The 72,089-nt window shown below is 41.4% G+C and overlaps 1 long non-coding RNA gene and 1 pseudogene across 1 annotated transcript; both read right to left on the bottom strand.

Moving 5' to 3' along the window:
• Nucleotides 1-44,669: 44,669 nt before the first annotated feature.
• LOC112718240 (uncharacterized) lies at nucleotides 44,670-46,051 on the bottom strand. The gene is made up of 3 exons (XR_003160712.3): nucleotides 45,957-46,051; nucleotides 45,809-45,880; nucleotides 44,670-44,883 (listed from the first exon to the last, which is right to left on the bottom strand). It is a non-coding gene; the product is annotated as an uncharacterized lncRNA (long non-coding RNA).
• A 10-nt stretch (nucleotides 46,052-46,061) lies between these two features.
• On the bottom strand, nucleotides 46,062-68,360 carry LOC112717529 (heparanase-like protein 3; annotated as a pseudogene).
• Between the last annotated feature and the right edge of the window lie 3,729 nt (nucleotides 68,361-72,089).

The raw sequence follows: 72,089 nt of genomic DNA, 5'->3' as shown, positions 1-72,089 counted from the left end.
GGATCTTCAAGAGGAAGAAAGAGCCGCCATCACTAAGGTGGACCCGTTCTTTAATTTCCTTGTTCTTTATTTTCCTATTTTTCGAAAATTAATGCTTATGTTTGTCCATGTTTGTGTCTTGTGATCATTAGTATCTTAGTGTCTATGCCTTAAAGTTATGAATGTCCTATGAATCCATCACCTTTCTTAAATGAAAAATGTTCTTAATTGAAAAAGAGAAGAATTGCATGAATTTTGAATTTTATAACAGTTTAATTATTTTGATGTGGTGGCATTACTTTTGTCTTCTGAATGTATGCTTAAACAGTGCATATGTCTTTTGAATTTGTGGTTCATGAATGTTGGCTCTTGAAAGAATGATGAAAAAGGAGACATGTTACTGAGGATCTGAAAAATCATAAAAATGATTCTTGAAGCAAGAAAAAGCAGTGAAAAAATAAAAATTCGAAAAAAATAGAAAAAAGAAAGAAATAAAGTTGTGATCCAAGGCAAAAAGAGTGTGCTTAAGAACCCTGGACACCTCTAATTGGAGACTCTAGCAAAGCTGAGTCACAATCTGAAAAGGTTCACCCAATTATGTGTCTGTGGCATGTATGTATCCGGTGGTAATACTGGAAGACATAGTGCTTTGGGCCACGGCCAAGACTCAATAAGTAGCTATGTTCAAGAATCATCATACTTAACTAGGAGAATCAATAACAATATCTGGATTTTGAGTTCCTAAAGAAGCCAACCATTCTGAATTTCAAAGGATAGAGTGAGATGCTAAAACTGTTCAGAGGCAAAAAGCTAAAAGCCCCGCTCATCTAATTGATACTGATCTTCATAGATGTTTTTAGAATTCATTGCATATTCTCTTCTTTTATCTTATTTGATTTTCAGTTTCTTGAGGACAAGCAACAATTTAAGTTTGGTGTTGTGATGAGCGGATAATTTGTACGCTTTTTGGCATTGTTTTTAGTATGTTTTTAGTATGATCTAGTTAGTTTTTAGTATATTTTTATTAGTTTTTAGTTAAAATTCACTTTTCTGGACTTTACTATGAGTTTGTGTGTTTTTCTGTGATTTCAGGTATTTTTTGGCTGAAATTGAGGGACCTGAGCAAAAATCTGGTTCAGAGACTGAAAAGGACTGCAGATGCTGTTGGATTCTGACCTCCCTGCACTCGAAGTGAATTTTCTGGAGCTACAGAAGCCTAATTGGCGCGCTCTCAACAGCGTTGGAAAGTAGACATCCTGGGCTTTCCAGCAATATATGATAGTCCATACTTTGCCCAAGATTTGATGGCCCAAACCGGCGTACAAAGTCACCCTCAGGAATCCCAGCGTTAAACGCCGGAACTGGCACCAAAATGGGAGTTAAACGCCCAAACTGGCATAAAAGCTGGCGTTTAACTCCAAGAGGAGTCTCTACACGAAAATGCTTCATTGCTCAGCCCAAGCACACAGCAAGTGGGCCCGGAAGTGGATTTTTATGTCATTTACTCATCTCTGTACACCCTAGGCTACTAGTTCTCTATATATAGGACCTTTTACTATTGTATTTTCATCTCTGGACATCTAGTTCTTAGATCATTGGGAGGCTGGCCATTCGGCCATGCCTAGACCTTGTTCTTATGTATTTTCAATGGTGGAGTTTCTACACACCATAGATTAAGGTGTGGAGCTCTGCTGTACCTCGAGTATTAATGCAATTACTATTGTTCTTCTATTCAATTCCGCTTGTTCTTGTTCTAAGATATCACTTGTTCTTCAACTTGATGAATGTGATGATCCGTGACACTCATCATCATTCTCACCTATGAACGTGTGACTGACAACCACCTCCGTTCTACCTTCGATTGGGTGAATATCTCTTGGATTTCTGATACACGATGCATGGTTGATCGCCTGACAACCGAGTGCTCGCCTGACAACCGAGCCAGCCATTCCGTGAGATCAGAGTCTTTGTGGTATAGGCTAGAACTGATGGCGGCATTCAAGAGAATTCGGAAGGTCTAACCTTGTCTGTGGTATTCTGAGTAGGATTCAATGATTGAATGACTGTGACGTGCTTCAAACTCCTGAGGGCGGGGCGTTAGTGACAGACGCAAAAGAATCACTGGATTCTATTCCGGCCTGATCGAGAACCGACAGATGGATAGCCGTGCCGTGACAGGGTGCGTTGAACATTTCCACTGAGAGGATGGGAGGTAGCCACTGACAACGGTGAAACCCTTGCTTAAGCTTGCCATGGAAAGGAGTAAGAAGGATTGGATGAAGACAGTAGGAAAGCAGAGAGACGGAAGGGAAGGCATCTTCATACGCTTATCTGAAATTCCTACCAATGAATTACATAAGTATCTCTATCTTTATCTTTATGTTTTATGCGTTTATCACCATACCCATTTGAGTTTGCCTGACTAAGATTTACAAGGTGACCATAGCTTGCTTCATACCAACAATCTCTGTGGGATCGACCCTTACTCGCGTAAGGTTTATTACTTGGACGACCCAGTACACTTGCTGGTTAGTTGTGCGAAGTTGTGTTTATGCCATGGTATTGAACACCAAGTTTTTGGATTCATTACCGGGGATTATTTGATTTGTGAAAAGTATTGATCACAATTTTGCGCTATCAAGTTTTTGGCGCCGTCGCCGGGGATTGTTGAGTTTGGACAACTGACGGTTCATCTTGTTGCTTAGATTAGGTATTTTTTTTCTTCAGAGTTCTTAGGAATGAATTCTAGTGTTTCAAGGTGATGTTCTTATCATCACCAAAGCTGATTGATCTTCATCAATTTAGCTCTTGAATGCAATGTTCTGCTGAAGCTTGACTGACCATGTCTAATTCCTTTAGACTGAAGCTTTAGACTAACATTGCATGATTCCTGGAATTCTCATTAAGAATTTTGATACCTTTATTTTATTCTTCCACTTAATTTTCGAAAAAAAAAGCAAAAAAAATTTTTTACAAAGTCATAAAATCCAAAAATATTTCTCGTTTGAGTCTAGTGTCTCATGTTAAGTTTGGTGTCAATTGCATGCATTCATTCATGTGTCTTAGTGATCTTCAAGATGTCCTGCGCTTGTAAAGCGTGCTCCATGGTCTAGAACCAGTTGTCCGCTTTTGTAGGATTAGTTGATCTTCGGAAAATTGGCGGATGAACCTTGAGAAAAGTCGCCAAGGTAATCAGAGCTTCACCCGTGTTATTATCATTTTCGTCAACATTGTCATTTGTATTTCCTTCACCATTCCCGTTTCTGTTTTTGCCCAGTTTGCCTAACGTATGCACAGCTTGTAGAGTCACAGTAGCATTAGCCTCCATGGTGTTTGCTAAGTTTGCCATCGCCGCCATGAATTCGGCATGGTTGTCAGCTGGCTGCTCATTCTTACTCCCTCATGAACGTGCTCGACCTCGTCCGTGAGTGGCCATTAGGGTTCCTATCTACACCAAACAATCGATATCAAGGTGATCGATCTCAATATCAAAAGCTTAGTGCTTCAATTATCCCAAACAGCCACTCACAAACAAGCATGCTATGTATATATCAATCAAATAACCTAATAGCATAAAAAAAAGACACACAGAGTATGCAATGAAGCATAATCGGTCCATCCCTTAGGCTCACAAGGACAAACCGCTCTGATACCACTAACTGTAACACCCTAATTAGCCTAAGCTTTACCTTGCATTGTAAAACAAAGGTTAATCAGAGATTACGACAATTCTAAGCTCATACATATAATATATAGAAAGAGTTAATATAATCTAGAAGCCTAATGAAGGATATAGCTAAAAAATAGGATTTAAAATAAAGTGCAAAACGTACTAACGAAGCTACTAACTTAAAGCACAAGAAACAGATGTAATCAAAAGATAATAGTATAATATCAACTGAATCTAGTCACGGGTCGTGGAGTTTAAACCGGCTAGCTATATATAGACATACAGAAACCAGACAGTTTAAAATAGCTTATACAAGTTTTTATCTCTCAAATACAAGCCTCTAGGACAAAAACAAAATACAAAAGTGAGATATATATATATATATATATATATATATATATATATATATATATATATATATATATATATATATAAACAAAACAAATCCAAAAAGACTGCAAGAGTAACAGATCCTCCACTACTGTCACCACCCAAAGCAACTCACTGAGGTAGGATGCGACTTGCTTCTGAAAAATACAACAGGAATATGGTATGAGAACCAGAGGTTCTCAGTATGGTAACAGTGCCCAGTGATGTAGGATATATGGTACACGAAATCGTGATACACAACTTCGTACAGCTGACTAGCAAGTGTACTGGGTCGTCTAAGTAATACCGTACGTGGGTAAGGGTCTATCCCTCGAAGATTGTCAGCTTGAAGCAAGCTATGGTCATCTTGTAAATCTCAGTCAGGCAGATTCAAACGGTTATGGGGTTTTGATAATTAAAAAAATGAAATAGAACATAAAATAGGATAGAAATACTTATGCAATTCATTGGTGGAAGTTTCAGATAAGTGTATGAAGATGCTTTGTTCCCTCTGAGCCTCTACTTTCCTATTGCTTTCATCTAATCATTCATACTCCTTTCCATGGCAAGTTGTATGTAGGTGGATCACCATTGTCAATGGCTACCATCCATCCTCTTAATGAAAATGGTCCTCTACGATTTCCCGCATGGCTAATCAGCTGTCGGTTCTCGATCGCGTCGAAATAAGATCCATTGATCCTTTTACGCACTGTCACTGTGCCGCACAGTCACGAGTTTGAAGCTCGTCACAGTCATCCCATCCCAGATCCTACTCGGAATACCACAGATAAGGTTTAGACTTTCCAGATCTCAAGAATGCTACCAATTGATTCTAGCATATACCACGAAGACTCTGATATCACGGAATGGAAGACTTTGTTGTCAGGAGAGGCAACCATGTGTCGTGGACCAGGAGGCCAAGAGATATGCATTCAAGCTTGTTTTCAAGTAGGACGGAAGTGGTTGTCAGGCACGCGTTCATAAGTGAGAATGGTGATGAGTGTCACTTGATCATCACATTCATCAAGTTGAGATGCGAATGGATATCTTAGAACAAGAATAAGCTTGAATTGAATAGAAAACAGTAGTAATTGTATTAATTCATGAGGAACAGCAGAGCTCCACACCTTAATCTTTGATGTGTAGAAACTCCACCATTGAAAATACATAAGAACAAGGTCTAGGCATGACCGAATGGCCATGCCTCCCAAATAGCATGAAACAAATGAAAAAGGGTTAAAAGACCTGATCCCAAGATTAAAGATGATCAAAAGATGAAAATACAATAGTAAAAGTTCCTATTTATAGTGAACTAGTAACCTAGGGTTTACAGAAATGAGTAAATGATGCAGAAATCCACTTCCGGGGCCCACTTGGTGTGTGTTTGCACTGAGCATTGAAGCTTTCACGTGCATAGGCTTTTCTTGGAGTTAAACGCCAGCTCTGGGGCCAGTTTGGGCATTTAACTTCAGCTTTTATACCAGTTCTGGCGTTTAACGCCAGAAAAGGGTCTCTAACCGGCATTTTGATGCCAATTTGGGCCATCAAATCTCGGGCAAAGTATGAACTATTATACATTTCTGGAAAGCCCAAGATGTCTACATTCCAACGAAATTGAGAGCGCGCCAATTGGGCTTCTATAGCTCCAGAAAATCTACTTCAAGTGCAGGTAGGTCAGAATCCAATAACATCTTCAGTCCTTTTTCAGGCTCTGAATCAGATTTTTGCTCAAGTCCCTCAATTTCAGCCAGAAAATACCTGAAATCACAGAAAAACACACAAACTCATAGTAAAGTCCAAAAATGTGATTTTAGCATGAAAACTAATAATTATATACTAAAAACTAACTAAATCATACTAAAAACTACCTAAAAACAATGCCAAAAAGCGTATAAATTATCTGTTCAAAATTTAGATTGGCCTCTATAGGAACTCAAAATTTAGATAGTTATATTGATAATCCTAGTTCAGTACGTTGATTCTTGAATACAACTACTTTATGAGTCTTGGCCGTGGCCTAAGCACTTTGTTTTCCAATATTACCGCCGGATACATAAATGCCACAGGCACATAACTAGGTGAACCTTTTCAGATTGTGACTCAGCTTTGCTAGAGTCCCCAGTTAGAGGTGTCCAGAGTTCTTGAGCACACTCTTTTACTTTGGATCACAACTTTAACCACTCAGTCTCAAGCTTTTCACTTGGACCTTCATGCCACAAGCACATTGTTAAGGACAACTTGATTTAGCTGCTTAGGCCAGGATTCTATTCCTTTGGACCCTCCTATCTGTTCATACCCTGGGTCGAGCTATCCGACCCAGGATGTTCTACTGACAAATTGACCGACCTCTTCAGGTCAGGACAATCCGACCTCTTCTCGAAGAGCTCAGCAAAATCACCAAGAAGAGCCCAAAAAGGGCCCAACAGAGGAACACGACCCAAATCCTAAGGCAGTCCAAGCCTATAGAGATAAGGTTAGTTCCCTTGAAGATAAGATGACCTCACTCAAAGATAAGATATGATAAGATAAGATAACTTTCTTATCTCCAGAAAGATCACTCTACAAACATTATAAATATGCTGGAGCACCTTGGTATAACTCATACTCTGATTCTACTAAAAACCTGCTTAATACCCTTGCTAACTTAAGAATCGAAGTCCCTTGCAGGTACCACCACCCTTCGGTGACAAAGGATCAGCAGCATTGCTAGCCCAACATGTTGGACACGACAGCTCCGGCTGCCACGCACAAGCCGGACCCATCATCTTCGATCAGTACAAAAGATCTCGTCCGAGATCGACCTACAGTTTCAGGTAACCCTCGAAACATTGGCGCCGTTGCCAGGGAACCTGAAAGTCATCCCATCATCATGACGAATAAACCTGGACAATGACCACGACTCTGATGTGGAGAACAGAACACCACACACGAATGTGGGGGTTACACTAGACGATACTTCTCAACCTAACAAAGGCAAATACTCCCCAAGCACGGGACCCATTGAAGCACTTCAGGATCGCCTAAAACAACTCGAAAAAGAGGTCAAATATCAACGGAAAGCTGAGAAAGACCTACGAAGGGAAGTTAGGTGACGTCGCGAATTAGAAGACAAGCTCCAAAAGCTTGAAGCTGATATCAAAACTAGAATTACTCGACCCAGTCACGAGGATAATTCCTGCAAGGACCAAGACCCATTCACCAAAGAGATTATGAAGACCAAAATCCCAAAAAACTTCAAACATCTCAATATGACTTTATATGATGGCACATCAGATCCCAGACATCATCTCAGCAACTTTCGAAGCAGAATGTATCTCACCGATGCCTCAGACGCAACTCGGTGCAAAGCTTTCCCGACCACTTTAACAAAGACAACAATTAAATGGTTTGACAATCTGCCCTCCAGGTTCATCTCAATCTTTGACGACTTAGCCAAAAAGTTTCTATCCAGATTTACCATCCAGAAGGACAAAACTAAACACACCACAAGTCTACTAGGGATCAAGCAAGGAGATCGGGAAAGTCTTCGTAGCTACATAGAAAGATTCAACAAAGCATGTCTGGACATTCAGAGTCTGCCAACCGAAGCAGCCATTATGGGTCTCATCAATGGCCTACGAGAGGGACCTTTTAGTGAATCCATATCAAAAAAATATCCCACATCTCTGAATGAAGTACAAGAACGAGCAGAAAAATACATCAACATAGAGGAAAACTCTCGACTAGGAGAAATCCCAAAATCCGGATTCTCCAACTCCTCCCCAGATAAAGACAAAGATTCCAAGAAAAAGGATGATCCGCTAGGAGAGAAGATTAAAAAATACTACAATTATACCCTTCTCCGGGTGTCTCTTGTGGAAGTTTACAGAGAAGTATGCCACACGGAGAAGATCTCACCACCCCGTCCACTTAAAAGCAAAAGAGGAGGAGGAAATCTGACGGAATATTGCGAATACCATCGAATCTATGGACATCCCACGAACGAGTGCTTCGACTTGAAGAATGTCATAGAGAAATTGGTAAGGGAGGGGAGACTAGATCGGTACCTAGCCAGTAAGATAGATGAGCCTAGAAAGAGAAGAAGAGACGAAGAGGTTGGCCGCTGATGAGCGGATAATTTATACGCTTTTTGGCATTGTTTTTAGGTAATTTTTAGTAGGGTTTAGCTACTTTTAGGGATGTTTTCATTAGTTTTTATGCTAAATTCACATTTCTAGACTTTACTATGAGTTTGTGTGTTTTTCTGTGATTTTAGGTAATTTCTGGCTGAAATTGAGGGACATGAGCAAAACTCTAATAAGAAGGCTGACAAAGGACTGCTGATGCTATTGGATTCTGACCTCCCTGCACTCGAAATGGATTTTCTGGAGCTACAGAAATTCGAATGGGGCGCTCTTAACGGCTTTCGAAAGTAGACATCCAGAGCTTTCCAGCAATATATAATAGTTCATACTTTATTCGTGATTAGATGACGTAAACTGGCGCTCAACGCCAGTTCCATGCTGCATTCTGGAGTCAAACGCCAGCAACACGTCATGAACCAGAGTTGAACGCCAAAAATATGTTACAACTTGGCGTTCAACTCCAAGATAAGCCTCAGCTCGTGTAAAGATCAAGCTCAGCCCAAACACACACCAAGTGGGACCCGAAAGTGGATTATCCATCAATTACTTACTTCTGTAAACCCTAGTAGCTAGTCTAGTATAAATAGGATAGTTTACTATTGTATTAGACATCTTTGATCAGTTTATGTGATCACGTTTTGGGGGCTGGCCATTCGACCATGCTTGAACCTTCATCACTTATGTATTTTCAACGGTGGAGTTTCTACACACCATAGATTAAGGGTGTGGAGCTCTGCTGTACCTCAAGTTTTAATGCAATACTACTATTTTCTATTCAATTCAGCTATTCCTGTTCTAAGATATTCGTTGCACTTCAACATGATGAATGTGATGATCCATGACACTCATCATCATTCTCACTTATGAACGCGTGACTGACAACCACTTCCGTTCTACCTCAGACCGGGCACATATCTCTTGGATTCCTTAATCAGAATCTTCGTGGTATAAGCTAGATTGATGGCGGCATTCATGAGAATCCGGAAAGTCTAAACCTTGTCTGTGGTATTCCGAGTAGGATTCAGGGATTGAATGACTGTGACGAGCTTCAAACTCGTGATTGTTGGGCATGATGACAAACGCAAAAGAATCAAGGGATTCTATTCCAGCATGATCGAGAACCGACAGATGATTAGCCGTGCTGTGACAGAGCATTTGGACCTTTTTCACTGAGAGAATGGGATGTAGCCATTGACAACAGTGATGCCCTACATACAGCTTGCCATGGAAAGGAATAAGAAAGATTGAAGGAAGGCAGTAGGAAAGCAGAGATCCAACAGGGACAAGCATCTCCATACAATTATCTGAAATTCCCACCATTGAATTACATGAGTAACTCTATCTTTATTTTCTGCTTTATTTACTATTCAAAAACTCCATAACAATTATTATCCGCCTAACTGAGATTTACAAGATGACCATAGCTTGCTTCATACCAACAATCTCTGTGGGATCGTCCCTTACTCACATAAGGTATTACTTGGACGACCCAATACACTTGCTGGTTAGTTGAGAAAAGTTGTGAAGTTATGTTTAGACCATGGTATTGAGCACCAAGCTTTTGGAGCCATTACTGGGACAATCAATTTCGAACAACAATTTAAGTATGAATCACAATTTCGTCCACCAGCTACTCAAAACGACCACCTCATACCTCAGAGAGGCATGTTACATGATACATGGGAGATTCATGGGAGGAGGAATCTCCAAATCATCTCACAAAAGACACCTCAAAGAAGTGTACCACGTTGGAGAAGAGGAGGCACCCGACCTCTCTGCTATCACCTTTACTAAAGAGGACGTAGCTGACGTCATCATCGGACATGACGATTCTATGGTCATCACTATCATGTTGGCCAATGCCAATCCACACCGAACATTGGTGGACCAAGGAAGCTCGGCCGACATTTTATTCAAAACAGCCTTTGACAAACTCGGCCTAGAAGAAAAAGAGCTCAGAGCATATCCGGACACTTATTTGGACTTGGAGACACCCCAATCCAACCACTCGATTACATCTCGCTACACACAACCTTTGGAAAAGGGAACCGGTCTAGGACCCTCAACATAGACTACATCGTGGTCGACGTGAACTTGACCTACAATGCCTTAATAGGTCGGATAACTCTAAATCAGCACGGAGCAGTAGTCTCAACTCCACACCTATGCATGAAGTTCCCATTGACAGAAGGGATTGCTATGGTAAAAGGAGACCAGAAGACGGCCCGCCGCTGTTACAACGAAAGTCTAAACCTCAAAGGCAAAGGAGAAGAAATCCACACCATCAAACTCGGAGGAGTTCGAGGTCGAGAAGAATTCTGTCCAAAACCAGAAGGTGAGATAGAAAAAGTCTAGATTGGAGATATCCCAGACAAAACAACCAACATCGACGCAATTCTTAAAGAGGATGTAAAAAAGTCCCTCATACAGTTCTTAAAAGATAACGTCGACCTCTTCGAATGGAAAGTCGCCGACATGCCGGGCATAGAACCCAAGCTTATTTACCACAAACTGGTAGTATATCCAGGGTCTCGGCCAATACAGCAAAGGCGTAGAAAGCTCAGACCAGAAAGATCCCAAGCTGTCGAGGAACAGGTACGAGCCCTACTGGAGGCAGGATTCATCAGAGAGGTCAAATACCCATTATGGCTAGCCAACGTGGTCTTAGTAAAAAAATCAAATGGGAAGTGGCGGATGGGCACCGACTATACTGATTGCAACAAAGCTTACCCAAAAGATCCCTATCCACTCCCAAGTATCAATACTCTGGTAGACGCCACCTCCGATTTCAAGTACCTCTCATTTATGCACACTTATTCAGGATACAATCAAATCCCAATGTATCCGCCTGATCAAGAAAAAACTTCATTTTTAACCCCCAAAGCAAACTACTGTTACGTCGTCATGCCCTTCGGACTCAAAAACGCAAGAGCTACCTACCAAAGGTTAATGAACAAAGTCTTCGCAGAGCACATTGTAAAACTAATGGAGGTATATGTAGACGACATGTTAGTAAAAACACAAAGCGAGGAGTCGCTACTGTCCGACCTCGCCCAAGTATTCAATACCATAAGAAAACATCACATGCGACTTAATCCTGCAAAGTGCACCTTCGCAGTAGAGGCTAGCAAGTTGTTGGGTTTTATGCTCACACAAAGAATCAAGGCAAACCCAGATTAATGCCAAGCTATACTCGACATGAAGAGTCCGACGTGTGTTAAAGAGGTACAACAACTTAATGGAAGATTGGCAGCCTTGTCCAGATTCCTAGCAGGATCAGCAATAAGATCCCTTCCCTTCTACGCCACCCTACGGAAGGGAAAGAGGTTTGAATGGATGGCGGAGTGCGATCAAGCCTTCCAGGATTTCAAAAGATTCCTATGACAACCACCTATTCTAACCCGGCCATGGGAAGGAGAACCGCTCGTATTATACCTCGCGGTACGAAAATGGGCAGTAGCTTCGGCATTGATCCGAGAAGATGACAGTGGACAACAACCTATATACTTCATCAGCAAAGCACTACAAGGGTTCGAACTAAATTATCAAAAAATAGAAAAATTTGCCTATACTCTCATACTAACATCCCGACGACTTCGCCCATATTTCCAAGCCCACACCATCAGGGTTCGGTCCAACCAGCCCATAAAAGGCATTTTACAAAAAATAGACTTAGCAGGAAGAATCTTGCAATGGGAAGTCGAGTTGTCCAAATTTGAGCTTTAGTGTGAAGCTCGGACAGCCATTAAATCACAGTATCTGGCCGACTTCATTGCAGAGTTTATGGACACCCCAAAAATCCCTACAAAATGGAATCTCTACGTAGACGGTTCTTCAAATAAAACTAGAAGTGGCGCAGGCATGATAATAGAGAGCGATCAGGGAACTCAAATCAAACTTTTACTCAAATTCGGGTTCCCTGCTTCAAACAACCAGGCTGAATGTGAGGCACTACTAGCTAGTTTGAAGCTGACTAAGGAGGTTGGAGCTCAAAAGCTTGTCAACTTCAATGACTCACATGTAATCACCTCACAAATAGCAGGGAGCTATCAAGCCAAGGATCCTACTATGAAAAAGTACTTGGACAAAACCAAGGAACAGCTCAGATAACTCGGAGAATATGAGGTCCGCCATATACCACGGGAACAGAACGCTCGAGCTGATGCACTCTCAAAACTAGCCAGCACCAAACCAGGAGGCAATAATAGAAGCCTCATCCAAGAAATGTTGTAGAGCCCGTCAATCTCGGAAGAAGAAAAGGTCTTAACCATAACAAGGCAGGTCCAAGGATGGATGACTCCCATAATCAGTTACCTCAAAACAGAAACACTCCTTATGGATAAGAAGAAGGCAAAGAGGTTAAAACGGGAGGCAGAATACTACACCATCATAAACAATACTCTATACAAGAGAGGAATTTCAACACCACTGTTAAAATGTGTGCCAACTTCCAATAAAAGGAAGTTTTAGAAGAAGTACACAGTGGCATCTGTGGCAACCATCTCGGAGCACAGGGTCTTACCAAAAAGGTACCTCGGGCCGGATTCTATTGGCCGACTCTACAAAAAGAAGCAATAGAATTTGTAAAGGCGTGTTCACCATGTCAGAAACATGCCAACTTTCACATCGCCACACCAGAAGAGCTTATCAGCATAACCTCACCCTGGCCATTCGCAAAATGGGGACTCGACCTTCTCGGTCCTTTCCCTCAAGGATCCGGACAAGTCAAATTCCTCATCGTGGGGGTAGACTATTTCACAAAATGGATCTAGGCGAAACCCCTAGCTAACGCCACTGCTCAAAGAAGTCGAAAATTTCTATATAGAAATATTGTCACAAGGTTTGAAGTTCCTTACTCCATCACCACAGACAATGGCACTCGATTTACAAATGCTGGCTTCAGAAAATTAGTTGCCGATCTGAACATAAAACACCAATTCACATTCATAGAACACCCCGAGGCCAACAGACAAGCAGAAGCTGCTAATAAAGTCATATTAGTCGGGTTAAAACGCAGATTACAGGATGCAAAGGGAGCCTGGGCTAAAGAGCTCCCGCAAGTCCTATGGGCATATCGGATAACTCCACACTCCACCACAAAGGAATCACCTTTCCGACTAGCTTACGGAATGGAGGTAATGATCCCAGTGGAGGTCGAAGAAGGGTCACCCAGAATGATCCACTACAATGAAGAGGCCAACTCCCGACTTCAAAGGGAAAAACATGACCTACTTCCAGAAATCCGAAAGAGAGCTCAGATTAGGGAAGAGGCAGTAAAACGTCGAATGGCTTCAAGATACAATCAAAAGGTAGTGCCGCAAGGTTTTGCCGAGAATTACCTCGTTCTAATCCGAAATGACATCGGAACAACTCAACCTGCAGAAGGAAAGCTGGCAGCAAACTGGAAGGGACCCTATTGAGTCATAGAAGTACTAGGAAGAGGCTACTACAAGCTATCCAAACTCGAAGGGCGAGAGCTCCCAAGGTCATGGCACGCTTGCAACTTAAGAAGGTATTACAGTTAGGATGTAGTAAAGGATCTTAGGATGAGGTGCACTCTTTTTCCTTAAAAAGGTTTTTTAACGAGGCAACAAGCCAAGATCCACGAAATACCTAACTTAGAGGGGGTAAAACTCCCACATGTATATATTTGGATATTTTCTTTAAAAGTTTTTTCAGATTTTCTACAAATCCTTTATCAAGACGCATTAATCTGAAACGCAAAAATTTCATCACCCGATTATAGAGCTATAGATTGGCAAAAGTGAAAACTAAATTCACTGCCTGATCACGATAAAGACCAACAAAGATGACAACTGAATTCATCAAAGGTCGACCAAGCGAGGATCAAACCCAATTTCTACAAAATCGGCAAAGATAAAAAGCGACAAAATAGATTAAATGCAAGAAGTTATCGAAAGTGACCCATAGGAAAGGACCTAACGAGGTCTTAATAAAAAATGGGTTGCTAAAAAATAACTTAAAAAGATGGCCTGGCCAGCCCTAAAAAAAAGGATTACTAGAAATAACTTAGAAGGGACCGACGTGATGAAGTCGGCCTCCCACAAACAAAAGTTATAAAAAGTAATCCCTAAAAGAGATCTGACAAAGGTCCAAAAAGGAGGATTACTAGAAATAACTTAGAAAGGACCGACAAGATGAAGTCGGCCTCCCACAAACAAAAGTTATAAAAGTAATCCCTAAAAAGTGACCTGACAAAGGTCTAAAAAAAGAGGATTACTAAAAATAACTTAGAAGGGACCAACATGATGAAGTCGGCCCGACCAAGATGCCAAAAGTTAAAAGTAAATCCATGGAAGAGGCCTAACAAGTGTCCGAACAAAATGGATTACTAGAAATAACTTCAGGCCAAGACGAAGACGTCGGCTGACAGAAGGCATATAAATTGGACCAAAAAATCCACGACCTCAAGAGAAAGAAGCGGAAAATAAGAAAGCAATCAAAGGAGGTCGAACGACAAAGGCTCTGCTCATATTCTGGGTCAAGCTGTCCGACCCGAGATGTTGGACGACAAAGCGACAGACCTCTTCAGGTCAGACTATCCGACCTCTTCTCAAAGAGCTCGGCCAAAATTGCTAGGAGAGCCCAGTAGAGGCCCCAAATAGAGGAACACGACCCAAATCCACAGGTAGTCCAAGCCTATAGAGATAAAGGGCGGTTCCCTTGAAAGATAAGCTGACCTCACCCAAAGATAAGATAAGATAACTAACTTATCTTATTTAAAGAGGTCATTCCACATCTCTATTAATACACTGGAGCACCCAAGTATAACTCATACTCTGATTCTACTAAAAACCTGCTTAATACCCTTGCTAACGTAAGCATCGGAGTCCCTTGCAGGTACCACCACCCTCTGGTGACGAGGGATCAACACCATCACCAAGATCAACAAGTTGGACATAACAGCTCCGACCAGTACAGAAGATCTCGTCCGAGATTGACCTACAGTTTCAGGTAACCCTCGAAACATTGGCGCCGTTGCCGGGGAACCTGGAAGTCATCCCTTCGTCATGGCAGATGACCATGACAACGACCACAATTCAGATCTAGAGGATAGAATGCCGCACAAAAACGTAGACACTGCACCAAAGGATACTCCTCAACTTAACAACAAAAAGAATCCTCCAAACACGGGAGCCAGGGAGGCGCTTCAAGACTGTTTAAAACAACTTGAAGAAGAAGCCCTACATCAATGAGAAGCTGAAAAAGACCTACAAAAGGAAACAAGGCGATGCCGGGAATTGGAGGAAAAACTCCTAAAACTCGAAGCCGATCTCAAGACTAAAGCCAACCGATCCCCTGATGAGGATAGCTCCCACAAGGAACAAGATCCATTCACCAAGGAGATCTTGAAGACCAAAATTCCAAAAGACTTTAAACTCCCGGATATGACTTTGTATGACGGCACAAAAGATCCCGGCCATCATCTCAGCAATTTCAGAAGTAGAATGTACCTCACTGACACCTCCGATGCAGTTTGCTGCAAAGCCTTTCCGACTACTTTAACAAAAACGGTAATTAGATGGTTCGAGAATCTACTAGCTAGGTCCATCTCGAGTTTCAACGACTTGGCCAAGAAGTTTTTGGCCAGATTCTCCATCCAAAAAGACAAGGCTAAGCACGCCCCAAGTCTATTAGGAATCAAGCAAGGAGAACGGGAAAGTCTTTGCAACTACATGGAAAGATTCGACAAAATGTGCCTGGACATACAGAACCTACCAACAGAGGCTGCCATTATGGGCAACATCAATGGCTTGCGAGAGGGACCTTTTAGCCAATCTATATCGAAAAATCACCTCACATCTCTGAACGAAGTGCAAGAATGAGCAGAGAAGTACATCAACATGGAGGAAAACTCTTGACTAGGAGAGACCTCAAAATCCGGATTCACCTCCCGGGATAAGGATAAAGAGTCCAAAAAGAAAGAAGATTGACATGGGAAAAATTCAAAAAATACCACAATTACACCCCTCTTCGGGTGTCCCTTGTGGATGTCTACAGAGAATTTTGCCACACTGAAAAAATACCTCCATCCCGACCACTCAAAGGCAAAAAAGGAGGAGGAAATCAGACCAAATATTGTGAGTATCATCGAATCTGCAGGGATTCCACCAACGAATGTTTTGACTTAAAGAATGTCATAGAAAAACTAGTAAGAGAAGGGAAATTAGATCGGTATCTGGCCACCCGAGATGACGAGCAAAGAAAAAGAAGAAGGATTTTGATTCTTTGATCTTTTCTAATTTCATGGAGGAGGATGGAATGTTCTTGGTGCTCCACCCTTAGTTGTCCCATGTTGTAACTCAATTCTCCTAGGGAGGTGTTGATTTGCTTCCAATAGTTTTGTGGAGGAAAGTGCATCCCTTGAGGCATCTCAGGGATTTCATGATGAGGAATTTCCTCATGTCTATGAGTGGGAGCTCTTGTTTGCTCCATCCTCTTCTTAGTGATGGGCTTGTCCTTATCAACGAGGATGTCTCCCTCTATGTTAATTCCAACTGAATTACAGAGGTGACAAATGAGATGAGGGAAGGATAACCTTGCCAAGGTAGAGGACGTGTCCGCCACCTTATAAAGTTCTTGGGATATAACCTCATGAACTTCTACTTCCTCTCCAATCATGATGCTATGAATCATGATAGCCCGGTCTATAGTAGCTTCGGACCGGTTGCTAGTGGGAATAATTGAGCGTTGGATAAACTGCAACCATCCCCTAGCCACGGGCTTGAGGTCAAGCCTTCTCAGTTGAACTGGCTTCCTTCTTGAATCTCTCTTCCATTGAACGCCCTCTTCACAAATGTCTATGAGGACTTGGTCCAACATTTGATTAAAGTTGACCTTTTTTGAGTTTGAAAAGGGACCTTGGGGATCATCTTCTTCTTGGCCACAACTTCATAGAAGTGGTCTTGATGCACCTTTGAGATGAATCTCTCCATCTCCCATGACTCGGAGGTGGAGGATTTTTCCTTCCATTTCCTTTTTCTAGAGGTTTCTTCGGTCTTCGGTGCCATAAATGGTTATGAAAAAACAAAAAGCAACACTTTTACCACACCAAACATAGAAGGTTTGCTCGTCCTTGAGTAAAAAAAGAAAGAAGGACGGAGAAGAAGAAGAAAATGGAGGAGATGGAGAAGTGGGAGTGATTCGGCCAAGGGGGAGAAGTTGTGTGTATGATGTGTGAAAATGAGGGGGTGAAGATGGGTTTATATAGGGGTGGAGAGGGGGGTATGGTTCGGCCATTATGGGTGGGTTTGGAAGGGAAAGTGGTTTGAATTTGGATGGTAGGGTAGGTGGGGTTTTATGAAGGATGGATGTGAGTGGTGAAGAGAATGGTGGGATTTGATAGGTGAGGGGTTTTTTTTTTGGGAAGAGGTATTGAGGTGATTGGTGAATCGGTGAAGAAAAGAGAGAGTGGTGGGGTAGGTGGGGATCCTGTGGGGTCCACAGATCCTGAGGTGTCAAGGATAGCTCATCCCTACACCAAGTGGCGTGCAAAATGCCCTTTCTTCCAATCCTGGCGTTAAACACCGGGCTGCTGCACTTTTCTAGCGTTAAACGCCAGTCTGGTGCCCCTTTCTGGCGTTAAACGCACATAATGGTGCCAGATTGGGCGTTAAACGCCCATTTGCTGCCCTTACTGGCGTTTAAACGCCAGCAAGCTTTTTCTCCAGGGTGTGCTATTTTTCTTTCTGTTTTTCATTCTGTTTTTGCTTTTTCAATTGTTTTTGTGACTTCACATGATCATCAACCTATAGAAAACATAAAATAACAAAGAAAAATAGATAAATATAACATTGGATTCCCTCCCAACAAGCGCTTCTTTAATGTCAGTAGCTTGACAGAGGGCCCTCATAGAGCCTCACAGATGTTCAGAGTAATGTTGGAACCTCCCAACACCAAACTTAGAGTTTGACTGTGGGGGCTCTGTTTGACTCTGTTTTGAGAGAAGCTCTTCATGCTTTCTCTCCATGGTTACAGAGGGATATCCTTGAGCCTTAAACACAAAGGATTCTTCATTCACTTAAATGATCAATTCTCCTCTGTCAACATCAATCACAGCCTTTGCTGTGGCTAGGAAGGGTCTGCCAAGGATGATGGATTCATCCATGCACTTCCCAATCTCTAGGACTATGAAATCAGCAGGGATGTAATGGTCTTCAATCTTTACCAGAACATCCTCTACAAGTCTATAAGCTTGTTTTCTTGAATTGTCTGGCATCTCTAGTGAGATTCTTGTAGCTTGTACCTCAAAGATCCCTAGCTTCTCCATTACAGAGAGAGGCATGAGGTTTATGCTTGACCCTAGGTCACACAGACCCTTCTCGAAGGTCATGGTGCCTAATGTACAAGATATTGAGAACTTCCCAGGGTCCTGTCTCTTTTGAGGTAATCTCTGCCTAGTCAAGTTATCTAGTTCTTTGGTGAGCAAAGGGGGTTTATCCTCCCAAGTCTCATTACCAAATAACTTGTCATTTAGCTTCATGATTGCTCCAAGGTACCTAGCAACTTGCTCTTCAGTGACATCTTCGTCCTCTTCAGAGGAAGAATACTCATCAGAGCTCATGAATGGCAGAAGTAAATCCAATGGAATCTCTATGGTCTCAGTGTGAGCCTCAGATTCCCAGGGTTCCTCATTAGGGAACTCATCGGAGGCCAGTGAACGTCCATTGAGGTCTTCCTCAGTGGCGATCACTGCCTCTTCCTCCTCTCCAAATTCGGCCATGTTGATGGCCTTACACTCTCCTTTTGGATTCTCTTCTGTATTGTATGGAAGAGTACTAGGAGCGTGTTCAGTAACTTTCTTACTCAGCTGACCCACTAGTGCCTCCATGTTTCTAATGGAGGACCGTGTTTCAGTCATGAAACTTTGAGTGGTTTTGATTAGATCAGAGACCATGGTTGCTAAGTCATAGTGGCTCTGTTTAGAATTCTCTGTCTGTTGCTGAGAAGATGATGGAAAAGGCTTGCCATTGCTAAACCTGTTTCTTCCACCATTATTGTTATTGAAACCTTGTTGAGGTCTCTGTTGATCTTTCCATGAGAGATTTGGATGATTTCTCCATGAAGGATTATAGGTGTTTTCATAGGGTTCTCCCATGTAATTCACCTCTTCCATTGATGGTTTCTCAGGATCATAAGCTTCTTCTTCAGATGAAGCGTCCTTAGTACTGCCTGGTGCAGCTTGCATTCCAGACAGACGTTGAGAAGTCATATTGACTTGCTAAGTCAATATTTTGTTCTGAGCCAATATGGCATTCAAAGTATCAATCTCAAGAACTCCTTTCTTCTGATTCGTCCCATTGTTCACATGATTCCTTTCAGAAGTGTACATGAATTGGTTTTTTGCAACCGTTTCAATGAGTTCTTGAGCTTCTGCAGGTGTCTTCTTCAGATGAAGAGATCCTCCAGTAGAGCTGTCCAATGACATCTTGGACAATTCAGACAGACCATCATAAAAGATACCTATGATGCTCCATTCAGAAAGCATGTCAGAAGGACACTTTCTGATCAATTGTTTGTATCATTCCCAAGCTTTATAGAGGGATTCACCTTCCTTCTATCTGAAGGTTTGGACTTCCACTCTAAGCTTACTCAATTTTTGAGGTGGAAAGAACTTTGCCAAGAAGGCATTGACTAGCTTTTCCCAAGAGTTTAGGCTTTCTTTAGGTTGTGAGTCCAACCATATCCTAGCTTTGTCTCTTACAGCAAAAGGGAATAGCATAAGTCTGTAGACCTCAGGGTCAACCCCATTGGTCTTGACAGTGTCACAGATTTACAAGAATTCAGCCAAAAACTGACGAGGATCTTCCAATGGAAGTCCATGGAACTTGCAATTCTGTTGCATTAGAGAAACTAATTGAGGCTTAAGCTCAAAGTTGTTTTCTCCAATGGCAAGGATAGAGATGCTTCTCCCATAGAAGTCGGGAGTAGGTGCAATAAAGTCACCTAGCGCCTTCCTTGCATTGTTGGCATTGTTGTTGTTTTCGGCTGCCATGTCTTCTTCTTGTTTAAAGATTTCTGTTAGGTCCTCTACAGAGAGTAGTGCTTTAACTTCTCTTAGCTTTCGCTTCAAGGTCCTTTCAGGTTCAGGGTCAGCCTCAACAAGAATGCTTTTGTCTTTGCTCCTGCTCATATGAAAGAGAAGAGAACAAGAAAATATGGAATCCTCTATGTCACAGTATAGAGATTCCTTGAGATGTCAGAGGAAAAGAAGAATAGAAGGAGGAGGTAGAAGAATTCAAACTTATCAAGAGGGATAGAGTTCGAATTGTGCATTGAGAAGGAGTGTTAGTCCATAAATAGAAGGATGTGAGAATAGGGGAAGAATTTTCGAAAATAAATTAAAAGATTTTGAAGAAATTTTGAAAAATTGAAGAATGATTTTCGAAAATTAGAGTTGGGAAAGAAATAAAGTGATTTTTGAAAAAGATTTTGAATTTAGAAATCAAAAAGATATGATTGAAAAATATTTTGAAAAAGATGTGATTAAAAAGATATGATTGAAAAATAATTTAAAAAGATTTGATTTTTAAAATTAATGACTTGGCTAACAATAAATTTAAAAGATATGATTCAGACATTAAACCTTTCTCAACAGAAAAGGCAACATACTTGAAATGTTGAATCAAATCATTAATTGTTAGCAAGTATTTTTTTGAAAAATGGACAAAAATTGATTTTGAAAATATATGATTGAAAAGTTATGATTTGAAAAAGATTTGATTTTGAAAAAATATGAAAACTTAAAAAAAATCTGAATTAAAAACAAAATCTTCCCTCTTGTGCCATCCTGGCATTAAACGCCCAGAATGGTATCCATTCTGGCGTTTAACGCCCAAAACTCTACCTTTTTGGGCGTTAAACGCGCAGCCAGGTACCCTGGCTGGCGTTTAAACGCCAGTTTTCCTTCTTCACTGGGCATTTTGAACGCCTAGCTTTTTCTGTGTAATTTCTCTGCTGTATGTTCTGAATCTTCAATTCTCTGTATTATTGACTTGAAAAGACACAAATATTTTTTTTTTGAATTTTTAATGATGAGGAATAATCAAAATGCAACTAAAATCAAATAAACAATGCATGCAAGACACCAAACTTAGAAGTTTGTATACTATTGACACTAACAAATTGAGAATGCATATGAGAAACAACAAAACACTCAAGACAAGAGAATTTAAAGATCAGAGAAAGGAAATCATCAAGAATAACTTGAAATCAATGAAGAACATAATGCATATATTTTTCGAAAATAAAGACATGCAATTGACACCAAACTTAAAATTAGACACTAGACTCAAGCAAGAAACATAAAAATATTTTTGATTTTAAGATTTTATAATTTTTTTTGGATTTTTCGAAAATTGAGTGGAAAAGAAAATAAGGATATTAAAATTCGTAATAAGAATTTCCAGGAATCATGCAATGTTAGTTTAAAGCTTTAGTCTAAAAAGATTAGACATGGCTAGCCAAGCTTCAACAGGACATTACATTCAAGAGCTAAATTAATGAGAATCAATCAGCTTTGGAGATGATAAAAACATCATCTGAAACTCTAGAATTCATTCTTAAGAACCCTGAAGAACAAGATAAAATAAAATTACCTAATATAAGCAACAAGATGAACCGTCAGTTGTCCAAACTCAAACAATCCCCGGCAATGGCGCCAAAAAACTTGGTGCACAAAATTGTGATCATCAATAGCGCCATCAACATGGTACGCTCAATTGCAACCTCAACTCTTTATCACAACTTCGCACAACTAACCAGCAAGTGCACCGGGTCGTCCAAGTAATAAACCTTACGCGAGTAAGGGTCGATCGCACGGAGATTGTTGGTATGAAGTAAGCTATGGTCATCTTGTAAATCTCAGTCATGCGGATTCAAATGGTTTTGGAGTATTGATAATTAAAAGATGAATAAAACATAAAATAAAGATAGAGATACTTATGTAATTCATTGGTGAGAATTTCAGATAACCCATCTTCTGTCTCTCTACTTTCCTACTGTCTTCATCCAATCCTTCTTACTCCTTTCCATGGCAAGCTGTATGTTGGGCATCACCGTTGTCAATGGCTACAGTCCCGTCCTCTCAGTGAAAATGTTCAACGCGCTCTGTCACAGCACGGCTATTCATCTGTCGGTTCTCAATCATGTCGGAATAGAATCCAGTGATTCTTTTGCGTCTCGTCACAGTCATCCAATCCATGAATCCTACTCTGAATACCACAGATAAGGTTTAGACCTTCCGGATTCTCAAGAATGGCCGCCAATGGATTCTAGCTTATACCATGAAGATTCTGATTAAGGAATCCAAGAGATAAACATTCAAGCCTTGTTTGCATGTAGAACGGAAGTGGTTGTCAGGCACGCGTTCATAAGTGAGAATGATGATGAGCGTCACATAATCATCACATTCATCATGTTCTTGGGTGCAAATGAATATCTTAGAACAAGAATAAGCTGAATTGAATAGAAGAATAATAGTAATTGCATTAATACTCGAGGTACAGCAGAGCTCCACACCTTAATCTATGGTGCATAGAAACTCGACCGTTGAAAATACATAAGAACAAGGTCTAGGCATGGCCGAGAGGCCAGCCCCCAAAATGTGAAATTAGATAGCATAGGACTAATCAAAGATGAAAATACAATAGTAAAAGGTCCTATTTATAGAGAACTAGTAGCTTAGGGTTTACAAAAATGAGTAAATGACGTAAAAATCCACTTTCGGGCCCACTTGGTGTGTGCTTGGGCTGAGAATTGAAGCTTTCATGTGTAGAGACTTTTCTTGGAGTTAAACGCCAGCTTTTGTGCCAGTTTGGGCGTTTAACTCCTACTTTTGTGCCAGTTCCGGCGTTTAACGCTGGGAATTCTTGAGCTGATTTGAAACGCCAGTTTGGGCCATCAAATCTCGGGCAAAGTATGGACTATTATATATTGCTGGAAAGCCCTAGATGTCTACTTTCCAACGCAATTAAGAGCGTGCCAATTGGGGTTATGTAGCTCCAGAAAATCTACTTCGAGTGCAGGGAGGTCAGAATCCAACAGCATCTGCAGTCCTTTTCAGCCTCTGAATCAGATTTTTGCTCAGGTCCCTCAATTTCAGCCAGAAAATACCTGAAATCACAAAAAAATACACAAACTCAGTAAAGTCCAGAAAAGTGAATTTTAAATAAAAAACTAATAAAAATATAATAAAGACTAACTAAAACATACTAAAAACAATGCCAAAAAGCATATAAATTATCCGCTCATCACCAGTCAAGAACACTCAAGATAGATTACATCGTGGTCGACGTAAGTTCAGCCTACAACGCCTTAATAGGTCAGAAAACATTGAATCAGCTCGTGGCAATAGTCTTGACTCCGCATCTATGCATGAAATTTGCAACTGCAGAAGGGATAGCTACAATAAAGGCAGACCAAAAGATGGCGCGCCGCTGTTACCATGAAAGCCTAAACCTCAGAGGTAGAGGAGAAGAATTCCACACAATCAAACTCAGCGGAGTTCAGAGGCGGGAAGAACTCCACCCACAATCTGAAGGTGAAATAGAGAAAGTCCAGATCGGGGACATTTCAAATCAAACGACCAATATCGGTACAATCCTAAAAGAAGATATAAAGAAATCACTCATACAGTTCTTACGAGATAACGTTGACCTCTTTGCGTGGAAGGCCACAGACATGCCAGGCATAGACCCCAAGTTAATGTGCCACAAGCTAGCAGTCTACCTAAGATCTCGGCCAGTACAACAGAGGCATAAAAAGCTCATACCAGAACACTCCCAAGTTGTGGAAGAGCAGATACAAGATCTACTGGAGGCAGTGTTCATAAGAGAAGTCAAATACCCACTATGACTGGCTAACGTCGTCTTGGTGAAAAAATCAAACGGGAAGTGGCGAATGTGCACCGACTACACTGATCTCAACAAAGCCTGCCCAAAAGATCCTTATCCACTCCCAAGTATAGACGCATTGGTCAATGCCTCTCCGGATATAAATACCTCTCGTTTATGGACGCATACTCGGGATACAATCAAATTTCAATGTATCCACCCGACCAAGAAAAAACTTCCTTCTTAACTCCAAAAGCAAACTACGGCTACATCGTCATGCCTTTCGGTCTTAAAAATGCGGGAGCTACTTATCAGAGATTAATGAATAAGGTCTTTTCAGATCACATCGGAAAAATCATGGAAGTCTACGTGGACAACATGCTAATAAAGACACAAAATGAAGAGATACTATTGTCCAACCTGACCCAAGTATTCGACACTTTATGACGGCATGGCATACGACTCAATCCCGCAAAATGCACATTCGCAGTAGAAGCTAGCAAATTCTTGGGTTTTATGCTCACACAAAGAGGAATCGAAGCAAACCCAGATAAATGCTGGGCCATACTCAACATGAAGAGTCCAACTTGTGTCAAAGAGGTACAACAACTCAACGGGAGGTTAGCAGCCTTGTCCAGATTTCTAGCTGGATCGGCAATAAGATCTCTTTCCTTCTACGCCACTCTAAGGAAGGGAAAGAAGTTTGAATGGACAACGGAGTGCGAGCATGCCTTCCAAGATTTCAAAAGGTTCCTGGGACAGCCACCTATCCTAACTCGGCCACGGGAAGGAGAACTACTCATATTGTACCCCGCAGTAGGAAGTCGGGCAGTAACCTCAGCACTAGTTCGTGAAGACGACAGTGGGCAACAACCCGTATACTTCATTAGTAAAGCATTACAAGGAGCCGAGCCGAACTACCAAAAAATAGAAAAGTTTGCCTACACCCTCAAACTAACATCTCGATGACTTCGTCCATACTTCCAAGCCCACACCATTAGGGTTCGGACCAACTAGCCTATAAAAGGGATTTTATAGATAATAGACCTGGCGGGCAGATTCTTGCAATGGGCAGTCGAGTGGTCCGAATTTGATCTTCAATACGAAGCTCGGACAGCCATCAAATTGCAATACCTGGCTGACTTTATTGCGAAATTTACAGACACACCAGAAACCCCCATAGAATGGAATCTCTACGTGGACGGTTCCTCAAATAAAACTAGAAGCGGCGCGGGTGTGATAATTGAAAGTGACCAAGGAACCTAAATTGAACTCTCCCACAAATTTGCGTTCCCTGCCTCAAACAATCAAGCGGAATATGAGGCATTACTAGCTGGTTTGAAGCTGGCTAGGGAGGTTGGAGCTCAAAAGCTTATCATCTTCAGCGATTTACAAGTAGTCACTTCACAAATAGCAGGAAGATACCAAGCCAAAGATCCCACCATGAAAAAGTACTTGGACAAAACCAGGGAACAGCTCAGACAACTCAGGGAATATGAGGTCCTTCACATACCCCGAGAACAGAATACCCGAGCTAACACACTCTCAAAACTAGCCAGCACCAAACCAAGGGGCAACAATAGAAGCCTCTTCCAAGAAATTCTGCAGAACCCATCAATTTCGGAAGAAGAAAAAGTCCTAGCTATAACAGGTCAGGATCAAGGATGCATGACTCCCATAATTAATTACCTCAAAACGGAAGCACTCCCCACAGAGGAAAAGGTGGCAAAAAGGTTAAAACAGGAAGCACAATACTACACTATCATAAACAACACTCTATACAAAAGAGGGATCTCAATACCATTATTAAAATGTGTCCAACTTCCAACACAAAGGAAGTTCTAGAAGAAGTACACAGTGACATTTGTGGCAATAATCTTGGAGCGCAAGCACTTACAAAAAAAGTACTATGGGCAGGATTTTATTGGCCAACTCTACAAAAGGAAGTGACAGAGTTTGTAAAGACATGTCCACCATGTTAGAAACATGCCAACCTTCACATCGCCCCACCAGAAGAACTCATCAGTGTAACTTTACCTTGGCCATTCGCAAAATGGGGACTTGACCTTCTTGGACCCTTCCCTCAGGGATCAGGACAAGTTAAATTCCTCAGAGTAAGGGTAGACTATTTCACAAAGTGGATCGAGGCAAAACCCCTAGCTAATGCCACTGCTCAAAGAAGTCGAAAATTCTTATATAGAAGTCGGGGTTCCATACTTCATCAACACGGACAATGGTACTCAATTCACAGATGCAGGCTTCAGAAAGTTGGTGGCCAACTTGAACATAAAACAACAATTCACTTTCGTAGAACATCCCCAAGTCAATGGACAAGCCGAAGCTGCCAACAAAGTCATATTGGCTGGGCTGAAACGGAGATTACAGGATGCAAAGGGAGCATGGGTGGAGGAGCTCCCACAAGTCCTATGGGCATATCGAACAATGCCACATTCCACCACAAAGGAATCACCCTTCCGATTAGCATATGGAATGGAGTCAATGTTCCCAGTAGAGATTGAGGAAGGATCACCTAGAGTGATCCACTATAGTGAAGAAGCCAACTCCCAACTTCAAATGGAAGAAGCATTTAAACGTCAAATGGCTTCGAGATACAATCAAAAGGTAGTACAACGAGTTTTTAATGAGAATGACCTCATCCTAATCCAGAATGACATCAGAACAACTCGACCTGGAGAAGGAAAGCTGGCAGCAAACTGGAAAGGACCCTACCAAGTCATAGAAATACTTGGGAAGGGCTACTACAGATTGTCCGAACTCGATGGGCGAGAGCTTTCTAGGTCATGGCATGCCTGCAACTTGAGAAGGTACTACAGTTAAGGATGATAAAGGATCTTAGGATAAGGCACACTCTTTTTCCTGAAAAGGTTTTTTAATGAGGCGCCAAGCCAAGACCTACAAATCACCCGACTTAGAGGGATAAAACTCTTGCATGTATATATTTGTATTTTCTTTTTAATAAAATCTATTTAGATCTCCTACAAATGCTAAAGCCTCATTAATCTGAAACATTCATCGTCCGATTATAAAGCTACAGATCGGCAGAAAGTGAAAATCAAATTCACTACACGATCACGATAAACTCCAAAGATGAGAACCAAATTCATTAAAAGGTTGACCAAACGAGGGTTAAACCCAATTTCTACAAAAACGGCAAAGATGAAAACAGAATAACGCAAGAAGTTATAGAAAGTGATCCATAGAAAGGACCTGACGAGGTCCTAATAAAATGGATTGTTGAAAAATAACTTAAAGACTGGCCGACATAAAGAAGTCGGACCAAGTCGCAATAACCAAAGTCATAAGTAAATCCCTGGAAAGAGGTCTGGCCAGCCGTATAAAAGAGGATTACTATAACTTAGAAGGGCCCGACATAATGAAGTCGGCCCAAAAGCATAAAAGTTATAAAAGTAATCCCTGAAAGAGACCTAAACAAGGTTCAAGAAAGAGGATTACAAAAATAACATAGAAGGGCCCGACGTAATGAAGTCGGCCCGAAAGGATAAAAGTTATAAAAGTAATCCCTGAAAGAGACCTGAACAAGGTCCAAGAAAGAGGATTACAAAAATAACTTAGAAGGGCCCGACGTGACGAAGTCGGCCCAAAACATAAAAATTTATAAAAGTAATCCCTGAAAGAGACCTGAACAAGGTCCAAGAATGAGGATTACAAAAATAGCTTAGAAGGGCCCGACGTAATGAAGTTGGCCCAAAAGCATAAAGTTATAAAAATAATCCCTGAAAGATACCTGAACAAGGTCCAAGAAAGAGGATTACGAAATAACTTAGAAGGGCCCAACACGGTGAAGTCGGCCTCCCACAAACAAGTTATAAAAGTAATCCCTGAAAGAGACCTGAACAAGGTCCAAGAAAGAGGATTACGAAATAACTTAGAAGGGCCCGACATGATGAAGTCGGCCTCCCACAAACAAGTAATAAAAGTAATCCCGGAAAGAGACCTGACAAAGGTCCAAGAAAGAGGATCACTAGAAATAACTTGGGAAAGATTAGCACGACGAAGTCTGCCTCCCAAAAACCTTAACGTTATAAAAGGTAAATCCTAACAGAGACCTTACCAAGGTCCAAACTGAAAGGATTATTAGAAATAACTACAGGCTAAAGAGAGAAGGCCAACATACAAGTTGGACCCAACCTCAAAGAATCAAGCTACAAGTATGAAATACAAAGGCAATCCAAAGAGGTCGACAAGGCTCCAAAAAGAACCTGAAAAGGTATAAGGCAAGTGCGGACAAGCATATTGTGAAAAAAGCATGAGATATAATAATAACAAACTTAAGAGGCTACCAAGGTCAGCCCCAAGAGCTTGGAAACTACTTTATTTTTCAAAATAAAGTTGCTAGACAAGCAACTAAAGTAACAGAAAGTCAGAACTACCAGTCACAAAATATAAAAAGGTCAAAAGCCCACAAGCCGGACTAACTACACAAAACATCCAAAATAATCATTAAGGACCCAAAGACTTCCCAGCAGCATCAACACGAGGTGAAAGAGGACGAGTCTGGAGAGGCACCGTATCCACCGTCCCATCATCCCGATTCAAGATTTGACAATCAGGTTCTGACTCAGGATGACCAACCTCGGCTGAAGGAGGTAAAGAGGTCGGCGCGACAGAGGTTTTTGTGGCAGGCATTGAAGGAGGGACCACATCATCATCATCAAGGTCATCAGGAACGATTTTACCATCTCTCACGATGTTGTCTAACTTGAAGAGCGTAAGGTCGAGCTCGGGTGCACGAATTCGAATATGCTCCTTCAGGTTCTCATAAGCAGCATTCACACTGCCTACAAGGTGACCATGAAGCTCAGCATAATCAGCTCGAGCAGACTCTGAATCATCCCTAAGAGGCATCATCTCCCTATAGGTCGTGACATAGCTATCCTTGTGCTTTAATGCCATATCCTCAGCCAATCTCACAGAAGCCGCCAAGGCAAGAGTGCTAGCCTTTTCACCCTCCAATTCTTTCTCCAGCTTGGTCACATTCTTCTCAAGTTCCTCCTTCAGACTCTTTATTCGATCAAACTCCGATTTAGCCTCCACCATAAAAGCTCTCAAAGCATGAATGGGAAGATCTTGGGCCGTCCGATATAAAGCCGTACCCATATGTGCCATCTTGACACTGCTCCGAGTAATGATGTCCAAATGGCAAAGAAGAGAAACATCGTCAGTAGGAATGGTACCATAAGGACCGATCTGCTGATCCACAAACTCGACGGCGTCAAAATTAGGAGCATCAAGGTTAACAGGCTCCACAGATTTTTTGTTTTTTCGGAGGAGGGGCGCCAGTAGAAGAAGAAGTAGCAGCGGAAGTTTGCGAAGGATTAGCCAAACACACCCGAGGAGTAAGGAACATCCTCCTCGGTCCAGGAGAGATTGGGATAGACGGCTTCAACAAAACCTGGGAGGACCCTTCTCCAACCACCTTGGCCGGGACGTTTTGAGACGTGGTAGCCTTCCTCGCCTTCTTAAAAGCCTTCAGCGAATCACTATCCTTCGACATATCTAAAAAATAAAAAATATAGCAGCTTACAAACCAGAAAAGTAAGCAGAAAATAAAACAAATGGAGACACAGTTTATAATACCCAGCACAGTACGGATCAAGGATGGATCCCCCAAAAATCTCTTGGTCTCAAGATGGGGTGGTTTCCCCCAAATATCCTCCAAAGCAGCAACAAAAGCCTGCCCAACCTTGTCTGACATCTCCCATGTATACCTAGATACCACTACATTCCTCTGCCATTCTAAAGGAAAACGAGGCTCGCCATTCTCATCCAAAAAGAAAGGACGATCTCCTTCAACAGCTCGGATCTTGAAAAAGTAATTCTTAAAGTCTCGAAATCGTACATGGAAAAAACCTTATGTCCCTGGGCCGACCTAAAAGAAATCCAAGAAGCTTTCTTTTTGGTAGTTCCAGGCTTGGTCAACATAAACAGATACAGGAAAAGAGTTAAAGAGGGCGTCACACCAAATTCATGACAAACCAGCTAGAAAATCTTAATAAAACCCCAAGAATTCGGATGAAGCTGAGATGGGGCTACATTACAAGACCACAACAGGTCAGTCTCAAAGGGAGTAAAGGGAAGGGTAATGTTCATTTGGCTAAAAAAGAAATCATATGCATAAAAGAAAGGATGCTCCCCCTGGGTCGGAATAGGAAAGCAGACCCTATCGTCAGAATCGGGTGCCACCAACTCATAGTTGCGTTCTTGATTCTCACTACTACATATCTGATGGTGTTTCCTAACCTCCGCACAGAACTCCGAATTAGCTAGAGATACACATAGCAGCACAAGGGAGTCCAACCAGTCAGACATCCCCTCAGGAACCTTAGAAGATGCCCCGACAATATTTTTGCGAGATGACATGGCCAACTAATCCTACAAAACAAAGAAAAGGAAACAGATTACTAACCCAAAAACAAATTCGGGCAATATTGAAGCAACTCAGACAATGCGACCTCAAGCACACAAACAGTAAAAGGAAGACCCCAAGACGCACACCAAGGTCCAGGGGCATCCTTTGGAGGCAATGACAGAGTAAAATCTCAAAAAAGTCTACAAAACCTAAAAATGAAATCCTCAGTAGAGAAAAAATAACACTCTCCAAAAAAAAAAAGCATCCCGAGAAGAAAAAAGTGAAAATCAAAGAAAAAACATCATATCCATCAAAGAAAAGCAATCAACAGGACAAAAGCCATCAAAAGGAGCAACCTTTCTCAAAAACAATAGTTCAAAAAGTAGCGATAGCATACGAAGCCCTAAAAGAGCCATACCAGGAAAATCCACCCAGAAGCATACATAAAGTCAAAAGGAAACCAGAAAACATGCATCACAGTGGTAAACCCAGCATGATAACATGAAAAGATACAACCTTTCGAACATGCATCAGTCAAAATCAAAACTTCATCAAAGAATCAAAAATAGAGCAGCAGATATAGACGGCGAAAGAAAAATCAAAACCAACCTAGAAAAGGAGAAGAGTACGGAAGGAAGTTGAAGACGAAGAAATCAGTAATGGCCGTCGAAAGCAAAGAATGCACTTACGATCACCAAACAACGTTGCAATCGCAAAAATGTAAAACCGAAGGAAAGAAGAAAAAGGGAATTTACAGCAAAAAGCAAAGAGAAGAGAAAAACGTTTCTCAAGAATAAAATTCAAAATAAAAGCCAAGAGAAACGAAGTATCAAAAACCAATTAATGAGGGCATTAAAAAACCCTCCCGCATTCCCAAGGCCAGGACACTAATGTAAAAGCGCACGTTTTTTAGAGGAAACAAAAGAGGAAACATTCCGCATTCAAAAAAGAACACTACAAAGATAAAATTGACATAATGCTCGAGTTTGACTTCACCCGAGAAGGTTCGAAGTCCTAAAACTAAAACTCGACCTCCAAAATAAAGACCGAGCTCGAGCAGGGGCACTGTTCATATCCCGGGTTAAGTTGTCCGACCCGGGATGTTTGGCGATAAAGCGACCGACCTCTTAGGGTTAGACTATCCGACCTTTTCTCAAAGAGCTTGGCCAAATTGCCAGAAAAGCCCAAAAAAGGCACCAAATAGAGGAACATGACCCAAATCCAGAGGCAGCCCAAGCCTACAGAGAGAAGGGCTGTTCCTATAAAGATAAGATGACCTCACTCAAAGATAAGATAAGATTACTAACTTATCTTATCTAAAAAGGTCACTCCACACCATTATAAATACACTGGAGCACCCAGGTATAACTCATACTCTGATTCTACTAGAACCCTGCCCAATACCCTTGCTAACTTAAGCATTGGAGTCCCTTGCAGGTAACACCATCCTTCGGTTACGAATGATCGGCACCATCAACAAGTCCAACAAGTCGGGCACGACAGCTCCAACTAGTATAGAAGATCTCATCCGAGATCGACCTACAGTTTCAGGTAACCTTCGGAACAAAAGGGAAATGAGGCTCGCCATTCTCATCCAAAAAGAAAGGACGAGTTCCTTCAAGAGCTCGGATCTTGGAAAATAATTCTTAAAATCTCAGAAAGACTCATCATACATGGAAAAAACCTTATGTCCTTGGGCCGGCCTAAAAGAAATCCAAGAAACTTTCTTTTTGATAGTTCCAGGCTTGGTCAACACAAACGGATACAGCAAAAGAGTTAAAGAGGGCGTAACACCAAATTCATGACAAACCAGCTGAAAAATCTTAATAAAACCCCAAGAATTCGGATGAAGCTGAGATGGGGCTACATTACAAGACCACAACAGGTCGGTCTCGAAAGAAGTTAAGGAAAGGGTAATGTTCATCTGGCTAAAAAAGAAATTATATGCATAAAAGAAGGGATGCTCCCCCTGGGTCGGAACAAGAAAGCAGACCCTGTCGTCAGAGTCAGGTGCCACCAATTCATAGTTGTGTTCTTGATTCTCACTACTACATATTTGATGATGTTTCCTAAGCTCCACACAGAATTCTGAGTCAGCTAGAGATACACAAAGCAACACAAGGGAGTCCAACCAGTCGGACATCCCCTCAGGAACCTTAGAAGACACCTCGAAAATATTTTTGCGAGAAGACATGGCCAACTAATCCTACAAACAAAGAAAAGGAAACGGATTACTAACCCAAAAACAAGCTCGGGCAATATGGAAGACCCCAAGACGCACACTGAGGTCCAGTGGCATCCTTTGGAGGCAGTGACAGAGTAAAGGCTCAGAAAAAATCTACAAAAGCTAACATCCCAATGAAACCCTCAGCAGAGAAAATAACCCTCTTCCAACAAGCAACGTCTCGAGAAGAAAATGGCGAAAATCAAAGAAAAGTCATCAAACGAGCAACCTTTTTCAAAACATCAGTTCAAAAAGCAGCGGCAACATGCCAAGCCCTAATGGTGCCAAACCAGGGAAATTCACCCAAAAGCATACATAAGGACAAAAGGAGACCAGAAAACATGCATCATAGTAATAAACCAAGCATGGTAATATGAAAAGGTTCAAACTTTCCAACATACACTCACACAAAATCAAAGCATCACCAAAGAATGAAATGCAAAGCAGCAAAATAAACAACGAAGGAGAAAGTAAAACCAGCCTGAAGAAAGGAGAAAGAGCTCTGAAGAAGGACAGAAGCCGAAGCGAAGAAATCTTCCCTCGAGCAAAGCGCAAGACACAGCGTCGAAAAATGAAAAGACAAGCTCCGGGGGAAACAGAAGAACAAAGAAAAGAGGGAAGTTATGGAAAAGAGAAAACCGTTTCTTGAGAATAAAATTCAAAATAAAAGCCAAGAGAAATGGAGCATCAAAAGCCAATTAATGAGGGCATTAAAACCCTTGCACATTCCCAAGGCTAGGACGCTAATACAAATGCGCGCGCTTTCAGAGGAAACGAAAGAAGAAACGTTCCGCATTCAAGAAAAGAACTTTACAAAAATAAAAATCGACAAAATGCTCGAGTTCGGCTTTACCCGAGAAGGATCGAAGTCCTAAAACTAAGACTCGACCTCCAAATAAAGACTGAGCTCGAGCAGGGGCATTGTTCATACCCTGGGTCAAGCTGTCCGACCCGGGATGTTGGACGACAAAGCGACAAACCTCTTCAGGTCAGACTATCCGACCTCCTCTCAAAGAGCTTGGCCAAAATTACCAGGAGAGCCCAGTATTGGGCCCAAATAGAGGAACACGACCCAAATCCACAGGCAGTCATAGCCTATAGAGATAAAGGGCGGTTCCCTTGAAAGATAAGCTGACCTCACCCAAAGATAAGATAAGATAAGATAACTAAGTTATCTTATCTAAAGAGGTCACTTCACATCTCTATAAATACAAAGGAGCACCAGGTATAACTCATACTCTGATTCTACTAAAAACCTGCTTAATACCCTTGCTAACTTAAGCATCGGAGTCCCTTGCAGGTACCACCACCCTCCGGTGACGAGGGATCAGCACCATCACCAAGTTTAACAAGTCATACATAACAGCTCTGACCAGTACAGAAGATCTCATCTGAGATCGACCTACAGTTTCAGGTGACCCTCGGAACAGGATCCAACACTCCCAAGAAACTAAAAGATGTCAGACAGGTGTAGACAAACATATCATTCAAAAAAAGGTTATAATAACAGGACTTAAGAGGCCACTAGAAGTCAACCTCAAAGAGCCTGAAAAGCTACCTTTGTTTTTCCAAAAATAAAGTTGCTAACAGAGAAACAACTAAAAAGTATCCAGTAGTTACCACAAACTACAAAATATAAAGTTTAAAGCCCACAAGCTAGGCTATACACAAAAACACTAAAGAAATAATCATTGAGGATCCAAAGATTTCTTAGCCACATCAGCACAGGGTGAAGGAGGGCGAGTCTGAAGAGGCACTGCATCCACTGTCCCATCATCCCGGTTCATGATCTGACAATCAAGATCCGACTCGGGACGAATAACTGCAGGGGTTGAAGAAGTCGGTGCAATAGAGTCCTTGGCGGAAGGCACAAGAGGGGGATCGACATCATCACCATCATCAGAGTTATTAGGGAAAATTTTACCGTTCTTCACAATGTTGTCCAAACTAAAGAGAGAGAGAGGTCAAGATCGGGCGCAAGAACTCGAACTTGATCCTTCAAATTCTCATAAGCAGTATTGACACTACCCATAAGATGACCCTGGAGCTCAGCATAATTGGCTTGGGCAGACTCCAAATCCTCTCTGAGGCACATAATCTCCCTATAGGTCATGACATAGCTCTCCTTATGCTTCAACGCTATATCTTCAGCCAACTTTGCAGAAGCCGCCAAGGCAATAGCTCTAGTTTTTTCACCTTTCAGCTCTTTCTCCAACTTGGTCACCTTCACCTCGAGCTCCTCTTTTAAACCCTTTCTCTGGTCGAACTCCAACTTAGCCTCCTCCATAAAGGCCTTCGTAGCATGAATGGGAAGATCCTGGGTAGTCCGATATAAAGTCGCCCCCATGTGTGCCATCTCTATGCTGCTCCGAGTAATAAAATCCAAATGGCGAAGAAGAGAAACATCGTCAGTAGGCATGGTACCATAAGGACCAATTTACTGGAACACAAACTTGACAGCATCAAAATCAGGGGCATCAAGGTTAAAGGGCTCAGCTGTTTTCTATTTTTTCAGAGGAGGAGCACCGGTAGGAGAAGAGGTAGCAGCAGAAGGCTGTGGAGGATCGATCAAATGAACCCGAGGGGTAGGAATCATCCCCCTCGGTCTAGGAGAGCTCAGTACCGATGGTTTAGGCAAAACACGAGAAGATGCTTCCCCAGCCACCTTGGCCGAGATGTTTAGGGCCGCAGTTGCCTTCCTCGCCTTTTTAAAGGCCTTCATAGAATCATTATTTTTAACCATCTCTGAAAAAACACAACAAAAACCCAGTCACAAATTGGAAGAAAAAAGAACAAGCTCGACAAAAATAAAACAAACCAAATAAAGTCATCAAAATAGCCACCCTCCAAACTACAGTTTCAGTTTATTAGCAAACGGGACTACTAAAGCAACAAAATGTGCCAAGTGGAAGTCATTAAAACACAATTTTTCTCCAGAAGCAAACAAGCCATTATCCCAAAAGCTACAATACAGAAACAGGCAACAAACATGAAAAAGCCCTAAAATAGGCTCAAACCATCAGTAGAAATGTCAAGCATACATAAGGTCGGAAGAAAGCTGGAAAAGCACATCACAATGACGGGCAAGAAAATACGAAAAAGTTCAAGCTCTCCAATATACACTTAAAGATCAAAACTTTACCAAAGGAAACAAGAATAATACAGGGAAAGAAACGGAAAGGAGAACCAACCTGGAAAAAGGAGAAAGCTTCAAAGAGAGAAACGTGAGGTCTTAGGCAACAAAGGCACCAACAATCACTAAACGGCGTCGCAGAGAGAAACGCAAAGTCTCAGGCAAACAGAAAGGTAGAAAGAAAAGGGGAAAGTTACAGCAAAGAAATGAGAGAAGAGAAACCGTTTTTGTGAAAAAGTTCAAAATGAAAGTGGGACGTAAAGAAACGGAGCATTAAAAAAATTAATGAGGTTAATTAAATCCTCGTGCATTCCCAAAGCAAGGAAACGTGCATTTTCAAAAGAATGAAAATTCAAAGAAAAATGTTCCTCATTCAAATGAGAACTCTACAAAGAAGAAGTCGACAAAATGCTCGAGTTCGGTGACGATTGGATTTTTGACGGTTTAGAATTTCACAAATGAATTCTCGTTGCAAGTATAGTTTCTAAACCAATCACTAATCCTTTCATAAAAAAAGTTGTTTGTCACTAAAACAAACCCCTAAAATTTATAAACCGAAGTATTCAAACCTCGGGTCGTTCTCCCTAGGAATTACAATAAAGTGTCTTGTTATTGGTTGTGAGTTATTTTGGGGTTTTGGATAAGAAGCATGAAAAGTAAATGGCTATGAAAATAAACTAACAAAACAACTATAAAAGGCTCTTGGCAAGATATGAGAACTAGAAGTCCTATCCTAGTTATCCTTCTCAATTGTGATGAGAATTGTTCATTGCTACCACTTAGTTAACCCTTACTAAATAAAGGAAAGTCAAGTGGATGAATCAATTTGATTCCTCAAATCCTAATCAACTCCTAAAGGAAAGACTAGCTTTAGAGGCATTCAAATCAATTAGCAATCTCTCCAATTATCAATCAACAAAGGAATTAGATAACTCAAGAGTTACTAATTACTCTACCTAGGCCAAGAGGAACAAAATCTACACTAAAACTAAAAGAGACATTTCAACAAACACATAAAGTGCAATGGAAGTAAACATTATTAAATGCAAGAATTAAAGAGAGATCTAACTACAAAAGCAAGAGATCAACAATAGAAAAGCAAAGAAGAACAATTACTATGAATTACCTCTTATTGAATTGGAAGAATGTAGAAAGAACAATACTAGATCTACAACAAAATGTAAGAACAACATAAAGGAAATTACAACAAAAGAATAGAGGAAGATGAATCTAACAACAAGGAATTGAGATGTAGAAGTAGAAGAAAGGAAAGATTAAAACCTAGATCTAAGAACTAATCCTAATCCTAATCCTAATTCTAGAGAGAAGTGAGAGCTTCTCTCTCTAGAAAACTACTTCTAACTACTAAACTAAACTAATGGTAACTAACTTCTGTTTCCCCCTTCAATCCTTGGCTTAAATAGCATTAGAAATGAGTTGGATTGGGCCCACAAGGCTTGTAAATTCGCTGGCCCACGGATTGCATTAAGTGAACCATATGGCAGCAACGGCGCGTGCGCGTACTTTGCGCGTGCGCGCCACCATACTTGTAGCAACTATGGCAAATCTTATATCGTTGCGAAGCCCCGGATGTTAGCTTTCCAACCCAACTGGAACCGCATCATTTGGACCTCCGTAGCTCAAGTTATGGTCGATTAAGTGCAAAGAGGTCGGCTTGACAGCTTTCCGGTTCTTTCATTTCTTCATGAGTTCTCCAACTTTACATGCTTTTTCTCCATTCCCTTGATCCAATCTTTGCCTCCTAAATCTGAAATCACTTAACAAACATATCAAGGCATCTAATGGAATCAAGGTAAATTACATTTGGCTATTTTAAGACCTAAAAAGCATGTTTTCACTCTTAAGCACAATTAAAGGAGAATATACAAAACCATGCTAATTCATTGGGTAAATGTGGGAAAAAGGTGATAAAATCCCCTAAATTCAATACAAGATATACCGTCAAATTGGGGTTTGTCATTCGGCTTCACCATAAAGGGATCGAAGTCCTAAAAACTAAAGACTCGACCTCAAAAAGGAAGACCGAGCTCGAGCAGGGGCACTATTCATACCCTAGGTCGAGCTATCCGACCCGGGATGTTCTATTGACAAATCGACCGACCTTTTCAGGTCAGGACAATCCGACCTCTTCTCGAAGAGCTCGGCCAAATCATCAGGAAGAGCCCAAAAAGGGCCCAACAGAGGAACACGACCCAAATCCTAAGGCAGTCCAAGCCTATAGAGATAAGGGCGGTTCCCTTGAAGATAAGATGACCTCACTCAAAGATAAGATAAGACAAGATAAGATAGCTATCTTATCTCCAGAAAGATTACTCTACAAACATTATAAATATGCTGGAGCACCCAGGTATAACTCATAGTCTGATTCTACTAAAACTCTGCTTAATACCCTTGCTAACTTAAGCATCGGAGTCCCTTGGAGGTACCACCACCCTTCGGTGACAAAGGATCAGCAGCATTGCCATCCCAACAGGTCGGACACGACAGCTCCGGCCGCCACGCACAAGCCAGACGCGTCATCTCCGATCAGTACGAAAGATCTCGTCCGAGATCAACCTACAGTTTTAGGTAACCCTTGGAACACTATCCATTAATACTCAAAGCCTTGGATCCTTTTTACCCTTACTTTTTGGTTTAAAGGGCTATTGGCTTTTTCTGCTTGCTTTTTCTTTTTCTTTCTTTTTCTTTTTCACCATTTTTTTCACAAGCTTTGTCATTCACTGCTTTTTCTTGCTTCAAGAATCAATTTCATGATTTTTCAGATTATCAATAACATTTCTCTTTGTTCATCATTCTTTCAAGGGCTAACAAATTTAACATTTATAAACTTCACTATAAGAAATATGCACTGTTCAAGCATTCATTCAGAAAAATAAAAAGTATTGCCACCACATCAAAATAATTAAACTAATTTCAAGATAAAATTTGAAATTAGTGTAGTTCTTGTTCTTTTGTAATTAGGCACATTTTTCATTTAAGAAAGGTGAAGGATTCATGGAATTATTCATAGCTTTAAGACATAGACACTAGACACTAATGATCATGTAATGAAGACACAAACATAGATAACACATAAAGCATAAAAATTGAAAAATAGAAAAATAAGAACAAGAAAATTAAAGAACGGGTCCACCTTAGTGATGGTGGCTAGTTCTTCCTCTTGAAGGTCCAATGGAACGCTTGAGCTCTTTTATGTCTCTTCCTTGCCTTTGTTGCTCTTCTCTCATGGCTATTTGATCTTCTCTAATTTTATAGAGAATAATGGAGTGCTCTTGGTGATCCATCCTTAGTTGCTCCATATTGGAACTCAAATCTCCCAAAGAGGTGCTGAGTTGCTCCCAATAGTTGTGTGGAGGAAATTGCATCCCTTGAGGCATCTCAGGGATTTCTTGATGAGGGACTTCCTCATGCTCTTGTTGAGGTCCATGAGTGGGCTCTCTTGTTTGCTCCATCCTCTATTTAGTGATGGGCTTGTCCTCTTCAATGAGGATGTCTTCTTCTATGACAATTCTAGCTAAATTGCATAGGTGACAGATAAGATGAAGGAAGGCTAACCTTGCTAAAGTTGAAGGTTTATCAGCAACCTTGTATAGTTCTAGAGGTATAATCTCATGAACTTCCACTTCCTCTCCAATCAGGATGCTATGGGATCATGATAGCCCAATCCACAGTTACTTCGGACCGGTTGCTAGTAGGAATAATAAAGCAATGGATGAACTCTAACCATCCTCTAGCCATGGGTTTGAGGTCAAGCCTTCTTAGTTGAACCGGCTTGCCCTTGGAGTCTCTCTTCCATTGAGCTTCTTCTACACATATGTCCATGAGGACTTGGTCCAACCGTTGATCAAAGTTGACCCTTCTAGTGTAGGAGCGTGCATCTCCTTGCATCATTGGCAAGTTGAATGCCAACCTTACATTTTTCGGACTGAAATCTAAGTATTTTCCCCAAACCATTGTAAGCCAATTCTTTGGATTCGGGTTCACACTTTGATCATGGTTCTTGGCGATCCATACATTAGCATAGAACTCTTGAACCATTAAGATTCCGACTTGTTGAATGGGGTTGGTGAGAACTTCCCAACCTCTTCTTTGAATCTCATGTCGGATCTTCGGATACTCATTCCTTTTGAGCATGAAAGGGACCTCAGCGATCAGCTTCTTCTTGGGCATATCTTCATAGAAGTGGTCTTGATGGACCTTTGAGATTAATCTCTCCATCTCCATGACTCGGAGGTGGAAGCTTTTGCATTCCCTTTTCTCTTTTCAGAGGTTTTTCCGGCCTTAGGTGACATAAATGGTTATAGAAAAACAAAAATCAACGCTTTTACCACACCAAACTTAAATGGTTTGCTCGTCCTCGAGCAAAAGAATAAAGAAGGGACAGATAAGAAGAAGAAATGAAGGAGATGGAGGGTGAAGAAAGGTCGGCCAAGGAGGGGAAAAGTGTGGGTGAGGTGTGAAAATGAAGAAGTGATGGGGGGTTTATATAGGAGTGGAAGAGAGGGGTGGCCGTGTGTGAGGGTTGGGTTTGGGAGGGAAAGTTTTTGAATTTTGAATGGTGGGGTAGGTGTGGTGTTTGGGGAAGAGTGGATGGAGGTGATTGGTGAAGGGTATTGGGGAAGAGAAATGGATGTGATTGGTGAGGGGTATTTGGGAAAGGGTGTTATTGGAATCTGTGAAAAAGAGAGAGAGAGTTGAGGTAGGTGGGGATCTTGTGGGGTCCACAGATCCTGAGGTGTCAAGGAATTCTCATTCCTGCACCATTTTGGCGTGTAAACGCCCTTTGAGTGCTAATCCTGGCATTAAACGCCAGGTTGCTGCCCATTTCTGGCATTTAACGCCAGCTTTTCTTCCCTTTCTGGCGTTGAACGCCAACTTGGTGCCCTTTTCTGGCGTTAAACGCCCAAAATGGTGCCAGACTGGGCGTTTAACGCCTATTCTGCTACTCTTACTTGCATTTACACGCCAGTAAGCTCCTCCTCCAGGGTGTTCTGTTTTTAATGCTATTTTTGAGTTTGCTTTGATTTTTTGCAGTTGTTTTTGTGACTCCACATGATCATCAACCTATAGAAAACATAAAAAAAACAATGGAAAATGGAAATTTAACATAGATAAATAAAGATTGGGTTGCCTCCCAATAAGCGCTTCTTTAATGTCAATAGCTTGACAGTGAGCTCTCATGGAGTCTCACAGATACTCAGAGCATGATGATGGCCTCCCAACATCAAACTTAGAGTTTGAATGTGGGGGCTTGGTTTGACTCTGAATTGAGAGAATCTTTTTATGCTTCTTCTCCATGTGTACAGAAATAGATCCGTGAGCCTTAAACACAAGGTAGTCTTCATTCACTTGAAGGACCAACTCTCCTCTGTCAACATCAATCACAGCTTTTGCCGTGGCTAGGAAGGGTCTACCAAGGATGATGGATTCATCCTCATCCTTCCCAGTGTCTAGGATTATAAAGTCAGCAGGGATGTAAAGGCCTTCAACCTTTACCAAGACATCCTCTACAAGTCCATAAGCCTGTTTCTTTGATTTGTCTGCCATCTCTAGTGAGATTCCTGCAGCTTATACCTCAATGATTCATAGTTTCTCCATTATAGAGAGTGGCATAAGGTTTATGCCTGACCCCAGGTCACACAGAGCCTTCTCAAAGATCATGGTGCCTATAGTGCAAGGTATTAAGAACCTTCCGGGATCCGGTTTCTTTTGTGGTATCTTCACCTGAGCCAAGATGTTTAGTTCATCAATGAGAAATGGAGGTTCATCCTTCCAAGTCTCATTACCAAATAACATGGCATTCAGCTTGATGATTGCTCCAAGGTACTTAGCAACTTGCTCTTAAGTAGTAACTTCATCTTCTTCAGAAGAAGAATATTCTGCAGAGCTCATGAATGACAGAAGTAGGTTCAATAGAATCTCTATGGTCTTTGTATGAGACTCAGATTCCCTTGGTTCCTCAAAGGGGAACTCCTTTTCGTTCAGAGGACATCCCATAAGGTTTTTCTCACTGGGAATCATGTCCTCCTCACTCTCTCCAGGTTCGGCCATGTTGGTCATGGTTATGGCCTTGCACTCTCTCTTGGGATTTTTTTCTGTATTGCTTGGGAGAGTGCTAGGAGGAGTTTCAGTAACCGTTTTACTCAGCTGACCCACTTGTGCCTCTAATTATTCTAATTGAGGATCTTGTTTCATTTATGAAACTTAGTGTGGTCTTAGATAGATCAAAAACCATGGTTGCTAAGCCAGAACGATTCTACTCAGAGTTCTTTGTCTGTTGCTGAGAAGATGATGGAAAAGACATGCTATTGCCAAACCTATTTCTCCCACCATTATTGTTACTGAAGCCTTGTTGAGGCTTCTGTTGATCCTTCTATGAGAAATTTGGGTGATTCCTCCATGAAGAATTATAGGTGTTTTCATAGGGTTCTCCAATGTAATTTACCTCTTCCATTACAGGATTCTCAGGGTCATAAGCTTCTCCTTCAGAGGAGGATTCTTTAACACTGTCGGATGCAGCTTGCAATCTAGTCAGATTCTGAGAAATCATATTGACTTGCTGAGTCATATTTTGTTTTGAGCCAATATGGCATTCAAAGTATCAATCTCAAGAACTCCTTTCTTCTAAGTGTCCCATTGTTTACATGATTTCATTCAGAAGTGTACATGAACTGGTTATTTGCAACCATTTTAATGAGTTCCTGGGCTTTTGCAGGCATTTTCTTCAGATGAATAGATCTGCCTGCAGAACGGTCCAATGACATCTTGGATAACTTAGACAGACCATCATAGAAGATACCTATGATGCTCCATTCTGAAAGCATGTCAGAAGGATACCTTCTGATCAATTGCTTGTATTTTTCCCAAGCTTCATAGAGGGATTCATCTTCCTTCTATTTGAAGGTTTGAAGTTCCACTCTAAGCTTACTCATCTTTTGAGGTGGAAAGAATTTGGCTAAGAAGGCATTGACTAGCTTTTTCCAAGAGTTCAAGCTGTCTCTAGGTTGTGAGTTCAACCATATACTAGCTCTGTCTCTTATAGCAAAAGAGAAAAGCATAAGCCTGTAGACCTCGGGATCAACTCCATTGGTCTTAACAGTGTCACATATTTGCAAAAATTCAGCCAAGAACTAATGAGGATCTTCCAATGGAAGTCCATGAAACTTGCAATTCTGTTGCATCAGAGAAACTAATTGAGGCTTATGCTCAAAGTTGTTTGCTCCAATGGTAGTAATAGAGATGCTTCTCCCATAGAAGTCGGGAGTTGGTTCAGTAAAGTCACCAAGCACCTTCCTTGCATTGTTGGCATTGTTGTTATTTTCAGCTGCCATGTCTTCTTCTTTTTCAAAAATTTCTGTCAGGTCCTCTCTAGAGAGTTGTGCTTTAGCTTCTCTTAGTTTCCTCTTTAGTGTCCTTTCAGGTTCAGGATCAGCTTCGACAAGAATGCCTTTATCTTTGTTCCTACTCATATGAAAGAGAAGAAAACAAAGAAAGTATAGAGATTCCTTGATGTGTCAGAGGAAAGGAAGAATAGAAGGATGAGGTAGATAAAGAAGAATTCGAACATGTAAAGAGGGGAGAGGGTTCAAATTATTAAGAGAGGAGGAGTGTTGGTGATTAAATAGAAAGAGATGAGAGAGGGAATTTTCGAAAATTAAAAAGGATTTTTAAAAAAGTGGTTAGTGATTTTCGAAAATTGGGAATGGAAAAGTGGTTAGGTGGTTTTGAAAAAGCTAAGAAATAGTGATTAGTTGAAAAAGATTTGAAAATAATTTTAAAAAGATAAGAAGTTAGAAAAAAAGTTTGAAATCAAATTAAAAGAGATATGATTGAAAAAATTTGATTTTAAAAAGATATGATTGAAAAGATATGATTGAAGGAAATTTGATTTTTAAAAAGATATGATTGAAAAGATATGGTTGAAAAAAGATTTGATTTTTAAAAATGATGACTTGACTAACAAGAAATTAAAAGATATGATTATAAGACTCAAATATTGAACCTTTCTTAACAAGAAAGTACAAACTTGAAATTTTTGAATCACAACATTAATTGTTAGCAAGGATTTTCGAAAATATTAAAAGAAAATGGAAAAAGATTTGATTTTGAAAAAGATATGATTAATATGAGAGGGTATGAAAAAGATAAGATTTTGAAAAATTAGTTTTTAAAACTTGAGAAATTGAGAAAGATTTGAATTGAAAACAAAATTTCCTCCTTGGTGTTATCCCGGCGTTAAACGCCCAGAATGGTATACGTTTTGGCGTTTAACACCCACTCACTACAAGAAAAATACCCATTCTGGTACACTTGAAAAGTGTAGCCAAAAGTGGAAAAAAAATGATGCCTTAGGCTACGGCTACGCTTTTTGGGCTACGGCTACGCTTTTTGGGGTGATTCCTATTCAGCCGTTGCCTATTCTCAAAGGCTACGCTTTTCTACACCAAGGGCTACGCTTTTGGCGTTTGGGAATAGGCTACGCTTTTCAAGTGATGCTGTGCATGACCAAAGGCTACGCTTTTCAGCTTCCATTCTTACTAGAATAGGCTACGCTTTTCAACACTATTGCATCACCTGTCAAGCGTAGCCACATTATATTCCATGGCTACTTTTTATAAGTGTAGCCTTAGGTCCCTCGTTTTTTTTCATACTATAGCTACTGTATATAAATGTAGCCTTAGGTCCGTTATTATTATTTTTTTATTTTATATATATATATATATATATAATAATTCTGCATTTTTAATTAAATGAGCTAAATATTATAAAATAAAAATAAATACATAATTATACTAAATAATTTTTTTAAATAATAAAAATTATCTGTAACCAAAATATATTTATAATAATGATCCAAAAGTACTAGAATAATGTTAATTTTAAATATTCATACATCTCATTAAAATAAACATAGCCATATCAAAATAACTATGATATCACTTAGAATTTACTACTAATACTCTATAAAAAACTAAAATATTTTATCCTACATAAGTATCTTCTAATAAAAGTCATTAGTCAACTATACATGTATCCATTCCCAACACTACTCTATCTTAGCCAATAAACCACAATAATAATCAACTTAATCTTCATTATCATCATCCTCAATATTATCCTGCATAATTATATAGAAAAGTAATAGAAAAGTAATTAGAAAAATATTTATAATGACATTTGCGATTATAAAAATTAAAAAACCAGACTGAAAACTATCAATGACTGATATCATTAATCCTTTCTGTACCGTGTACAAGTTTCACCAATGCATAGTAGTGTTTTACAAATCCAAAATTAGAATTCAAAGATCAAAAATGTATAAGCTATAAACCATAAGATAAAGAGCTATAATTTAAAAAATCATCACCCTAGCAGTTAGACAAAAATCCCCTGCCTCCCACCACAATGCCAAAATCAGAACTGTTGCCACAAAGTTTCCCTATTCTCTTCACATTTGAAAAGTTGAACTCTCCTACACAAGCCAATCTAGAATTATTACTCCTCCAACTACTACTACATGCAACAGCAACATATAGAACATGATTAGGACTAGCACCTAAAAACTAAAATTTTAATATATTATTATCATGTTATACATACTATATCTGCTGTTGTAACATTTTTTTAAATTAAAACTAATAACTTTAATTTGAAAATACTAATACTATAAGTCTATAACCATAGCTAGTATTATTTGCTTTTTATCGGCAGATGAATAAAAAAATAGGGAAAATTCATATATACCAAGTCATCCCATGTTTCTTCTAGTTCATGGTGAAAGGAAAAGAGCCAAAAATAGCAATATAGCTTTCAGCCATAGCAAACAGAAGTGCACAAAATCAGAAATACAACAACCAGAATTGTACAAACAATTTTCAGCCACAAACAAATGGAAGTGACACACATATCATTGCAAGAAGTCAGAGGAGGAGATATGTGCTCAGTTTTACAGGGGAACAAAGTGAAACAGACCCAATAAACCAACCAAATTAGCAATTAGCAGTTGAATAATTTTCTTTTTCCAACCAAGCATAAATCATCACCTTAGTCGCAGCTTCCAGGCTTACAAGGTCTAAGTGGAAGTCAAGCAGTCCAGGCGACCTATCAGCTAGAACCTAGAGCCAAAATAGGAAAATGGAAAGAAGGTAAGTGATCAAATGATATATTCCTTTAGTGCAATTGTTATTATACCTTGCAAAGATAGTGCATCAGTGTCATCTTATTGTTAGAAGCACGAGTGTCAGTAAGCTTTAAAAGATTATCCTACTTGAATCCAATTGCGGATCTGGCAAGCAACTAATGAAGTAAACATCTATATATGTCAGAACACAAGTTAGATATATCAGCTCACAAAGAAGGAATGTATAATTTGTACTCATTTTTATTTTATATATCGAAACAAAACACATCTTTTCACCGTTGGATAGAATGTGTGATCTGCATATGATAAGTCTACACCCTCAACCAATGGTAGAAAGGTATGTGCCAGTTTGTAAAATGAGCACACAATATATTTTTCTGTAATAATGACACTTGAAAGCTAAAATGAGATAGTCCACAATAACATGCTGCACATCCTTCAACTATGAAATTTAATATTTGGTACCTATAATAATCTGGATTTGGCATAAAAGTAGAAGTGTTTAGTAAACCATAGTTTCCTCCAACCAAACTTTTTTCTGCAGTATGTTCTGGTGTCATAAACAATTGACATTCCAAGCTGATCCAAATACCTGTGTTATGATGTATTAACATTAGAGTAAATGCTTGTAGAATCTCCAATGACAAAAAAATTAAAAAATAATAAAAAAAATTCAAGGTGAGTTAGTTAAACTAACCAGAAACTGTAGACAAATGCATCAGACACAAGATGGTGGCCATTGTTGTAAGCCCCTCCTGCCTCACCAACCCATGCTTTTGCTTTGGTTGCTGATTTTTTAAGTATGTTTTTTAGGCCACTGAATGTGCTAGCCACTCCATCAAGATATGATGGATCAAGAATTCTTTCAATTAGGTGCTCATCAACTCCTGTATGTAAGATAAAGTAGTAGCTTTTGTTATAACCAAAATTCATAAACATTTGTCAAATATTATAACAGTAGTATTCCTTTTTGGTGGATGATACCTGCTCCAAGGTTATATATGTGGTGAGATACCACATCAACAGATTTACCAGATTTGTTTACAAATTCCTGGAACCAGTTTGCATCATAGAAGCCACCGGGAGCAATGATCAGTGGCTTATTGGTGCACGAAATTGCAATCACACTTTTGCAACTCCGCACAACTAACCAGCAAGTGCACTGGGTCGTCCAAGTAATACCTTGCGTGAGCAAGGGTCGATCCCACGGAGATTGTCGGCTTGAAGCAAGCTATGGTTATCTTGTAAATCTTAGTCAGGATATCAGAAATTATCAGGATTGATTGTGGAAAACAAAAGAACATGAAATGATTACTTGTTTTGCAGTAATGGAGAATAGGTTGAGGTTTGGAGATGCTCCATCCTCTGAATCTCTGCTTTCCTACTGTCTTCTTCTTCAAACACGCAAGTCTCCTTCCATGGCAAGCTGTATGTAGGGTTTCACCGTTGTCAATGGCTACCTCCCATCCTCTCAGTGAAAGCGATTGCATATGCTCTGTCACAGCATAGCGGAATTCATCTGTCGGTTCTCAATCAGGCCGGAATAGAATCCAGTGATTCTTTTGCGTCTGTCACTAACGCCCCGTCTTCAGGAGTTTGAAGCACGTCACAGTCATTCAGTCATTGAATCCTACTCAGAATACCACAGACAAGGTTTAGACCTTCCGGATTCTCTTGAATGCTGCCATCAGTTCTAGCTTATACCACGAAGATTCCGGTTAAAGAATCCAAGAGATAACTACTTAATCTAAGGTAGAACGGAGGTGGTTGTCAGGCACACGTTCATAGTTGAGAATGATGATGATTGTCACGGATCATCACATTCATCCGGATTAAGAACAAGTATTATCTTAGAATGGAAGCAAGCATGATTGAATGAGAAACAGTAGTAATTGCATTAATTCATCAAGACACAGCAGAGCTCCTCACCCCCAACCATGGGGTTTAGAGACTCATGCTGTAGAAAGTACACAAAGAAGGGTGTAAAGTGTCATGAGGTCATAAGGTCATGATACAATGTCAAAAGATCCTATTAATAGTAAACTAGTAGCCTAGGGTGTACAGAAATGAGTAAATGACGTAAAAATCCACTTCTGGGTCCACTTGGTGTGTGCATGGGCTGAGCAATGAAGCAATTTCGTGTAGAGACCTTTTCTGGAGTTAAACGCCAGCTTTCATGCTAGTTTGGGCGTTTAACTCCAAGTTTTATGCCAGTTCCGGCGTTTAACGCTGGAATTTCTGAGGCTGTTTTGCCACGCCGGTTTGGGCCATCAAATCTTGGGCAAAGTATGGACTATCATATATTTCTGGAAAGCCCAGAATGTCTACTTTCCAACGCCGTTGAGAGCGCGCCAATTGAGCTTCTGTAGCTCCAGAAAATCCACTTCGAGTGCAGGGAGGTCAGAATCCAACAGCATCTGCAGTCCTTTTTGGTCTCGGAATCAGATTTTTGCTCAGGACCCTCAATTTCAGCCAGAAAATACCTGAAATCACAGAAAAACACACAAACTCATAGTAAAGTCCAGAAAAGTGAATTTTAGCTAAAAACTAATAAAAATATACTAAAAACTAACTAGATTATACTAAAAACATACTAAAAACAATGCCAAAAAGCATACAAATTATCCGCTCATCACAACACCAAACTTAAATTGTTGCTTGTCCCCAAGCAATTGAAAATCAAAATAGGATAAAAAGAAGAGACTAGTAGCTTTTGGCCTCCGAAATATCAAGGAAACATAGCTCCAATTAGATGAGCGGGACTAGTAGCTTTTGGCCTCCGAACAGTTTTGGCATCTCACTCTATCCCTTGAAGTTCAGAATGATTGGCATCTATAAGAACTCAGTACTCAGATAGTGTTATTGATTCTCTTAGTTGAGCATAATGATTCTTGAGCATAGCTAGTGTATGAGTCTTGGCTGTGGCCCAAAGCACTCTGTCTTCCAGTATTACCACCGGATACATACATGCCACAGACACATAATTGGGTGAACCTTTTCAGATTGTGACCCAGCTTTGCTAAAGTCCCCAATTAGAGGTGTCCAGGGTTCTTAAGCACACTCTTGTTGCCTTGGATCACAAATTTTATTTCTTTCTTTTTCTTTTTCTTTTTTCTCTTTTTTTTTTGAATTTTTTTTCACTGCTTTTTCTTGCTTCAAGAATCAATCTAATGATTTTTAGATCCTCAATAACAGTTCTCTTTTTCTTTCTTCTTTCAAGAGCCAACAATTTTTTTAACATTCTCAAAACAACAAATTCAAGAGACATATGCACTGTTCAAGCATTCATTCAAAAAACAAAAAGTATTGTCACCACATCAAACTAATTCAACTAGTTTCAATGATAAATTTCGAAATCCTGTACTTCTTGTTCTTTTGTGATTAAAGCATTTTTCATTTAAGAGAGGTGATGGATTCATAGGACATTCATATCTTTAAGGCATAAAATTTCAATTTTATTAATTATGAACTAAGAATAAGACTCAAAGATAGATATAAGATGAGACTAAAAGATAAAAAAAAAAATAAAAACAAAACAAACTAAAAAAACGCAAAAACATAGGCTCATAATGATAGAGGTTTTCACAGAGTTAGGACTCAACAACCTTGATTTTGAGAAGTGGATGCTCCCTCAGCTTGAGAGGAGAACTTTTGGCGTTTCAACTCTTGGATTTCACGCCCCTGCTTCTCTTGTTCCTTCAGCAATTTGCAGAGCATGCAGTTCTGATTCTGCTGTTCTTCCTTCAGTTGCTCCATAGTCTCTTGCAGCTTGGAGATAGATGCTTCTAGGCTGGTCCAGTAGTCAATTCTTGGGAATTCAGGGAGGAATTCCTGTGCCCTCCTCTTGATAGAGTTGTCTTGCACTTGTCCTTCCATTGACTTCTTGGTGATTGGGTGTTCAATGGGTATGAACTCATCTACTCCCATCTTCACCCCAGCCTCTTTATAGAGCAAGGAGATCAAGCTTGGGTAAGCCAATTTGGCTTCAGTGGAATTCTTATTTGCAATTGTGTAGATCTCACAAGCAATCACATGATGGACCTCCACTTCTTTTCCAAGCATAATGCAATGAATCATCACTGCTCTCTTGATGGTGACCTCAGAACGGTTGCTAGTGGGCAATATGGAACGCCCAATAAAGTCTAGCCAACCTCTTGCAGTTGGTTTGAGGTCTCCCCTCTTGAGTTGGTTTGGGACACCCTTTGAATTGGTTATCCACTTAGTCCCAGGGAGGCATATGTCCTCTAGAACTTGATCCAACCCTTTATCTACTCTCACCATCCTCCTATTGAAGGAATCAAGATCATCTTGCAGTTGAGGTAGTTTGAAGATTTCTCTTATTTTGTCCAGATGGAAGTACATAACTTTCCCTCTGACCATGGTTCTGTAGGTATGGTAAGCAGTTCCAGTCATTCTCTGCTTATCTGTTAGCCACAGATTAGAGTAGAATTCCTGAACCATGTTCCTTCCAACCTTTATTTCAGGATTGGTCAGAACTTCCCATCCTCTGTTTCGAATTTGCTCTTGGATCCCCGGATATTCATCTTCTTTCAGATCAAATTTAACTTCCGGGATCACTGACCTCAGACCCATTATTTTGTGATAATGGTCTTCATGTTCTTTGGTTAAGAACTTCTCCTGATTCCAAAGATTCTTTGGATTAGTCTCTTTCTTTCCTCTTGAGTTGGTTTGTTTTCCCTTAGGAGCCATGATCTTGATGAATCTTGGCTTAGTGATCACGGAAAAGCACACCAAACTTAGAGGTTTTGCTTGTCCTCAAGCAAAAAGAGAAGAAAGAAGAGAAGAGAGAGAGAGAGAAGAAGAGGAAATTCGAATGGTGTGGTGGAAAGAGGAAGCCAAACACGAATTTATAAGGTGAGGGGGAGAGTTTTTTTTGAAAAAAAAGAGAGATTTGAAGGGAGATTTGAGAAGATATGGAAAGAAATTGAGAAAAGGGTGAGTTTTTTGAAGAAGATTTGGGATTAATTTGAAATAGATTTGAAGAATGGTTTTGATTTGTGAAGATTTGAAAGTGAATGATGAAAGGTTGAAGTGCATTTATGTAGAAGAGTATGGGTAAAAAGAAGAAGGTTTGAAAAAATTTGAGTTGAAAACAAAAATGTGGTCCCCCCACCTTTCTGGCGTTAAACGCCCAGAATGGCACCCATTCTGGCGTTTAACGCCCAATTGCTACCCCTTTTGGGCGTTTAACGCCCAGCCAGGTGCCTTGGCTGGCGTTAAACACCAAAAAGCCTTTATCACTGGGCGTTTTTCAAAACGCCCAGGATGCTGCACACCTGGCGTTAAACGCCCAGAATGGTGCCCATTCTGGCGTTTAACGCCCAAAATGGCACCATTCCTGGCGTTAAACGCCCAGAATGGTACCCATTCTGGCGTTTAACGCCCAAAATGCCCCTTACTGGCGTTTTTTCGCCAGTAAGCTCATTTTCTCTGCTTTTTGAGCTGAATCCTTCTGTAACTCTGTGAACTCCTTCATTTTTGATATTTGCCTCTGTAAGAACTAATCATATAACCTCCTAATATGACTGGGTTGCCTCCCAGCAAGCGCTTCTTTACTGTCTTTAGCTGGACTTTCACTGAGAATCACTCAAGTCTCAGTTTTGAGCATTCCTGCTCAAAATTGCCTTCAAGATAATGTTTGATTCTCTGTCCATTAACAATGAACTTTTTGTCAGAATCAATATCCTGAAGCTCAACATATCCATATGGTGACACTCCTGTAATCACATACGGACCCCTCCATCGGGATTTGAGTTTTCCTGGAAACAGTCTGAGCCTAGAGTTGAAGAGCAGCACTTTTTGTCCTGGCTCAAAGACTCTGGTTGACAACTTCTTGTCATGCCATTTCTTTGCCTTTTCCTTATAAATTTTTGCATTTTCAAAGGCATTGAGTCTGAACTCCTCTAGCTCATTTAACTGGAGCAATCTTTTTTCACCAGCTAACTGTGCATCCATGTTTAGGAATCTGGTTGCCCAGTAGGCTTTATGTTCCAGTTCCACAGGCAAATGACAGGCCTTCCCATACACCAGTTGGTATGGGGAGGTTCCTATAGGAGTCTTGAATGCTGTTCTGTATGCCCACAGAGCATCATCCAAGCTCTTTGCCCAATCCTTTCTTCGGGCTATCACAGTCCGTTCTAGGATTCTTTTTAGTTCTCTGTTAGAGACTTCAGCTTGCCCATTTGTCTGTGGATGATACGGAGTTGCCACTTTGTGGCTAATTCCATATCTAACCATAGCAAGGTGTAGCTGTTTATTGCAGAAATGAGTGCCCCCGTCACTGATTAGCACTCTGGGAACGCCAAACCTGCTGAAAATGTTTTTCTGGAAGAATTTCAGTACGGTCTTGGTATCATTAGTGGGTGTAGCAATTGCTTCTACCCACTTAGATACATAGTCCACTGCCACCAGAATGTAAGTGTTTGAGTATGATGGTGGGAATGGCCCCATGAAGTCAATTCCCCATACATCAAACAATTCTATCTCTAATATCCCTTGTTGAGGCATGGCATATCCATGAGGCAGGTTACCAGCTCTTTGGCAACTGTCACAGTTACGCACAAACTCTCGGGAATCTTTATAGAGAGTAGGCCAGTAGAAGCCACATTGGAGGACTTTAGTGGCTGTTCGCTCACTTCCAAAATGTCCTCCATACTGTGATCCATGGCAGTGCCATAGGATCCTTTGTGCTTCTTCTCTGGGTACACACCTGCGGATCACTCCGTCAGCACATCTCTTAAAAAGATATGGTTCATCCCAGAGGTAGTACTTGGCATCTGAAATTAATTTCTTTCTCTGCACGTAGCTGTACTCTTTGGGAATGAACCTCACAGCTTTAAAATTTGCAATATCTGCAAACCATGGAGCTTCCTGAATGGCAAATAGTTGCTCATCTGGGAAAGTCTCAGAAATCTCAGTAGAAGGGAGGGACGCCCCAGCTACTGGCTCTATTCGGGACAGATGATCAGCTACTTAGTTCTCTGTCCCTTTTCTGTCTCTTATTTCTATATCAAACTCTTGCAGAAGCAACACCCATCTTATTAGCCTGGGTTTTGAATCCTGCTTTGTGAGTAAGTATTTAAGAGAAGCATGGTCAGTGTACACAATCACCTTGGATCCTACTAGGTAAGATCTAAACTTGTCAATGGCATAGACCACTGCAAGTAATTCTTTTTCTGTGGTTGTGTAATTCTTCTGTGCATCATTTAGAACACGGCTAGCATAATAAATGACATGCAGAAGTTTGTCATGCCTCTGTCCCAACACTGCACCAATGGCATGATCACTGGCATCACACATTAATTCAAATGGTAATGCCCAATCTGGTGCAGAGATGACTGGTGCTGTGACCAGCTTAGCTTTTAGGGTCTCAAATGCCTGTAGACACTGTGTGTCAAACACAAATGGTGTGTCAGCAGCTAGCAGATTACTCAGAGGTTTTGCAATTTTCGAAAAATCCCTTATAAACCTTCTGTAGAATCCTGCATGCCCCAGAAAGCTTCTGATTGCCTTAACATTGGCAGGTGGTGGTAATTTTTCAATTACCTCTACCTTTGCCTTATCCACCTCTATTCCCTTGCTTGAAATTTTGTGCCCAAGGACAATTCCTTCAGTCACCATAAAGTGACATTTCTCCCAGTTTAAAACCAGGTTAGTCTCTTGGCACCTTTTCAAGAGAAGTGCTAGGTGATTAAGACAGGAGCTAAATGAGTCTCCATACACTGAAAAGTCATCCATGAAGACTTCCAGAAATTTCTCTACCATATCTGAGAAGATAGAGAGCATGCACCTCTGAAAGGTTGCAGGTGCATTGCACAGACCAAAAGGCATCCTCCTGTAGGCAAACACGCCAGAAGGGCAAGTGAATGCTGTTTTCTCTTGGTCCTTAGGATCTACTGCAATTTGGTTGTAGCCTGAATAGCCATCCAAAAAGCAGTAGTAATCATGACCAGCTAGTCTTTCTAGCATTTGGTCTATGAATGGTAAAGGAAAATGATCCTTTCTGGTGGCTGTATTGAGCCTTCTGTAGTCAATACACATGCGCCACCCTGTGACTGTCCTTGTAGGAACCAATTCATTTTTTTCATTATGAACCACTGTCATGCCTCCCTTTTTGGGAACAACTTGGACAGGGCTCACCCAGGGGCTGTCAGAAATAGGATAAATAATCCCAGCCTCTAGTAATTTAGTGACCTCTTTCTGCACCACCTCCTTCATGGCAGGATTTAGCCTCCTCTATGGTTGGACCACTAGTTTGGCATTATCCTCCAATAGGATCTTGTGCATGCATCTAGCTGGGATAATACCCTTAAGATCACTTATGGACCACCCAAGAGCTGTCTTGTGTGTCCTTAGCACTTGAATCAGTGCTTCCTCTTCCTGTGAATTTAAAGCAGAGCTTATAATCACTGGAAAAGTGTCACCCTCTCCTAGAAATGCATATTTCAGGGATGATGGTAGTGGTTTGAGTTCAGGCTTGGGAGGTTTATCCTCCTTCTGAGGAATTTTCGAAAATTCCTTTGCCTCCTCTAGTTCTTCTTGATCAGATTGAGCATCCTTGAAGATGTCCTCAAGCTCTGATTCTAGGCTCTCAGCCATATTGATCTCTTCTACCAGAGAGTCAATAATGTCAGCGCCCATGCAGTCATTTGGTGTGTCTGGATGCTGCATGGCTTTTACAGCATTCAACTTGAACTCATCCTCATTGACTCTCAAGGTTACTTCTCCTTTTTGTACATCAATGAGAGTTCGTCCAGTTGCTAGGAAAGGTCTTCCTAGAATGAGAGTTGCACTCTTGTGCTCCTCCATTTCCAGCACCACAAAGTCAGTTGGAAAGGCAAATGGCCCAACTTTGACAATCATGTCCTCAATTATGCCTGATGGGTATTTAATGGAGCCATCAGCAAGTTGGAGGCATATCCGGGTTGGTTTGACTTCTCCAGTCAACCCAAGCTTTCTGATAGTGGATGCAGGTATTAGATTGATGCTTGCTCCAAGATCACATAGGGCTGTCTTGGTGCAGGCACCTTCTAATGTGTATGGTATCATAAAGCTTCCTGGATCTTGAAGCTTTTCTGGTAAGCTTTTTAGTATGACTGCACTGCATTCTTCAGTGAGAAACACTTTTTCAGTTTCTCTCCAATCCTTCTTATGACTTAAGATCTCTTTCATGAACTTAGCATAAGAAGGTATTTGCTCAAGTGCCGCTGCAAACGGAATCTTTATTTCAAGAGTCCTTAGATAGTCTGCAAAGCGGGCAAATTGCTTATCCTGTTCCGCTTGGCGGAGTTTTTGAGGATAAGGCATCTTGGCTTTATATTCTTCAACCTTAGATGCTGCAGGTTTATTCCTTACAGAAGTGGTTGAAGAAGCCTTGTTAGAGGGAATACTGTCAGCACTCTCAGGTGTCTGATTCTCCCCAGGCGTCTGAACGCCAGGATTGGGTGGAAATTGGGCGTTTAACGCCAGCTTTTCCCCCTTTTCTAGCGTTTGAATGCCAGAACTGGGCAAGGAATGGGCGTTTAACGCCAGCTTTCCTTCCCTTTCTGGCGTTTGAACGCCAATAACATTCCTCTCTGGGCTCTTACTGTCCTCAGAGGGATTTTGAACAGTGGTTTGGTTGTCCTCTGTCAATTGTTCCTTGTTTGGCTTTTTACTCTTTTGAGCAGTGTTATTCAGGGTCTTCCCACTCCTCAATTGAACTGCTTGACATTCCTCTGTTATCTGTTTAGATATTTGCTGTTTTGCTTGATTTAACTGTAGTTCTATGCTCTTGTTAGCAACTTTAGTTTCATGGAGCATCTCTTTAAAGTCTGCTAACTGTTCTGTCATCAGGAGCAATTGTTGATTAAGCTCAATTATTTGTTCTTAAGGACTAGGGTCAGTGACTACTGCCATGGCTTCCTCTTTTGGAGAGAACTCATTGCTAGAGTACAAAAATTGGTTTCTAGCAACAGTGTCTATAAGCTCTTGAGCTTCTTCAATTGTCTTCCTCATGTGTATAGATCCACCAGCTGAGTGGTCTAAAGACATCTGAGCTTTTTCTGTAAGCCCATAGTAGAAAATGTCTAATTGTACCCACTCTGAAAACATTTCTGTTCCGAGGGTTACCTGAAACGTGTAGCTCGGTCGTCTTTGGAGAAGCCCGAGGTGGGGGGACTGATGACCCGAGCTTGATATGTAGAGTGGTTGGTGGTTGTACCTGCAATGACACTCCGATGCTTAAGTTAGCATGGGTCCAAGCAGATATGTGTAGAATGTGGAATGTGTCATACCTGGGTGCTCCAGTGTATTTATAGTAGTTGGCCGTGATCTCCCCTGGATAAGATATTCTTATCTTATCTTATCTTTTGGGAGTTTTATCTCTATCTTTGTGGAACCGCCTTTTCTAGGCCTTTTCGGCCTTTAGGTTTTGGGCTGCGTTCCTTTTGATGGGCCTCTTTAGCTTTTTTGTCCGAGGTCCGACCTCAGGCGTGGGCCTTGGGACGAGGTCGGACCTTTCATGGATTTTGCCGAGTTGGAGGAGCCCGGTCAGGGTATGAACAGTGCCCCTGCCCGAGTTCGTCCTTTTTGGGAGGTCGAGCTCGGGCATAGTAGTTTTTCAAAATTCAAAAATGGCCGTTCCTGCATTTATTGCATTTTACCGTTTCTCCTCGATTTCCGTTCGAGCTCTGTGAAGGCATTATTTATTTGCTTCCTTCCTTTTTCTTCGTTTATTCCGTTCCTTCCTGTTTTTCTAAGTTTTCGCCATCTTCTTTTTCGAGCACCGCTTCTTCTTTCTCTTTGTTTCTTCTTCCCAGAATCTTTCCGTGCATTTTTCCGGGGTTTTCTCTGCGCTGCCGTTTCGTTCTCCTTGCTTTCGGAGCTCGTCGTCTTCTTTCTTTCTTCCAGGTTTTGTTCTCATCTCTTCTCTCTTCTGTTCTTTTGTGTGGCTTCTTTGTTTGTTTCTTTTATGCCTGGGTTGCCCCAAAAAGAGGCGCCGCCGTTGTTGTTTGCATATGGGGGGGGCTCTTTTTGGTTTTTGTTTCGGGTTTTGCTGAATGGGTTTTTTGCTGTCTTCTTTATGTGATTTTTGCTTGCTGTTGTATTTCTTCTTTGTAGGTAAGAGTTTTTATGTCTCGAAAGGTTCTTCAAGCGATGTCGACCAAGATTCCAAGTGGTCTTGGTTGGGTAGACCCTCTTCCTTTAAAGGTCCCTTCTGTGGTAGATTCTGAATATTTAGCTAGGTTCCGTAGGCACTGTAGTATATGCGAAAATAGAGAGTCTGAGAGAGATTATGAACTAGTAGCCCCGGATTCCGAGGAGAGAGTGTGTTTCCCGCCTTTAGATAGTTCCGAGAAGCTCTTCTTTTACGCTTATGATTGCTTTTTCTCCAAGCTGAGTGTCCGACTTCCTTTTACCGACCTGGAGTCCGAGGTGTTATGGTCTTGTAACCTTGCCCCTACGCAGCTTCATCCAAATTCTTGGGCATTTTTAAAGCTGTTTCAACTTTTGTGTCAGTTTTTGGGCGTTGCTCCCTCTATTTCTCTTTTTTCCTACTTGTTTGTGCTGACGAAGCCGGGTTCGGGTGGAGGGAAGGTATCTTGGGTCTCTTTTAGGGCTAACCAGGGGAGGAAGTTTTGTACCCTGTATGATGAGTCTTTTCACGATTTTAAGAACTTTTATTTCAAGGTCCGGGCTACTGGGGACGTCCGACCTTTCTTTCTAGATGAGAGTGGGGAGCCTTCTTTTCCTCTTTGTTGGCAGGAGAATGTAGTGTCTGCTAAGTATACTTTTGGGAGTCTAGATGAGGTGGAGCAGGCTTTTGTGGGTGTGGTGAGCAGTTTATGGGGTCGGGCACCTCACTTGGACACGAAGAAAATGTTGGGGGATCCAAGCCTTCTCCGTTCCGAGTTAGGTAGTTCCCGACCTCTTCGAGATTCCTCTTTTCTTAGTATTTTGGTTTTGCTTGTTTTGGTGGAATTTCTGTTGTGGTAATCCTTTTCTTTTTATTTATGCAGAGATGTCTTCTCAGGCGGATTCCATGAAGTTTCTTCGTCGGACGAAGAAGTCTGTGGCTGCTCGAAATATCGAGGCTGGGGAGGCTTCTGCCCGATCTTCTCCGCAGAAGACTACTGTGGGTGTTCAGACTCGGTCGAAGACTATTCCGACTCCCCAGTTCCGAGCTGTAAGTCAGGATCCTCCGACCTCTGGGCCTGCTACCTCTTCTCCTCCTTTGTCCTCGGGTCCTCCTCCCAGGAAGCAGAAGACCTCTCAAGAGCTTGCCGGTTTCAATGATAAGGACTTTGATGCTCTTGGTTGGATTGAGCAGCATATTCTCCCTCAGACCTTTATTTCTACTGATGATTTGTCTATGGAGCATTATTTTCAGTATATGGCGCGGAGTTGTGTCCGGATGGCTAGTCTTCATGCCGCTATTGCTCGGGAGTTCAGGAAATCCCCTATTGGTGCGACCAGCTCCCGACTTGAGAAGGCTCAGTCTGAGTTTGAGAGGATTAGTGAGTTGAAGGCTGCTAGGATTACTGAGCTGGAGGCCTCTTTGGAGAAAGAGAAAGCTAAAGCTACCACGGCTGTGGCGGCAGCGAAAGCAGCTGAGGAGATGGCGAAGGCGGCGACGGAGAATTATACTCGGTTATATGCCGAGCTTGTGGAGACAAAGGAGAAGTTGCAATCTGCTCAGGATGGTTTTTACGAGCTAGAAGGTCATGTGGCCAAGGGTATGGATGCTATGTTTGAAAATCTGAAGGCTCAGGTCCGGGTTCTGGCTCCCGACCTAGATCTGAGCTTATTCAGTACGGATAACGTCGTTGTGGAGGGAAAGATTGTTCCTGCTCCCAACGAGGATGAGGTTCCGGTGTCCGACCCCAAAGTTCCGGTTGCGAACCCGACCTCACCCTTGGCCGGGGATGGCTCTGGCGTGGAGGTTTCAAACCGGGATGACGTTGCCGTCGATGCAGTCCCGATTTCTATGTTTCCTCCACAGCCTTCTCTTGATGTGGAGTCCGGAAAGGACCTTGATCCTCTGTAACCTTTTATTTTTGGTGTTTTGCCCGACCTGTGGGCTCTTTTTGTTTTTGGATGGTTTCTGTGAACGCTTTGGACACATTTTTGCCTTATTAGCTACTTGTAGTAACTTTTTAGCTTATTTATGCGGTGTTTTTGTTCGCGTTTTGACTTTTTGTTCCGCTTTTATGCTTTTTAGTTGTTTTTGGATAACAGCTTTTTAGCTAGCGCTTGGCACTTTTGTTTTCGTTTTTTCGCTTGTACTTTTTAGTTGTATAGCAACTTTCTAGTAAGCGTTTTCGAAATCTTTTGTTTTCGTTTTTTCGCTTGTACTTTTTAGTTGTATAGCAACTTTCTAGTAAGCGTTTTCGAAATCTTTTGTTTTCGTTTTTTCGCTTGTACTTTTTAGTTGTATAGCAACTTTCTAGTAAGCGCTTTCGGAATCTTTGTTTTCGCCGTTTTAAGGCTTCTTTCTTTGGATCCGGGCTCTTTCTCGGACCTCGGGGAGGAGGTCGAGTTCTTCCTTTTGTGCCTGCGGGTTGCCCTCTTCGTTGTAGAAGATGACTCTGGGTGACCCTTCCTCTATTTCGATAGGAATCATTGCCTCCATCCCGTAAGCTAGTCGGAATGGGGATTCTCCCGTTGTAGAGTGTGGGGTTGTCCGATATGCCCATAGTACCTGGGGGAGTTCCTCGGCCCATGCCCCCTTGGCCTCTTGGAGTCTTCGTTTTAACCCGGCCAAGATGACTTTATTTGCAGCCTCTGCTTGTCCATTGGCTTGTGGGTGCTCGACCGAGGTGAATTGCTGTTTGATTTTTAGTTCGGCCACCAAGTTCTGAAAACTTGTGTCCGTGAATTGTGTTCCATTGTCCGTTGTGATGGAGTAGGGGACTCCGAATCTCGTGACAATGTTTTTGTATAGGAATTTGCGACTTTTCTGAGCCGTAATGGTGGCTAAGGGTTCAGCTTCGATCCACTTTGTGAAGTAGTCGACCCCTACTATGAGGTATTTGACTTGCCCCGGTCCTTGTGGGAACGGGCCGCGTAGGTCGAGTCCCCATTTTGCGAAGGGCCATGGTGCGGTGATGCTGATAAGGTCTTCGGGTGGTGCCTTGTGAAAATTGGCGTGTTTTTGGCAGGGGGGCATATTTTCACAAACTCCGTTGCGTCTCTTTGCAAGGTCGGCCAGTAGAACCCGGCTCTGACTACTTTCTTGGACAGTGCCCGAGCTCCGAGGTGGTTCCCACACATGCCTCCGTGGACTTCCTCGAGGACGCATTTTGCTTCTGAGGTTGGGACGCACCTAAGGAGGGGGTTTGAGAATCCTCTTCTGTATAATACGTCGTGTATTAGTGTATAATTCTGGGCGTCTTTTGTGAGTCTTTTAGCTTCCTTTCTTTCGGCGGGGAGAGTTCCCGACTTCAGGTAGTTGAGTATGGGGGTCATCCATCCTTGCTGTTGGTTGGATATATTTAGCGTTTCTTCCTCTCTTAGCACGGAGGGAGATTGTAAGGTTTCTTGGAGGAGACTTCTGTTGTTGCCTCCGGGTTTAGTGCTGGCGAGCTTTGAGAGAGCGTCTGCTCGGACGTTTTGTTCCCGAGGTATGTGCTGGATTTGTATTTCTGAAAAGTGGTGTAATTGCGCCTGTGTTTGGTCCAGGTATTTTTTCATAGTTGGGTCTTTGGCCTGGTAGCTTCCATTTACTTGTGATGTGACGACCTGGGAGTCGCTGAAGATCGCGATTCTCTGGGCTCCGACCTCTTCGGCTAGCTTTAGACCTGCTAGTAGGGCCTCGTATTCGGCTTGGTTGTTCGAAGCCTGGAACTCGAATTTTAGGGATAGTTCTATCCGTGTTCCTTGGTCGCTTTCGAGTATAACCCCGGCTCCGCTTCCTGTTTTGTTTGAGGATCCGTCGACATACATGTTCCATGAGAGTGGGGTTCCAGGGGTCTCCGTGTATTCTGCGATGAAGTCGGCTAGATACTGAGATTTTATGGCAGTCCGGGCTTCATAGTGGAGGTCGAACTCGGACAGTTCCACCGCCCATTGTAGTATTCGTCCTGCCAGGTCTGTTTTTTGCAGGATGTGTTGCATGGGTTGGTTTGTCCGGACTTTGATGGTGTGGGCTTGAAAGTAGGGACGGAGCCTTCGAGCTGTGAACACTAGGGCGTAGGCGAATTTTTCTATCTTCTGATAGTTTAACTCGGCCCCTTGTAGTGCCTTGCTTACAAAGTATATGGGTTGTTGTCCTTGGTCGTTTTCTCGTATTAACGCTGAAGCGACTGCTCGATGTCCAACCGAGAGGTATAGTACGAGTTCTTCCCCTTTTAGAGGTCGGGTTAGGATTGGTGGCTGCCCGAGGAATTCCTTGAACTCTTGAAAGGCTTTTTCGCACTCCGGGGTCCATGAGAAGGGTTTTCCTTTCTTTAGGAGTGAGTAGAGAGGTAGTGACTTTATTGCTGATCCTGCCAAGAATCTTGATAGGGCAGCTAGCCTTCCATTCAGTTGTTGTACTTCTTTGACACATGTCGGGCTCTTCATATTGAGTATTGCCTGGCATTTGTCCGGGTTCGCTTCGATGCCCCTTTGAGTCAGCATGAAGCCTAGGAACTTTCCGGCTTCTGCGGCGAAGGTGCACTTTGTCGGGTTAAGTCTCATGTTGTGTTTTCTGAGGGTGCCGAAGACACTGGTGAGGTCGGTTAGCAAGTTTCTGTCTTTTTGTGTCTTTACCAGCATGTCGTCAACATACACCTCCAGCTGTAGTCCGATGTGCTCTGAGAACACTTTGTTCATTAGCCTCTGGTAGGTTGCCCCTGCGTTCTTTAGCCCGAAGGGCATTACGACGTAGCAGTAGTTTGCCCTTGGGGTTATGAACGAGGTCTTTTCTTGGTCGGGTCCGTACATCGGGATTTGATTGTATCCTGAGTATGCGTCCATGAAGGAGAGATATCTGTAGCCTGAGGCTGCGTCTACTAAGGCGTCGATGTTTGGTAGTGGATATGGGTCTTTGGGGCAGGCTTTGTTGAGATCCGTGTAATCGACGCACATCCTCCATTTTCCGTTGGGCTTTTTTACCAGGACCACGTTTGCGAGCCATAGGGGGTATTTGACTTCCCTAATGAACCCTGCATCTAGTAGTGCTTGTACTTGTTCTTCTATTGCTTGCATGCGTTCGGGTCTGAGCTTCCTGCGTCTTTGTTGGACAGGTCGGGATCCCGGGTACACTGATAGCTTATGGCACATCAGGTCGGGGCTTATGCCTGGCATGTCGGAGGCTTTCCAGGCGAAGAGGTCGGAATTCTCCCTTAAGAGGGTTATGAGTTCCTCCTTTAGGCCCGTTTCGAGGTTTGCTCCTATGTTTGTTACTTTTTCAGATGTGTTCCCGATCTGGACTCTTTCGGTTTCTCCCTCTGGTTGTGGCCGAAGATCTTCTCGGGCTTGAACTCGCACGAGTTCTATTGTGTTGATCTCTTTTCCTTTTAAGCTCAGGCTTTCGTTGTAGCATCGCCGTGCCAGTTTTTGGTCGCCTTTTAGGGTAGCGATTCCTTTTGTGGTAGGGAACTTCATACAGAGGTGTGGGGTCGAGACTATAGCTGCCAGTCTGTTTAGGGTTGGTCGCCCAATGAGGGCATTGTATGCTGAAGTGACGTCGACTATAATGTAATCGATGCTTAATGTTTTAGATTGCTCGCCTTTTCCGAAGGTAGTGTGTAGCGAGATGTATCCTAAGGGATGGATCGGGGTATCTCCTAGCCCAAATAGGTCGGTGGGATAGGCCTTTAGTTCTTTTTCTTCAAGTCCGAGCTTGTCGAAGGCCATTTTGAACAGGATATCTGCTGAGCTTCCCTGGTCAATCAGGGTTCGATGTAAGTTGGCGTTTGCTAGGATAATGGTGATTACCATTGGATCGTCGTGCCCGGGTATTATCCCTTGAGCATCTTCTCGGGTAAACGAGATAGTAGGTAGTTCGGGCAGGGGACTGTCTTCTCGGGCGTGGTAGACTTCTTTGAGGTGTCTTTTTCGCGAGGATCTGGATGTTCCTCCGCCTGCAAAACCTCCATTTATCATGTGAACGTGCCTTTTAGGGGTTCGCGGGATTTGTTCGGCCCGATCTTCGTTATCTCCCCGCCTTCTCTTCCTGGTCTCTTCTCCTTTCTCTGCTATGTATCTGTCGAGTTTCCCTTCTCTGGCTAGCTTTTCTATAACATTTTTTAGGTCGTAGCAGTCGTTAGTAGAATGACCGTAGAGCTTGTGATATTCACAGTATTCAGACCGATCTCTCCCCGCTCTCTTGTGCTTTAGCGGTCGGGGCGGGGGGATCTTCTCGGTGTGGCATACTTCTCTGTAGACGTCTACCAGGGAGACTCGGAGGGGGGTGTAGTTGTGGTACTTCCGTGGCTTGTCCGAGTTGGGTTCTTCTTTCTTCTTCTGTTCCCGATCTCGATCTCGGAATGGGTAGGTTGATTCCTTCCTAGAAGAGTCTCTTAGCTGGGAGGTTTCCTCCATGTTGATATATTTTTCTGCCCGCTCCTGCACCTCGTATAGGGAGGTCGGGTATCGTTTGGATAGGGACTGGCTAAACGGTCCCTCTTTTAGGCCGTTTGCTAGTCCCATGATGGCCGCTTCAGTGGGCAAGTGTTGTATGTCCAGGCAGGCTTTGTTGAATCGCTCCATGTATTCTCGGAGAGTTTCTTGGTTACCTTGTTTGATCCCGAGTAGACTGGGGGCATGTTTTGTCTTGTCTTTTTGAATGGAGAACCTTGTTAGGAATTTTTTGGTTAGGTCCTCGAAGCTGGTGATTGATCTTGGTGGTAGGTTGTCGAACCACTTCATGGCTGACTTGGTGAGAGTGGTGGGGAAGGCTTTGCACCGAATCGCGTCGGAGGCGTCGACTAGGTACATTCTGCTTCTGAAGTTGCTAAGGTGGTGACTTGGATCGGTGGTGCCGTCGTAGAGATCCATATCGGGTGGCTTGAAATTTCGTGGTACCTTCTCCTTCATGATCTCTTACGTGAAGGGATCATGGTTGCATTCGGGGGTGGTGCCGCGTTCTGTCCGGTCTTTTAGATTGGCCTCTATTTTCCGTAGTTTTTCTTCTAATTCTCTACGCTTTCGAGCCTCCCTTCTCAGATCTTGTTCAGTTTCTTTCTGCTTTTTTATGTCCTCTTCGAGTTGTTTCAGTCGGTTTTGTTGTGCCCGGACTGCTTCTAGAATTTCCGAGCTCTTTTCTTTTTCGGAATTTTGTGGATCTTTGTTTGGGAGTGATGTCTTTGGGCGATTCTGTTTGTTTCCTCCTGGAGTGCGTGGTGATAGAGGGCTGTCCGGTCGTTCTCCGGTGTCAACTTCGTCCTCTTGTTCTGATGCGGCGTGGCCATTGTTGAGAGGGTCGTCCGCCATGGTAGAGGGATGACTTCCAGGGTCCCCGGCAACGGCGCCAATGTTCCGAGGGTTACCTGAAACGTGTAGCTCGGTCGTCTTTGGAGAAGCCCGAGGTAGGGGGACTGATGACCCGAGCTTGATATGTATAGTGGTTGGTGGTTGTACCTGCAATGACACTCCGATGCTTAAGTTAGCATGGGTCCAAGCAGATATGTGTAGAATGTGGAATGTGTCATACCTGGGTGCTCCAGTGTATTTATAGTAGTTGGCCGTGATCTCCCCTGGATAAGATATTCTTATCTTATCTTATCTTTTGGGAGTTTTATCTCTATCTTTGTGGAACCGCCTTTTCTAGGCCTTTTCGGCCTTTAGGTTTTGGGCTGCGTTCCTTTTGATGGGCCTCTTTAGCTTTTTTGTCCGAGGTCCGACCTCAGGCGTGGGCCTTGGGACGAGGTCGGACCTTTCATGGATTTTGCCGAGTTGGAGGAGCCCGGTCAGGGTATGAACAATTTCAGAGGGACATTTCCTTAGCATACCTCTATACCTCTCCCAGGCATTATAAAGGGATTCATTATCCTCTTGTTTAAAGCCTTGGATGTCCAGTCTTAACTGTGTCATCCTTTTTGGAGGGTAAAAATGATTCAGGAATTTGTCTGACAACTGTTTCCATGTCTTTATGCTTGCTGTAGGTTGGTTATTCAACCACCTCTTAGCTTGATCTTTTACAGCAAATGGAAACAGTAATAGTCTGTAGACATCCTGATCCACCTCTTTATCATGTACTGTGTCAGTAATTTGTAAAAACTGTGCCAGAAACTCAGTAGGTTCTTCCTGTGGAAGACCGGAATACTGGCAATTTTGCTGCACTATGATAATGAGTTGAGGATTTAGTTCAAAGCTGCTTGCTTTGATGGGAGGTGTACAGATGCTACTCCCACATGTAGCTGTAATGGGGTTAGCATATGATCCCAGAGTCCTTTTGGACTGGTTGATCCCACTTAAGTCCATAATGGACAAAAGGGAAATGATAATGATTGCAAGGAGATAAATTTTGTTTTTTTTTTTTTTGAATTAAACGAAAAAGAAAATAAAATAAAACAAACGAAAATTAAGGTGAAAATTCGAAAATCAAAAAGAAAATAAGATCAAAGCAAATTGAGAACTGAATCAATTAGTTAATTAAAAAGATTTTGAAAATAGCAATTAGAAAGATATGATTGAAAAATTTTTATGAAAAAGATTTGATTTTTGAAAAGAGGAAAGAGAAAAACACAAAAGACACCAAACTTAAAATTTTTAGAAAATCAAACACTAATTTTTCGAAAACTTTTAAGGGAAAAACACAAAGAGGACACCAAACTTAGAATTTTTATGAATCAAAAAGGGACTAAGAACATGCAAATTCGAAAATTAAAAGAAAAACAAAAGCATGCAATTGACACCAAACTTAAAATATGAAACTAGACTCAACTAAAAGACTCTAAACCAACAAAAATAAAACAGTCCTAATCTAAGCAACAAGATAAGCCTTCAGTTGTTCAAACTCAACAATCCCCGGCAACGGCGCCAAAAACTTGGTGCACGAAATTGCAATCACACTTTTGCAACTCCGCACAACTAACCAGCAAGTGCACTGGGTCGTCCAAGTAATACCTTGCGTGAGCAAGGGTCGATCCCACGGAGATTGTCGGCTTGAAGCAAGCTATGGTTATCTTGTAAATCTTAGTCAGGATATCAGAAATTATCAGGATTGATTGTGGAAAACAAAAGAACATGAAATGATTACTTGTTTTGCAGTAATGGAGAATAGGTTGAGGTTTGGAGATGCTCCATCCTCTGAATCTCTGCTTTCCTACTGTCTTCTTCTTCAAACACGCAAGTCTCCTTCCATGGCAAGCTGTATGTAGGGTTTCACCGTTGTCAATGGCTACCTCCCATCCTCTCAATGAAAGCGATTGCATATGCTCTGTCACAGCATAGCGGAATTCATCTGTCGGTTCTCAATCAGGCCGGAATAGAATCCAGTGATTCTTTTGCGTCTGTCACTAACGCCCCGCCTTCAGGAGTTTGAAGCACGTCACAGTCATTCAGTCATTGAATCCTACTCAGAATACCACAGACAAGGTTTAGACCTTCCGGATTCTCTTGAATGCTGCCATCAGTTCTAGCGTATACCACGAAGATTTCGGTTAAAGAATCCAAGAGATAACTACTTAATCTAAGGTAGAACGGAGGTGGTTGTCAGGCACACGTTCATAGTTGAGAATGATGATGATTGTCACGGATCATCACATTCATCCGGATTAAGAACAAGTATTATCTTAGAATGGAAGCAAGCATGATTGAATGAGAAACAGTAGTAATTGCATTAATTCATCAAGACACAGCAGAGCTCCTCACCCCCAACCATGGGGTTTAGAGACTCATGTTGTAGAAAGTACACAAAGAAGGGTGTAAAGCGTCATGAGGTCATAAGGTCATGATACAATGTCAAAAGATCCTATTAATAGTAAACTAGTAGCCTAGGGTGTACAGAAATGAGTAAATGACGTAAAAATCCACTTCTGGGTCCACTTGGTGTGTGCTTGGGCTGAGCAATGAAGCAATTTCGTGTAGAGACCTTTTCTGGAGTTAAACGCCAGCTTTCATGCCAGTTTGGGCGTTTAACTCCAAGTTTTATGCCAGTTCCGGCGTTTAACGCTGGAATTTCTGAGGCTGTTTTGCCACGCCGGTTTGGGCCATCAAATCTTGGGCAAAGTATGGACTATCATATATTGCTGGAAAGCCCAGGATGTCTACTTTCCAACGCCGTTGAGAGCGCGCCAATTGGGCTTCCGTAGCTCCAGAAAATCCACTTCGAGTGCAGGGAGGTCAGAATCCAACAGCATCTGCAGTCCTTTTTGGTCTCGGAATCAGATTTTTGCTCAGGACCCTCAATTTCAGCCAGAAAATACCTGAAATCACAGAAAAACACACAAACTCATAGTAAAGTCCAGAAAAGTGAATTTTAGCTAAAAACTAATAAAAATATACTAAAAACTAACTAGATTATACTAAAAACATACTAAAAACAATGCCAAAAAGCATACAAATTATCCGCTCATCACTTATGCCTAATCCCTCTATATACATCATGAAATATGTTTCTTAATGCAGCAATATCAGAAGCATATTGATCTGCAGAAACGTTTGCTCCAACTCCACTCCCACACAATTCATTACCTGCACAAGCAAGAAGGAATTCATTTAAACTATTAATTCTATCAAGAGAGACATGTTATTTTTGTTTCGCAAAAAGAACTTGAAAGACTTGCAATGTTTGTGTTAGAAACTAAATGTGAAATCCTGCTATGTGGCAAAGATAATGAGTCTTAAAACCACCATTTTTTAATTTTAGTCTTATTGAATCAATTACACTGATGCTTGCTACTTTGGCATATATGTAATCAGGGAGCATACACTTACCAAATTCCCAACCAGCAATGCTGTAATTCTTTCTTACAGTATAACAGATAAAAGATTCGGCATTGGAAAAGTTCCACGGTCCAACTGCAGAACCACATTGTAATGTTCTTCCAGCAAGAGCATTCAATCCAAAGATAACCTTAGCCCTGAAATATACCTATCATTAATGTTAAACTTTCTTTTTTTCCCCCTTAAAATAAGTTTCCTCTCTTCTCTACTTCATTTCTCCACCATTCCTCCCAACTCCCTATCAGATTTTAAAGTAAGTAAAGGGTCTAAGAAATCAAATGCTGGTAGACGGATCCTAGTTATGGAGCCTACAAACAGTATCCTATATAATTCTGAGTACTTAGATTTACACTAAATTAGCTATCATAAATAATGATATGGCTATAACAAATTAGTACACACCTGTTCGTATTTTCCCAAATTCTCTTTGTCACCAGTGTTTCCCTTCATAAACAAGGGGAATCAAAATTAGAAAAGCAAACAAACCAGAGTAAAAGATATGTTTTCGTAACAGCAGACGCCAAATGAGAAACCTTAGCTGACAAAACAAGAAGGGGAGAGGCTGACAAAACCTTCATCTATTGTAAACATAAAACCATTAGAAAAATTGAACGATCCATCATTGAAAATCTAATGTAATTTAAAAAGGGGAGAGGCTGCATAGCACCAACATAATAACTTACAGCAAATAAGGTAAGAATGTAAGCCCCGGCAGCTACTCCCATGCACATTACTGCACTAAGACTTCAGACAAAAAGAATGTTGGGGTTAGATTGCCTTCTCAAAACGAACAACTGCCAATATTCAAAGCCTAATGGAAATTGGTGTAAACTAATTTTCTTTATGTCATTAAATGGAAATCAATTACAGATTAAGCTTGAACTTACTCACCCAAAAAAGTTGAGAACCTCGGCTATTTGATCTGCTAGGTCGTCAACAGAAAGAATTAGATAATCTGGAACAATCTCAGGAGCTCCCAACTGCAACAACTCTTGAACAAAGTACAAGATGATAAGAAAGCAAGAACTTAAAATATTATCAATGAAGGAATTTATAACAGTGAGGAGATATATACATCAAGTAACACTACAAAACAATCAAACACAGCTTAACATGATGAGCACAAAACAATCAAACACAGCTTAACATGATGGAAGCAGGAAATGAATGCTTAATTTACAAAAAGTTGAAGAAACTGGGATCAAAGAACTTCAAAATCAAGAGGAGTAACATATTAAACCTTTTTTCTCAACCTTCTGCCTGCCATTCATGGCACTTTCCTGAAACAAAGATCACGAAAATAATTGGGAAACATCAAAACCAAAAACAAATTAAAAATAGAACATGATGCTTCTTAACTAAAAAATAAATAATCGCAGAACCTCCCCTAATCAGAACAAATTCAACACAACAACAAGGATCAGTAACAAATTCAACTCAACTCAATTATCCAGCAACAAATTCTACTTCCAGCAACAATCACATTTATGATATGTTCAGCATCAAATTCAACTTACAGCTGACAACAAATTCTACTTCTAGAATTCTAGCAACAAATTCAGCTATGATAACTATGATAACTTTCAGGCAGCAACAAAAACTTAAACTATGATAACTTTCAGGAAGCAACAAAAAAACTTCAATTCTCCAAATATGATTTATAGCAGATTAACATTAGCTAAATCATAATTTCAGCAACAAACTCAACTTTGAGCAATAAATTCAAGATGTACTAATAATTTACAGCAATAAAATTGAAAGAGGAATAACAGGGCTGAAGATGAAACTCACATAGGCAGAGAGACGAAGCAAGCGTTGATGGAAGACCTGAGCCGAAGCTGAAACCCTAAACCCAGACTCAGGGCCGAGGAAGCGTTGATGGCCGAAGCAGGAAGGCGAGCTTACGAACTATGATAGAGCGCGAGAGAGCTTGAGCGGCAATGAGCTTGAAGCGGTGACGCGAGCTCGAGGCGGCGATGAGCTTGAAGTGGCGACGCGAGCTCGATGCGGCAACGTGCTTGAGGCGGCGATGTGAGCTTGAGGTGGCGACGAGCTTGAGGCGGCGACAGAGCTTGAGGCCGTGATGAGCTTGAGGGGGCGACAGAGCTTGAGGCAGCGACGAGCTTGAGGGGGCGAGTAAAGCTTGAGCGGCGACGAGCTTGAGGGGGCGACCAAAGCTTGAGGAGCCGGCGACGGGCTTGAGGGACAGAGTGGCGAGAGAAGAGAGAGGTGAGATGGGTTCTGATTCTAGGTTAGGGCACTACGCAAAGAGGGTAAGTGAGGGAGAAAACAAAACAAAAAATTACTAAGTGTTTGTGAGTTGTGTTAAATTTTTTTGCACTAGATATATTAGGCATCACTTTTAAAATGCACCCAAAACTTAACAAATAGGCTATTCTCTAAAAGCGTCTCCTTTGATACTAAAAGTGAACCTATAGATATCAACCTACGGCTACGCTTTATAAGTGATTTCTATAATACCTAAGGCTACACTTTTTAAATGATGCCACAATTATGTATCCTTTTCTCTTATAAAAAGGCAACACGGAAAAAAGCGTAGCCTATTCATAGAATAGGCTACGCTTTTCAAATGTAGCTTAAAAAACGTGTGGCTAAATGGGTATTTTTCTTGTAGTGACTTATTTACCTCCTTGGGCATTAATCACCCAGCCAGGTACCCTGTCTGACATTTAAACGCCAGAATTCCTTCTTCACTGGGCGTTTTGAATGCCCAGCTTTTTCTCTGTGATTCCTCTGCTGTATGTTCTGAATTTTCAATTCTTTGTATTATTGACTTGAAAAGACATAATTGTGAAATTTTCTTTTTGAATTTTTAATGATGAGAGAGAAAAATAACAAAATGAAACTAGTCATGAAAAACTAAGATCAAATAAACAATGCATGCAAGAACACTTTTGAATGTCAAGATGAACATTAAACTTAAAAATTTTCATACTAGGGACACTAACAAATTGAGAATGCACATGAGAAATAGCAAAAGACACAAAATAAGAGAATTTAAAGATCAGACAAAGAAAATCATCAAGAATAGCTTGAAGATAATGAAGAACACCATGCATGAGTTTTTGAAAATTTGCAAGAAAAATAAAAACATGAAATTGACACCAAACTTAAAAATTTACACTAGACTCAAACAAGAAGAACAAAATATTTTTAATTTTAAGATTTTATAAATTTTTTTTGTATTTTTTCAAAAGTTATTTTGAAAAAGAAAATAAGAGACTCAAAAATTTTAATAAGAATTCCAGTAATCATGCAATGTTAGTCTAAAGCTTCAGTCCAAAAGGATTAGACATGGTTAACCTAGCTTCAGCAGGACATTACATACAACAGCCAAATTGATGGGAATCAACTGGCTCCTATGATGATAAAAGCATCATCTGAAACTCTAGAATTCGTTCTTGAAAATTTTGAAGAACAAAATAAAAAGAAAAAATACATAATCTAAGCAACAAGATGAACCGTCAATTGTCTAAACTCGAACAATCCTCGGCAACGGCGCCAAAAACTTGGTACACGAAATCGTGATACACAACTTCATGCAGCTGACCAGCAAGTGCACTTGGTTGTCTTAAATGAGTAAGGGTCGATCCCACGGAGATTGTCGGCTTGAAAAAAGCTATGGTCATCTTGTAAATCTCAATAAGGCGGATTCAAATGTTTATGGGGTATTGATAATTAAAAGAATGAAATAGAACAGAAAATAGGATAGAAATACTTATGCAATTCATTGATGGGAATTTCAGATAAGCGTATGAAGATGCTTTGTTCCCTCCGAGCCTCTGCTTTCTTATTACCTTCATCCAATCATTCATACTCCTTTCCATGGCAAGCTGTATGTAGGTGGATCACCGTTGTCAATGGCTACCATCCATCCTCTCAGTGAAAATGGTCCTCTATGGTTTCCCGCACGGCTAATCAGCTGTTGGTTCTCGATCGTGTCAGAATAAGATCCATTGATCCTTTTGTGCACTGTCACTGCGCCCTACAGTCGCGAGTTTGAAGCTCGTCACAGTCATCCCATCCCAGATCCTACCCGGAATACCACAGACAAGGTTTAGACTTTCTGGATCTCAAGAATGCTGCCAATTGATTCTAGCTTATACCACGAAGACTCTGATCTCACGGAATGAAAGACTCTATTTTCAGGAGAGGCAACCATGCGTCGTGGACCAGGAGGCCAAGAGATATGCATTCAAGCCTGTTTTCAAGTAGAACGGAAGTGGTTGTCAGGCACGCATTCATAAGTGAGAATGGTGATGAGTGTCACTTGATCATCACATTCA

The sequence above is a fragment of the Arachis hypogaea genome, chromosome 10 (assembly GCF_003086295.3).
Source record: "Arachis hypogaea cultivar Tifrunner chromosome 10, arahy.Tifrunner.gnm2.J5K5, whole genome shotgun sequence".
Lineage (NCBI taxonomy): Eukaryota > Viridiplantae > Streptophyta > Magnoliopsida > Fabales > Fabaceae > Arachis > Arachis hypogaea.
This window is presented reverse-complemented; position numbering and strand designations above follow the sequence as displayed.